At 40.1% G+C, this 72,089-nt stretch overlaps 2 protein-coding genes across 2 annotated transcripts; both read right to left on the bottom strand.

Annotated features, from left to right (window-relative positions):
* Nucleotides 1–22,759: 22,759 nt before the first annotated feature.
* Nucleotides 22,760–39,418, bottom strand: LOC309391417 (leukocyte elastase inhibitor-like; the record flags this gene model as incomplete). The annotated part of the gene is made up of 7 exons (XM_081951860.1): nucleotides 22,760–23,169; nucleotides 25,221–25,376; nucleotides 29,401–29,543; nucleotides 31,339–31,456; nucleotides 35,133–35,252; nucleotides 36,581–36,688; nucleotides 39,233–39,418. 7 exons carry the CDS (start codon nucleotides 39,416–39,418, stop codon nucleotides 22,765–22,767), a joined length of 1,236 nt encoding a protein of 411 aa, XP_081807986.1. The 3' UTR covers nucleotides 22,760–22,764.
* A 5,350-nt stretch (nucleotides 39,419–44,768) lies between these two features.
* Nucleotides 44,769–61,694, bottom strand: SERPINB5 (serpin family B member 5). Its single transcript, XM_081951876.1, has 7 exons — nucleotides 61,571–61,694; nucleotides 55,647–55,824; nucleotides 53,880–54,017; nucleotides 50,219–50,336; nucleotides 48,196–48,338; nucleotides 46,843–47,010; nucleotides 44,769–45,896 (listed from the first exon to the last, which is right to left on the bottom strand). The coding sequence occupies exons 2-7, from the start codon at nucleotides 55,812–55,814 to the stop codon at nucleotides 45,504–45,506; spliced, it is 1,128 nt and encodes a 375-aa protein (XP_081808002.1). The 5' UTR covers nucleotides 55,815–55,824; nucleotides 61,571–61,694; the 3' UTR covers nucleotides 44,769–45,503.
* Nucleotides 61,695–72,089: the final 10,395 nt, after the last annotated feature.

Here is a 72,089-nt window from a genome sequence, read left to right as displayed (position 1 = left end):
ATTTGAATTCTTGAAATAGAGCCTTTAACATCCTTTCTGCAGCTTGTCTAATCTGTATCCTTTCTCCTCTATGCCACTGTAAAAGAAGGGCAGTGGTTGAAGGTGAAGGTGGCTCAAAACCACCCATGGTTTCTCTTTGAGGTAATTCTTTCTGGCTCTGAGATGGGCTTATTTGATTTTGAGGCATCAAGTTTCCCAGAGATAGCTGTTCTGGTCCTAGTTCCTTACAATCTTCTCTTGTCAGCAGCTGTAAAACAACATCTTCAAAATTAGATTGAGAAGTTGTGTCAACAGGATCATTTTCTTGTTGTCGGTTATTTACCTCAGAATCTGGAGGAAAGATGGAGTTTTCCTGCTTTTGGATGGGATTCTTCATTTCCACATTCTTTGTGACATAGCAGGATAGCTGTTGTGAGGTACTGCAGATATTTTCTGCAGCGGTGGAAGGCAGCCTTACATCTTCAGAATCCATATTGCAATTTGGCAACCCATTCTGGTTTTCCAGAGTTTGGCAGTGGTTGTCAAAGATTTCACCTTCTGGATGAATCTCCTTTTGGCTCTGAACTTCAAGTGCTTCACCCTCTAGAACAGATTTGTTCCCAGGTGGAACATTAGCAGACAGATTTTCATCAGCGCTAAGCTGAGAAATAGATGTGAGAACGTGGGTCAGATGGGTCTTCGTAGGATCAACATCTTGTTTAGAAGTGGGGAAGGGGAAATTTTCCTTTGCTTGGAGAGGCTCATTTGCCAAAGTCTTCTCTGTAGCTTCCTGAACTGCAAAGAGAGGGGAAATTGTGAAAATAAAATTAAGAAATAATTTTATTATTTCTAAACATGAAATGCATGTTTAGTTTTAAAATATTGCTCCAAGCATGATTTTAAAAAAAACAGACTAAGATTTCAAGTTGCCTTGTACTTTATTATCTTTGTTGCATTTTCGGTGTGTTCCTGGGCATTTCAACTGCTTTAAAGTTCACTTATTGCAGATTTCTCCAACTAAATGCTCTTTAGATATGTTGGACCATAGCTCCTTCCCATAATCCCCAGGCAGAAAAGTGCTTTTCGGTAGAAAGGCACCAAATGTAGGAAGTCTACAAAAGTAAAGAAAAAGTGTTGAGAGTAGAAAAAAAAGAAATATAAAGAAACATGCATGAAGTTGCTGGGTTGAAGGAAAGTCATTACATTACGACAATATGATGTTGCATTGTTGCCCAATGCAAAACTTTAGGGATTTGTATTGCATTTCCTGGTTCAACAATAATATTTTTAAAATCAGGATAATTCCATTCTAGCAAATCCAAGTACCTATTGCAATTTCAGAATATGTACCGGAAACGATAATGCAGAAATCTTCCGGCCCCAGGATTGAAGTTTATGAATAGTTTGAGATGGTACCATTCAACTTCTGAGCATGCATGTTTCACAGAGCACCTAGATATGTGCAAAGATGACATCCGTTTGTTTTATAACTATTTTATAGTTGCTTGTCAATACAACTATGTACCTATGCACATACAAAGGCACACAAGAGACACAGCCATGAAGCAAAATCATGATCTCTTACACACCAGGCATAGAGTGGTCTTTCTCACTGGCTTCTGAAGTACTGTGGCTTGTTGGCTCTTCATAATCTGTTTCTGTCTTAATGTCTTCTTTATTTTGATTGGACATCTAAAAATAATAACAATATTGTTGTCAAGCAATAACAATAACAAATAAGTTTTTAATCTTCCTGTGAGGATCGGTGCAAAATTACATCTCTATAACTACATTTTAAAAAATATATATTTTTCAATATACTACATTTGATCTTAGCCAAAAGAAGTGATTATTATGAAATATTATTATATTATTATATTTTATTATATTTCAATATACAATTTTTGGAAGAGGCTCAGCTAGATTGTCTTTGCCATCAACTGTCACTCACTTCTTTGCCATCACACCTTTCCAAACTCCGTGCAAATTGTGTGATTTCCCTCTTTTATTCAAACCTCAGCTCACATGTATGACATTAGAGAGATGCCCCTAATTTTTGTATGCACAAAAGCTTCCACAATTCAGCTCCCTAAAACAGCAGGTTAATCTAACCCTTAGGATCTACCATTAATATTTGCAGCAGAATTAAACAATATATTCTCCTGGACTGTACCATTCTGAGGGCAGGTAGGAACTGCATAATTGCACAATCCCAAACTTATCGTTTCTGTGAAGGCTAGAAACTTGCATGTTTAAACCTGAATAAGGAATTCTGGATGCTGTAGGGAGGTTACATTCATAGAACTCATCGGTCAATTGGCAGACTTAAATCCAGGAAGCCTTCTCTGGCACTCGCACATATGCTATCTTACAACTTTGACATCCACACACAGTGGAAAGACGAATGGGCTGCTGAATGCCCAGATTCAGGCAGTTACGTAGATGACCCTACACAAAAGGTTTTGACCTTCCTTGCAAGCATTGGTCAGCTCTGAATAGGATCCGTACCCAACATTGTGTCTGCCAGGACTCATTGTTTAAGTGGGGTTTTGTCTCTACCCCCTCAGTGTGACTGTGGTGCTCCTGGACAAAATATTCATCCCATTGTTTTCTGATTTTTTTTTCAACATAGACCTTGATTGGCTTTGTGGACTGGACATTATCACTTGAACTACCATAAGTTCATATATTTGCCATACCCTAAATAAATAAATTCACAGAACACTTAATGGGAGGGAGGGAATGAGCTTTGCCTTCCATGGAATCTAAAATACAATTACCAAGCCAAAGAGAAAGGAAATGTTTGATAATGGGTGCTTACCATTTCAAACTGGCTTGCCAAGGTTTGCGTGAGACAATCTAGCAGCTGTAAGGCCCCTGAAATATTCAATGGATAAAACAATGTATTTCCCTTGGAATAGCAGCCTCTCAGCAGGTGAAAAAAGTTGCTACTTAATGCGGCATCTGGATTCCTGGACATTGTGCAAGTGATCAAACTAGAGAGGTGCAGGAACTTAATCGGTGTATCCATAACAAAATATGCAGTAAAATGTTATATCTTTGCAATGACGACAACTGTCGTTTAACTTTTCAAATTACATCATGCTGCTAAAGTCACCCCAATATATAACAAAATCAGGTTGGATTTTTAATTATGCTCTCCCCCTAAGGGAAGAGAACAAGCAATTGTATCTCAAAAAGGTTCGTATGTATTTACATGGAGGTGTTATTTGTGCAAGCATGAGTCTAACTCAATTGCTCTAATACAGGTAGTCCTCAACGTACAGCAGTTCATTTAGCGACCATTCAAAGTTACAACATCGCTGAAAAAAGTGACTTATGACTGTTTTTCACAATTACAATATTTGTAGCATCCCCATGGTCATGTGATCAAAATTCAAGTGCTTGATGGTTGCAGTGTCCCAGGGTCATGTCCTTTTGCAAACCTCTAACAAACAAAATCAATGGGGAAGCCAGATACACTTATTAAGTTAACAACTGCAGTGGGTCACCTAACAACTGTGGCAAGAAAGGTCATAAAGTGGGGCAAAATTCACTTAACAACTGTCTCTCATTAACAACAGTAATTTTGGGCTCATTTATGGTTGTACATCAAGGACCTATCTACCTACCGGTAATAGATTTTGTCTACATATATAAATGAACAGTAATTATAGGCAGTAATACGTGGATTTATTTTATATATTTAATGGTTAAGATGCGTTTTAAAAAACCTACTGGTGTTTAAAGACAAAAAGACAATGAAAACAATATCTAGATGTCTATGGAGATTATCCGTCATCTATGTCATGGTTCTCTCAAAGGTGCTTTTTCAAAAGGCAACTGGGCTTTGTTTTTCCTTGTGAAGACATGTCACTTCTCACCCAAGAAGCTTCTTCAGTTCTGACTGAATGGTGGATCCACCATTCTCCATTCTCCATCCTCCATTCTCTACCATTCAGTCCAGAACTGAAGAATCGTCTTGGATAAAAAATGAAATGTCTTCAAGGAAAAACAAAGTCCAGTTTCCTTTTGAGATAGCATCTTTGGGACAACACCCAGGAGACACATTCACATTTCCTTTGTCATCATTTTTGTCCTGCCATTTGCAGATAGCAGAAGACTTAAAATAGTCAAATTTCTCCCAAAGGAGAGCATACAGTCCAGAGAATTGGTTTGCTCTCTTCTTTCAGTCCACAGGAGTTTAAAATACAGCAAATCTAAAGATATCCCTATGCTAATGTACTGCTTAAAATTTGTTATTTGCCCTGATGGAAAAAGGAAAATGAATTTTCTTTCTTGGCTATATATTTTCACTTTAATCTCTCAATAGGCAACAGAAACATTTACACTTTACATTGTACAAGTCTGTTATGAAAATGACAGAAATTATCTCTTTGATTGTTATTGGTTGGGAAGAGAATTCTATATTTGATATATTATTCATTTTTTAAAAAAAATCAGCTGATTGTGACATACAAAAAGTATGTTTGCATGTGTGTAACAGAAGAATTTTGTAAAACATAAAGGATAACAGAAGCACTATTTCTTTCATATATTGTAGTATGAATCTGTGCATAAACCCTGGATAAAGCTTGCTGTTATTTTTGACAGTATATCAGTTTTCAAAAAGAAAATCAATCAATGCAGACGGCCAAGTCAAAGAAAACTGAATCAAATCTCAGCGCCAAATCTTCAAAGAAACTAAAACTTTTAACTTCAATAAGCAAACCTAAAATAATATTTCAATATGCAAATTATTTCAGTAAAACGTAGCATCTATGAAATTTAAGACTATTCCAAAAAAGAATACTTGGCTAACAATCCAGAAATATTTAAGCATAATTGTTTCCCTCTGAAATCCATGGTACTATTAAATTATATGTAATATGAGTTTCTCTAAAGTTACATGGAAGATGGGTCAGAACTGCAATCAAAATAATAGCTATATAGCATTTACACATAACTACGGGAAAGTATCAGTCAGTTAAAACTAAACTTGTCATCCTATTAACACTTTCTCAAGATGTTCAGATAATTTCTCAGTGAAGATCAGCCCAGTCAACTGGTCCGCTTTTAGGAACAACAAGACAAGACTTTATCTCCAGCTTTAAGAAAATTGCCCAGAAATGTTCTTCAAATATATTTACCTTTCCTTCTACAATGACGTTCCAAACTACTCATCCAAATCTGCTTGCCTGCTGTAGCCTAGTCTATATAAAGAGCCATTTCCATTTTCAATGTCATTTGAAATGTAGAGTTTCCCTTGTGCGTTATTAAATAATTTACATGACACAAAATAATACCTAAATAATAGTTTGACATCATTTCATTGGGACCTGCATTCAAGGCTATAATCTCAAAGATATTTCATTGAAAGTAAACAAATTGTTAATGTTAATTAATTCCTAATCTAAGGTGGAGTAAATCTAAGATGAAGAAAGTAGGAAGTTGTTGGGAAATTACCAGTCAGGTAGGCTGAAAGGAGGAGTCAGACAGGGAACTAGCCTTGAATCTTTCCACAGCCACAAGAGGCATAAGCCTAACACTCCCATAAGTTCCCTAGGACCTTATCTATTTATTCTCAAGGAAGACCATAGGACTAGGAAGATTCTTGTAATATAGGTAGAACACAATAAAGTAACTCACTTTGGTTTAATCGCTTTATATTCATTTTCCACTTCAATTCTTTGAGTTTTAATCTCCTCGTTTTGCATTTGGTGAACATCATCAAATTTTCGATCACGTCTTTCTGTTAGCTGTTCCAAAAGTTCCAGTTTTTGTTTTGCAAAAGCGATCTGGAAAGGAGGATTAGAAAACTCTGTTATTATATATTATGGATATTTAGCTAGAATAGGATATAAGGATTTAATGTTAATGGAGGAGTTTATAAATAAGTAAATGAAATGCCAGTATGTGGTTATGTATTAAATTTTGCTATATTTCATGATGAAGGACGTTTAAACAATTATAGTCAAATAAAAGTGGAGGTATGATGACGGTAATATGTATAAACGTTTGAGTTAAGATACTAGAGTTAATATTAATTATACTTGATGACAACAGAAGAGATGCACAAAAACCGTTTGTAACCAACTGATACACTTTCTACAGGATGTAAAGAAGGAGGATTTTTATGTTGTGTCTGTTTTGAAAAAGTTTTTGGCAAAAAATTAATAATAAAGTAACTTATTACTTGAACTTGAACTTTTCATGAATATGACTCATTGCTTGCACCTGACAGAAGTAGAATACTATTTTTAAGCAGAAACATACCAATCTTATCAGGCTTCTTTCCAGCATAAATTATCAGACTTCTATAGTGTGTCCAATAGTTTCTTATTGGTATGTAAAATGACCCTTTCATTTCCTTCTGACAAATTTATATAGTTTTATCACACCACAACTGTAACAACTGCAGGGAGACAGCCATATGGTCAATCATTCTCATCCTTTTCTGCCATCCCACTATCCTGTGTTGTTCAAACACATCAAACGTGTGCAAGAGTGCTAAGTTACACATAGCTCATTCATCCAATGTTATACCTGTTAACATTGAATATACTACATCTGCATTTAATTTTACAAAGTTTAGAGTTATGAGATTTACTTGCTCAGTATATTCCTATTAGACCTTTGTCTTGTGTTCATCATCTTCTCAGCTTCCTGAGGTCCATAACCATAATTTCTTTTTTGGTACTTATAATATCTAGTTAGTGTGCTGTTTGCTGCTACTTGACTGATTTTGTGGGTGTTTTCCTAAACTGTAGAAAGAAACAGTTCTAAAACAAAAAACAAAGATTATCAAATTTTACACTCCTATTGTGTGGTTTGGAATCTTTTTAATTTTGATGTTCTGTAAAATTTGGCACCCTTAGCAACTCACACAATGGGGAATACGCACTGAAAGGAATGCATTGGCCCTGGCAACCTTAATCTGTTCCTAGCTGCTTAGGAATCAATTAGGATCATGTCCATTTCAGATAGGAGCTAAGCTGATCCTGGGCATTAACGAACTAGGTAACAGAACTGAGTTAATTTGTGGTTAGCTCCTTTCAATGAAGAGTGGCCTACTCAGCAAAGAAAAGCAGTTTATGAAGAGATACCGTGTCCAAGAAATCTCTCCCCCCCCCCCCCTTACAAGGCAGGAAATTCTGGGAAGGCAGGAAAAGGAGATGAAAATACAAAAAATACAAGTTGGCAATTAGGCACAGGACAAACTCCCATAATCACAACATCAAGTTCAATAAAAATGTTTGCTTACCAACATGAGAATGATCTTTACCTCTAATCCTGGTACATACATTAGACTGTGTAATTAAGAATGGTTATTCTGAAAAACATCCTTCACTGACATTTGAAGACAGCCTAAACAAACATCTCTAATCCAAGGTGTAACTCTCACCCTAAAGAGGCATTGCATATGAGTGAGCATTTCCAACTCAGCTCGATTTACTTCCTTTTAATGACCATCCAGAATACAAATACATTATTCAAATGGCCAATATTGGTAACCTTTATGAACAGTAGAGAAAGCACGCTAGGCTTTAAAGAATGAAGCAGTAACATGTAGCTGTATAGAATCAAATTAAAAATGGGAAACTAAGGTTCGAGTTTCTACTCAACTTTGAAGCACCTTATTTCTCAGCTAAATATGCTCCATGGAATACATACATACATACGTGTGTGTGTGTGATATGAGAGAGAGAGAGAGAGAGAGAGAGAGAGAGAGAGAGAGAGAGAGAGAGAGTACAGATAGTCCTCAACTTATAACAGTTCATTTAGTGACCATTCAAAGTTACAACTGCATTGAAAAAAGTAACTTATGACCATTTTTTACATTTATCACTGTTGCAGCATTCCCATTGATCAAGTGATCAAAATTCAGATCCTTGGCAACCGGTTCATATTTATGACAGTTGGCATATCCCAAGGTCCAGTGGGGAAATTCAATTTTTTTTTACTACTGCTCTGTGGGTGTGGCTTAGTGGAAGTGGCAGGAGAAGGATACTGCAAAATCTCCATTCTCTCCCCACTCCAGGGAAAGGATACTGCAAAATTACCATTCTGTCCTCACTCCAGGGGAAGGATACTGCAAAATCTCCATTCTCACCCCACTCCTGGGAGAAGGATACTGAAAAATCTCCATTCTCACCCCACTCCAGGGGAAGGATACTGCAAAATCTCCATTCTCACCCCACTCTTGGGAGACGGATACTGCAAAATCTCCATTCTCACCCCACTCCAGGGAAAGGATGCTGCAAAATCCCCATTCCCTCCCCACTCCTGGGAGAAGGATACTGCAAAATCTCCATTCCCTCCCCACTCCTGGGAGAAGGATACTGCAAAATCCCCATTCCCTCCCCACTCCTGGGAGAAGGATAGTGCAAAATCTCCATTCTCACCCCACTCCTGGGAGAAGGATACTGCAAAATCTCCATTCCCTCCCCACTCCTGGGAGAAGGATACTGCAAAATCCCCATTCCCTCCCCACTCCTGGGAGAAGGATACTGCAAAATCTCCATTCTCACCCCACTCCTGGGAGAAGGATACTGCAAAATCCCCATTCCCTCCCCACTCCTGGGAGAAGGATACTGCAAAATCTCCATTCCCTCCCCACTCCTGGGAGAAGGATACTGCAAAATCTTCATTCTCACCCCTCTCTGGGGCCAGCCAGAGGTGGTATTTGCCGTTTCTCTGAACTACTCAAAATTTCCGCTACCGGTTCTCCAGAACCTGTCAGAACCTGCTGAATTTCACCCCTGCCAAAATCATTTGATCCCTTTTTGCAAACTTCTGACTCCGCAAAGTCAGGGGAGAAACCAGATTCACTTGACAATTGTGTTAGCAACTTAACAATTGCAGTGATTCACTTAACAATAGTGGCTTGGAGGATCCTAAAATGGGGCAAACTTCACTTAACAACTATCTCACTTAGCAACATAACTTTTGGGCTCAGTTTTGGTTGCAAGTCAACGACTATCTGTATTTGTACGCACTGATTGCATCAATTCTAAATGTAACTGAGAAACAATAAAGAGGGGTGGGGGATTACAACAGATCCCTGTTATTCATCTGAATGTTATCAAAGTTGGGCCATCACAACTTTAAGTGAAAACCTTAAGCTTTTTTTCAGAGTGAGAAGACTACGACTGTGAAGGGCCATCCTGGGGGACTCTCCCCAACAGCCTCTCAGGTGGTGGGAAAACACAGCACACCCCTTTCAGACAACACATATTCAATGAAGATTCCGACTGGAGAAGATAATCCTGAAGGAAACCAGAACCCAAGGACCCTCTCTGTCCAACCCACCTCCCAGGCTTATTGTTGTGGGGAAAATAGGAAGAAGAAGGTTTGTTGGATGTTTTCACCATCTTGAGTTATTTGCGAAAATAATAATGGCAGAATACAAATAAGTAAATAAATAAATGAAACCACAAAAAAGGACAACCAACAACCCAAATTCAACTCAGATGCCTATTAACAACTAGGGCAGCCTCTGCACATTTTCTGTTCAGCTGGTTAGTATTGGTCAGCAGGTAGACAATTGCATTCTGCCCATCTGCATCTTCCAGATCTTCTTCAAAGGCAGCTCTCATGCTGGATGGGGAATTCTGTGAGATGAAGCCCATCTATATTAAAGATGCCACAGTTGAGCAAGGCTGGTCTAAACCGTAGAGGACAATGTTTTCTGTGCCACCTGGTTCAACTCTGGGTGGCTTACAATAACCATAAACATAGATAAGAGAAAGGATCTCCAGGCTACAACCTATACTTTCTGCAAATCAAGAACTCTCTCAGCCTGTGCACCTGCTTTTTCAAAGTAAATGGAGCACCAACAGGAAATACAGCTGGAACTGCCTTGGACATGAAGGTCTCTCTACAGATAATAACTGCCTCTTGTCTGGGTGCAATACAATACAATACAATACAATACAATACAATACAATAGCAGAGTTGGAAGGGACCTTGGAGGTCTTCTAGTCCAACCCCCTGCCTAGGCAGGAAACCCTGTACCATTTCAGACAAATGGCTATCCAACATCTTCTTAAAGACTTCCAGTGTTGGGGCATTCACAACTTCTGGATGCAAGCTGTTCTACTGATTAATTGTTCTAACTAACTAACTCGGGTGCAATTCGAACCTGTTTTATTCCATGTAGTCCCTTACAGTGCCCAGGAACTTAATTTTTAATACAACTGCATGCATACGAGTAAAATGAATGGGTAAAAAGAGAAAACATTATAACAGAGTCCATCATATGGCAAGCCATATGCAATCATTTCAAAACTGGTTTCCACAGCTCTTAAAACTTCTAATGTAAATAATAATGTGTAGACGTGTGTGCTATATTGCAGCAAAATTTAACAAGTAGCAATAAACTTGAAAGACAAATACTGTATAGCATCAGAAGCAAGTCAGTCATTTAAGACCTTTTCCCTCATGTATATAATCATGGCACAAGCAAACATTGGAAATCTGTTTTTTGCCTGCTGTATTTTCATCAAGATGTCTTTATCTTATTCCCCAATCTATGAGAGAAACTAACTTGTCTTTTCTGTACTTGATGCTAAATATTAGGTATCTAATCAGATGTCTCTGATTCAAGTGAGCTGCAGTTCATGAAATTTATATTTTTTAATAATCTGTGTTCTTTCAGAAAGGTGCTACCAGACAACTGATTTTTTGCCACGTGGACTAACCTGGCTTTCCTCCTACAGTGGGGCTAAAGATGATCTCTTTAGGTGATGATGTCCTAAGGCAGGGCTGTCAAACTCACAGCCGGTGGCCGGGTGCATCATACACTGGCCACGCCCACACCTGGTTTAGCAAAGGGGGGGGGAGTCCCAATATGTTGCGTGATGACGCTGTAAGTTTGACACCCCTGTTCTAAGGTATCCTCAAGGTGTATTCAATCAGTTAGGCTTTGTTACTTTTTGTGACCTTGGAGTTACCTGAAGATTCATATCTTCACAAATGTTAAAACCTTTGCCAGCTAAATTTTCCTCTGTTGTTTGCCTATATTTTGAAAAGTAGATAAGGAAATGGAAGAAAATAATTTAGTTCGCATATGAATACAAATTTATATGATTTCACATTTTTAATTAACTGAAACTTGTAAAATTTTACATTGGATACAATTTTTTTATTCTTTTTATATACAGCAATTGATCATAAATAAAGGTATCTATCCATCTGTTCAAAATTCAAATTTCTCTGCACTTTATAGAGCAGGTTGCCAACAATTTTTAAAAAGGCTATCAGGGATATACAAAATATACAGGTATTTTTGAAAATGATGTGCATAAATAATTTTAGGAAACATTGTTGCAATAAAATATCTAAGATAAAATTGCATCTTAAAATGCATGTGCTTGAAATTGCATCTGAAATATATTTACTTTTTTTTTTTTTACAAAAAACTTTCCAGTTGGATGAATTTAGCTTATTTGCAGAAATGACAGGCTGAGTGAAATTGGAATTTAGAAATGTTATATTGCAGCAGCTTCATAGGGATTTTTTTTTTTACATTTTTTAATTCTTCTGCCCAACTGCTCAAAGAAAAAAAGAAAACCAATAATGTTAGAAACTCTTTTCAAAGAGGAAACTGTAATGTTTCTTAAAACCTTCAGGTGGTATTTTACTCGCAATATGAATAAATGATTAAAGGTTACTAATTATCTCTCACTAAGTGTCAAACTAAATATTACCCCAAAAATGTAAGATTTCCAAACCCAATCTTTGCATCAATTATATCAAAGTGTATCAATTTTTTAAAAATAAACATATAGGATGGCAATGCCACACTGTGGGTGTTCATCATGAAATGCAGGAATAAAATATATGGCCCTGAAGGCTAACAGGTGGTACACAGAGCGTTCTCTGAGGGAATGCCAACGCAACTCCACTGCACATATGTGTGTGCCTCCCACCAGCCAGCTGGTCTTTGGGTCTCTGCATGTGGGGGGATGGATGCATGCAAAGGAGGGTGCATTGCATTTTGGGGGCTCACACAATGCCCCTGTTTTGGCTTCCAGGTTGGTGCAGGAGGCCTTCCAGACCCAGAACGGGGGGCGGAGGGGATGACCCTCCCGTGTCCTGTTTTGGGCCTGGAAAGCCTCCTGCCCCAACCTGGAAGCCAAAAATGGGCAGGGCTGACAGGGCGCATGCGCAGGGGACAGGGGGGGTCATGTGCACATGCACAGGGGGTTGCATGTTTTGGGTGGGGCACATGGGGGAGTCGTGCACACATTGCATTATGGGTGCAGGCCAGTGGTGGGTTTCAAAATTTTTCAGAACCTCTTCTGTAGGTGTGGCCTGCTTTGTGGGAGTGGCTTGCCAGCCATGTGGCTGGGTGGGCGTGGCCAACTTGTAAAATGTGTGAAACTCACTTAACAATGCTCTTGCTTAGCAACCAAAATGTTGGCTCAGAAACTCTGGCATTGAAGCACGCAAGTCTTAAAGCTGTCAGGTTTTAAGACCCTTGCACCCCTAATTCTTTAGAAAAAAACCCAGGGGTGTTCAAACTTGACAGCTTTAAGACTTGTGGACTTCAACTCCCAGAATTCCTCCTCTCGCTCTTCACCTTGATGATGTGCAGACGGGCGGGGAGAGGGAGCTGGAACCAGTTCTAAATGGCACTGTAGATTTGTGGAAACTCTTCTATAAAAGAGGTTAGAACTGGCAGGAACCCACCCCTGGTGCAGGCGTGCACATGTGCTGTCATGCAGACACACACACTTTTGGCACACAACAATAAAAAGTTAGCCATCACTGATATATGCTCTTCAAGTAAAATTGCAACAGAGCACAGAAGCTAACAATGATTTTCAAGACATTCTGAAGGACAAGAATTGAGTTTGACTCCCTGGCACCATCTTAAAGAGACATCCCAGCCAGATGCTCCTCATGAGTAGACTGTAGGAACTGAGGTTTTTGTGGTCATCTTGTGAGTTGAGTGGCTAGGAGTTGAGGGCTTTCAACCAACTTGTATCTGGAATGCTAAAAATTGGGAACAGGAAGTCTTAGATAGGGTGGAACTGTAACAATTTTAGAGGTAATGTATTATGCATGTTCATAGATATACATACAAGTGTATTCAATTTATTAGCTGCATTAATGATATCATGAATATTCATTGGAATGTGCATATATTTATAATATCCATAAGATTCTAATCCTAGTCCTATATCTTGCTTCCTTCATCCATGCCCTTCCATTCCAGTCAGTGGGCTTCTGGAAAATGCAAAACAACTTGATAGCAACTCTTGAAGAATTAGTGCTGATTTTTTTCCCCACTGAATTTGAGCCATGGTTTGGTTAAGTTTAAAAGTTGCTTTGATTGTCCCCAATAGGGGTCCCCAACCTCTGGGCCACACCCCACCACTGGGTCATGGCCTATTAGCAATGGGACAGAATGAGCGGTGGGTCAATGCATACCAGTGGTGGGTTTCAAAAAATTTTAGAACCTCTTCTGTAGGTGTGGCCTGCTTTGTGGGAGTGGCATGCCAGCCATGTGACTGAGTGGGCATGGCCAACTTGTAAAATGTGGTGAAATTCACTTAACAACGCTCTTGCTTAGCAACCAAAAAGTTGGCTCAGGAACTCTGGCTTTTGAAGCATGCAAGTCTTAAAGCTGTCAAGTTACAAGACCCTTGCACCCCTAACCCTTTAGAAAAAAAAACCAGGGGTGTTCAAACTTAACAGCTTTAAGACTTGTGGACTTCAACTCCCAGAATTCCTCCTCTTGCGCTTCATCTTGATGATGTGCGGATGGGTGGGGGGAGGCAGCTGGAACCGGTTCTAAATGGCACTGTAGATTTGTGGAACCTCTTCTATAGAAGAGGTTAGAACCGGCAGGAACCCACACCCTGATGTACACATGTGTGCAGATCGGCTCATGCAAGCAGCAGGCCAGTGCACACATACATGCTCACCCATCTCAACTTGTTTGAATCGAGCTGTGCATGCATGCATGTCAGTGGTGGGTTTCTACCGGATCGCACCGGATCGCGCGATCCGGTTGAAGAATGAACCCGGAAGTAATTTCCTGCCCCCCCCCCTTGGCGTTTTTTGCATCGGGGCTGACTCCCTGCCGCCACTGCTGCGCTACCTCATGTTCCTTGTCTTCTGGCCGCAGCCCCACGCCGTGGAAAACATAGGCGCAATTACAGCCCGGAGCAGGAGCAAAGCCCCTTTCCCAACTGGTCCTTCCTCCCTCGGAAGGCTTCGGAGGGAAGCTTCTGCAGAAGCCCGGGTGAGTGACAACAAGTTCCCACCGTTACGAAGTCTCGGAGGCTGTAATTTTCTGAGCTGTGCGCGCGCGCCTGTTTTCCACGGCGTGGAGCAGCGGCGAGATTCTGCGTGGCCGGCAATGACTCAGGATGCCATCCGGGAAGACGAGGAATGCGAGGGGGGACCGTTGACGGCCTCCACAATCATCGCTCGCCTCGAAGAGCCTCGCTGCTGCTCCACGCCGTGGAAAACAGGCGCGCGCGCACAGCTCAGAAAATTACAGCCTCCGAGACTTCGTAACGGCGGGAACTTGTTGTCACTTGCCCGGGCTTTTGCAAATGCTTCCCTCCGAAGAGTTCTGAGGGAGGAAGGGCCAGTTTGGAAAGGGGCTTTGCTCCTGCTCCGGGCTGTAATTGCGCCTATGTTTTCCACGGCGTGGAGCAGCGGCAAGGCTCTGCGCGGCCAGCGATGATTCCGGGGGCCATCCGGGAAGATGAGGAAAAGAGGGGGGATCCTGCCCCCCACTGATGGCCTCCGGAATCATCGCTGGCCGCGCAGAGCCTTGCCGCTGCTCCACGCCGTGGAAAACATAGGCGCAATTACAGCCCGGAGCAGAAGCAAAGCCCCTTTCCCAACTGGCCCTTACTCCCTCAGAACGCTTCGGAGGGAAGCGTCTGCAAAAGCCCGGGCAAGTGACAACAAGTTCCCGCCGTTACGAAGCCTCGGAGGTTGTAATTTTCTGAGCTGTGCGCGCGCGCCTGTTTTCCACGGCCTGGAGCAGCAGCGAGGCTCTGCGAGGCGAGCGATGATTGCGGAGGCTGTCAACGGTCCCCCCTCGCGTTCATCGTCTTCCCGGATGGCATTTGGATTGATTGCCGGCCACACAAACCTCGCTGCTGCTCCACGCCATGGAAAACAGGCGCGCGCGCACAGCTCAGAAAATTACAGCCTCCGAGACTTCGTAACGCAAAAGCCCGGGCAAGTGACAACAAGTTCCCGCCATTACGAAGCCTCGGAGGCTGTAATTTTCTGAGCTGTGCGCGCGCGCCTGTTTTCCACGGCGTGGAGCAGCAGCAAGGCTCTGCGAGGCGAGCGATGATTGCGGAGGCCGTCAACGGTGCCCCCTCGCGTTCCTCGTCTTCCCGGATGGCATTTGGAGTGATTGCCGGCCACATAAAACCTCGCTGCTGCTCCACGCCATGGAAAACAGGCACGCGCGCACAGCTCAGAAAATTACAGCCTCCGAGACTTCGTAACGGTGGGAACTTGTTGTCACTCGCCCGGGCTTATGCAGAAGCTTCCCTCCAAAGCCCTCCAAGCGAGGAAAGTCCAGTTGGAAAAGGGGCTTTGCTCCTGCTCCGGGCTGGAGGCTTCCCTCCGAAGTCTTGGGATGTTCTGAGGAGCCCCCCAAGGAAAAACGCCGCTGCCAGGTAGTTAAAAGTACCTCTCTGATTCTGTCAGACTCTGTCAGTCTCTCTCTGATTCCCTCTCTCACTCCCTCTCTCTGTTCCTCTCTCTCTCTCTCTGTCTGTCTCACTCACACACACACACACACACACTGTGGTCACCTTGTTGAGTGTTCCAATCACATTTGAAACACTCAACAACTGGCCTGCATTTATGGTATTTTGCAGCATTCTGCAGTCATAGGACCAAAATATATGCTTTTAACCATATATTTTGGTCCTATGACTGCAGAATGCTGCAAAGTACCATAAATGCAAGCCAGTTGTTGAGTGTTTCAAATGTGATTGGAACACTCAACAATGTGACCACAGTGTGTGTGTGTGAGTGAGACAGACAGACAGACAGACAGAGAGAGGAACAGAGAGAGGGAGTGAGGGAGGGAATCAGAGAGACTGACAGACACACACACACACACACACACACACACACACACAGAGACAGAGAGGGGGAGGGAGGGAAAGATAGACAGACAGAGAGACACACACAGAGTGAGTGATTAAGTGAATGAGTGAGAGACAGACACACCCACATACACAGAGTGACAGAGAGAGAGGAAGGGAGGGGAGAGAGACAGAGGGAGAGACAGACACACACACACACACACAGAGTGAGTGAGAGACAGACAGACTCACACACACAGAGTGACAGAGATGGGGGAAGGAGGAGAGAGAGACAGAGATACAGAGAGAGAGACAGACAGATAGACACCCAGAGAAAATGACAGAGGGAGACAGGGAGGGAGGGAGAGAGAGACAAAGAGCCAGAGAGAGAGAGAGAAAGAAAAAGAAAAAAAGAAAGTGGGAGAGAGAGATGAAAGAAAGAAAGAAAAAGAACTTATGACCACAATTGAGCCCAAAATTTTGGTTGCTAAGCAAGAGCATCGTTAAGTGAGTTTCACCACATTTTCCAAGTTAGCCATGCCCACCTGGTCACATGACTGCCAAGCCACTCCCACCAGATCACATGGCCGGCAAGCCACTCCCACAAAAGAGGCCACACCCACAGAGTAGGTTCCAAAAAAATTTGAAACCCACCACTGATGCATGTGCACAAAGGCCTGCTGGTTACTCGAGTCAAGCTGTGTACCCACACGTGCGTGTTAGCCTGCTGCTCACAGGGCCTGATTCCCCTGTCCCCTCCAGCTGATTCCCCTGTCCCCTCCAGCCGCAATGGTTGGGGACCGCTGATCTGGAACATTATTGCACTAACTAGGATTTCCCAGACAGCTGCACATGAAAAATGTTTCTATTGCGGCGGTGGAAAAATGAACCACAGAGTGTATCTCAATGTTTAGTCTGTTTTCCCAGTCTTATGAAAGTTATACGTAGGTAGCGGAAAGTCAAATCCAATCAGGTCATTCTAAATGAGTTATTACTGCTTCCCCAACTCACATACTATATTATCCAAATTCTATTTAAAAACAACAACAATAGCCCCAAATCATGACCTTCACAGGCATTGAACCATCCATTATATTAGACAGGGCCACAGCTTACCATGCAGCCATAAATGACTGCATTGCTTTTAAGGAAGGTACCTGCAGTATTAAATCCCACCTAAATCCCACCTCTAGATCCTCAGATGTTGACACACACACACAGTCAGGGAAAGTAATAGAGAATGGAGTGGAATTAGACCAACAGGATCACTATTCTGGTTCAGGTTGTTAACATTAGGCACAGATATCCAAAACGGTATACACATGCACTCTGTGTCAGGCTTGGAAGCCATCGTTTACAGTGGGCCTCAAGCCTGCAACATACTCTACTATTGGAAACTGGGAGGGGGGGTTGTATTGGGTATGAGAGCTATGTAGTCAAAATAACATTCTTTCTGAGAGAGTCAAGGTCATTTTGCCTTGGTACCTGGAGGGGCGTCGCTAGGAGGAATCTCCTTGTGGGACAGTGACTGATTGGATCATGTGATGGACATGTGGGTGCTGGGGCAGGGTCTTGAACTTTCAACTGGATGTGGAAAACCTGGAAGCTCTCAAATCCGGGGTTTCACACATGTGCCAGCATGACTCTTCTAATAAATTGGAACTTTGAGGAATCTCTAGCCTCGGACTCTTATTTTATTGAGGACGCTATTTGGAACCCTGACATTAACCCGAATCTGAGAGCTTCTCAGACACTGTGCCAGCTGTACTCAACATGTCTACATTTTACCCTCTTTCCTGTCACTTCCTAAAGGCATAGTTCTGAGGGCAGCAAAAAAACATCTCCAGTGCTAGTAAAGTAGCCTATTCACAAAAGGTCTAAGAGAATGAGATCACTGTAACTTTTCATATTAGGTTAGACCTTTGGGAATCAAGTTGATAAATAAATATGAGCTGTGCTTGTCTTTCCAGTAGAACATTAATTAAGATATGAGTGCATAGGTAATTTATGCTACAGTTGCTGCAATAGTTGCAGCAGCATATCCAGGTTATTACTTGTTGGCTTGGCACGACAACTGAAAAAGCATCCTGAAAATACAGAAAGTAACAACAAACAAATTCGGAATTGTTGCTGAAAATAATTACGTCAGCTCAGGGATATGATGGGTTGGATTGAATTGGGTTGGGTGTTGGTTTTGTTTTTTTTAATTCAGTACCATTTCCCACTGGTTTAAATTGATAAGATAAAGATTGGTGACGTTTGTGAAGCATAAGGAAGATGAACTTCACAGAAATATGTAAGAACTGTTACTTTGGAAAAGAGGTTGCAATATTTTTAAGCCCTAAAAACAAGGTAACATCTGGAAGTGGTTTATGGAGATGCTGGAGTACAATTGGTTGGGGGAGGAACTACAGCACAATTAGATTTGTGACAGTTTGTTATTACAGCCAATCTAAATAAAGGGTTAGGGTTAGGGTTAGGGTTAGGGTTTTGCTTTTAACCTGTTTATTTATTTCCTGTTCTGGTCTACATTATGGGCTGACAAGAGCATATTTGTCATTTGAAAAAATGGATGTCAGAAAACACAATTCCGTTTTTTAAAAAGCTGCAAATAATTCCAACTGGAAGAGCAAACAGTATCTGGAAGCTCAATCAGGTCATATATTTTTGTGAGCAAGAAAATTAAAATGTAAAAGAAAGCACAGACAGTACGTCAGCCTATTATGAGCAATGGTTTTCTGAAAGTGTTTTTAAATAATCTATGGATGGACATACTTTATTGTGACATTGTCTTGGCAAAGAAACATTGCTGCCAAGGTTTCAAATGGGTTCAGGCAAGACAACAAATTTTGCAGTTGTGCATATAATTGCTTGCCAACCAATTTTTTTTAAATTGTTGAAGAAACTTCAACAATTCATAAGAGTTCAGAAAACAATTGTTCTTCAAAGAAATCAGATATTGGTTTTGTTTATTCCAAGTGTGAATTCATGAATTATTACACTTCTGTAATAATGTAATAATGGTGGTTCAGTGGCTAAGAAGCTGAGCTTGTCAATCAGAAGGTCAGCAGTTTGGTGGTTCGAATCCTTAGTGCCGTGTAATGGAGTGAGTTCCTGTTACTTGTCCCAGCTTCTGGCAACCTAGCAAGTTCGAAAGCATGTAAAAATGCAAGTAGAAAAATAGGAACCACCTTTGGTAGGAAGGTAACAACATTCTGTGTGCCTTCAGCATTTTGTCATGCCAGCCACATGACCACAGAGACATCTTTGGACAGCACTGGCTCTTCGGCTTTGAAACGGAGGTGAGCACCGCCGCCTAGAGTCGGGAACGACTAGCACATATGTGCGAGGGGAACCTTTACCTTTACCTTACACTTCTGATAACTAATGAAGAAAACAGTCAAGTCTATGTAACGCCTCTCCGTTCTCATGAGCTCCATGATCTCTTACTGTTATTGTGAATTCAGCAGTAGTAACAACATTCTCTCACTTTCTTCTCTCTCTTCTTACTCCTCTCTTCTTCCTATCTTGAGAAAGCTTGGAAGTGTGGCAGTGGTGATGGTGAGAAAGAACAGAAAAGACATCTTTTCCTTCCTTTCAACTTTGTACCACCAACAAAATTATAAAAATCTAAGAGTAAAGAGGAGCTGATGAAAACAATTACACAATTCAGGACAAATAAGTATTCCTGTCTCATTCTAGATGCAGGTACAAGCATGAAGATCCAGTTACCTGTTCAAATCACCATCCAATTGCATCTTAAACTCTCATTTTGAATTGTACCTTTATTAAATATGAAGCTTCTTTTAGAACATGAGCGGTTATTTTTCAGCAAAAGTAATAAAGGGAGCAATGGTGAATGAAGTATGTAGCGCTATAGTTGACAGGATGTAAATGTGATGAAACAATACAAATATTCTTTAGCATCCATAATTGTAATTCATTCATGGCAACTTTGAGCTTTAGAGAAGGAAAATCCAGACTGATAATTGGAGAACTTGTCTGGGGTTCAAATAAGCCCCCCCCCCCCCCCAAATCATTTCCTAATCTTTGCAACAGAAAATGTCTACAAGCTTTTAGCCATAGATAGGCTATTTTGTCCAATTTCAACATACCTTTTTTAAAATTCCATCTCAGCACAGTGAGCAATTTTGCAGATTTCAATGTGCATATGCATTTTCCATCTGTTAAAGACTTTCCTTTGTGGCAGCTATTAAGCTGCACACTACCGGGGTTTATTACGTGTATTTGTTTAGTTTGTTCCTTTGGAAGAACTTGATGTATTTAAGGTGTAGAAACCTTGAAATTTACCTCTATGATTTAAAGCTATTTCTATTACACTTCAGGACCAGAAGGTTGCAGGAAAAAAATATTTCTGTTCTGCATTCTGCATGTTATTTGCTGAGGCTCAGCATGAAAAGTGATTCCTTGCTCAGAGAAAATAAAATTCTTCTAGACCAGTGTTACTGAACCTTGTCAACTTTCAGGTGTAAAGACTTCAATACCCAGAATTCCTCAGCCACAATGTCACCTGTTCTAGACTGCCACCAGGTGACCTCTGAATATATTGACCAATATCCTGTGTACTTCCCAGGCAGCATTTTTCAACATTTGTGGAGACAGGGAGTCCAACGTATCTTGAGCTTTTAGGATTGGAGAAGACTGTTCTAGGTGCTGTAACATTATTCACAATGTTTGCATACCATGTTCCTTGTATATAATTCCTATTACTATTAGTCTTATCATTCCTATCACCCATCTCCTCCCACTTATGACTGCACAACTGTAACTTTATTGCTTGTATCATTACGATTTATATTGATATTGTTTCCCAGTTGCTTATTTGTACCCTGTGACCAGGGACGTGCGGTCAGGGGAGGCAGGGGAGGCAGAGCCTCACCTCTCTTCATGAAATAATAGTATATTATACATATACATATACATATACATATACATATACATATACATATACATATACATATACATACATACACACACACACACACACACACACACACACACACACACACACACACACACACACACACATATATATATATATATATATATATATATATATATATATATATATATATATATATATATATTTGTGTTACAACCCCTGGTATGCCTAAATATGGGAGGAAGGTCACTACTCCCTCTTTCTGTCCTTCGGCTCATGCAGGCATGGTTTTCTGAGATGAACCGAAGGACAGAAAGAGGGAGTAGTGACCTTCCTCCCATATTTAGGCATACCAGGGGTTGTAACACAAATAAATACCTATTTCCCTGGCTCAACTGATAAGGAGTCAAGCCTGTGGCTTAGTGGCTAAGACTTCTGCCTAAGATATAATACAGCCCAGGTTCGAATCCCAGTAAGGGTATGGCTAGCTGATGAGAGCTAATTAGCTCGAAATAGATCTATACTAGTCTCCCTTTATTTATTTATCAGTACAAATACAACACAAATATAAAAAGGCAACATTAAAAATAAAAATATGGTTTTCTGCCTCCATGGTTTTCTGAGATGAGCCGAAGGACAGAAAGAGGGAGTAGTGACCTTCCTCCCATATTTAGGCATACCAGGGGTTGTAACACAAATAAATATCTATTTCCCTGGCTCAACTGATAAGGAGTCGAGCCTGTGGCTTAGTGGCTAAGACTTCTGCCTAAGATATAATACAGCCCAGGTTCGAATCCCAGTAAGGGTATGGCTAGCTGATGAGAGCTAATTAGCTCGAAATAGATCTATACTAGTCTCTCTTTATTTATTTATCAGTACAAATACAACATATATATATATATATATATATATATATATATATATATATATATATATATATATATATATATATATATATATATATATATATATATATATATATATATATATATATATATATATATATATATATATATATATATATATATATATATATATAATATTATAATATTATAATATTATATACATCCATCCGGCTGCACCCGGGAGCTGCAGAGGGAGAAATGTTCTCGGCGCTCCCGGATGACGAAGGCACAAAAGCGACTGGGGAACGATGAGAACCTTCCTGCCTCTGCTGGATTTCGCGCGCTCCTCGCAACTGCAATATGCAGTCACGAGGAGCACGCAAAGTCCAGCAGAGGCAGGAAAGTTCTCGTCGTTCCCTAGTCGCTTTCGAGGACTGGGGAGTGCGAGCTGGCGGAGCACGCTCAGGAAGGCGGGGAATGGGATCACGTGTGCTGGAGGCTGACGCAGCCTGAGCCTCCAGCACACGTGGTCCCATTCCCCGCCTTCCTAATGACGTCACCAGCCTCACCAGTCATAAACCTCACCGCACGTCACTGCCTGTGACTATCATTAAGTGCTGTACCTTATGATTCTGGATGAACGTATCTTGTCTTTTTATGTACACTGAGAGCATATGCACCAAAGACAAATTCCTTGTGTGTCCAATCACACTTGTCCAATAAAGAATTCTATTCTATCCTATTTATTCGTGCTTTCAAAAAGATAATGCTGAACGTATTACTGAATTAACTTAAGAAATGCAGTACCAAAAAAGTGTTTGTGTGAGAGAGGAAATTAAGCAATATATTCAAGGCGCATTGTAACAGCCATTTTATAATCAAGTTATTGCACAGAAATGTGTGGTTTGGAGTATACTTTAATAAGCTTAAAGAAAAAAGTAACACTGCTTGAGTTTCAAGGACAGCAGAGTTTCCCAAGGAAAAGCACTGTGTCTGTAGGATTATGCAGAATGCAGAAGAGGAAGGGATGGTCAGCCACAAATAATTCATGGTGTTCTAAGCTCCTGTTAGAGACTGCGACACCTGTTGCAGCTGCTGCTTCAGTCCCTACTTCATTGATGTCTACATAAGCTTTGTGAACAACTGTGGACAAGAAGAGTCGGCGGGAAGGCGACATTCCCAAGAGGTCTGCTTTTGCTTCACTAAATACATCAATGAGGCCCAAGCCTTGCAACATCAGGTTGAGATCATAGCAGGCTTCTAACTTGAAGCGAGGTATATATATTTCCACAGAATGCTCCCTCAGGTTTCCTGGAGAAAGCCAGCTTGCTAAATTCTTGCAGGTCAGGGCGGCCTCCACCTGTGTAGTTTAAACATAATTGGCAATAAGTGATGGGGCACCTGGATAGCAGACCTTGTCTTTCATGCCTATGGTGAAATGGGGTGTGTTTTCATTTAAATTGAACTCATTGTGTAAGTGATCATACATATCAATTGGATGGCATATCCTGCAATCCAGTACCTTATGCTAGGAATGAATGTTTTTTGTCAGCTACCATTAGCCTTGCAATTTAATCCAGATAGACAAGCAGAACCATGAATGATACCATAACCTTATGATAAGGTTACAGTAACAGAACCTTGCAAGTCTGAAAGCGCTACTTCCCCCCTCCTTTAGTTTCCAGAGAGCCAGGGAGGGTCCCTTCTGAGATGTTTTCTCCACCTTCAGAAATCTGGACTCAGGTTTCTCTTGTGAGAGCCTTGTTTAGGCTGCAGCTCATCCTCCTGTCTTCAAAGGTTTCTCTCACAGCCCATTACAGCTGCAGACTGCAACTTCATCCCTTTTCATCATCAAGGCCTTCAATTGTATTACCAGTCAAGCAAGAAGGCTGCTCCATTTCAGCAGTTTGGGAATGTTTAGGAAGCAAAAAAAGCTATCCCTCTTATTTCATAAATATAATGAAAAAAGTTGCATTAGGTTCCTGGCAATATCTGGGGCCTCTGTGTGATTTCACAATGGCTGTTGATTTCATGTGTGGCCTTTACCCTACTCATCCATCTCTTAGGCAATTATAAATTTGTTACAGTAGAGCATTACAACTCTCTTGGAATGAATGAATGAATGAATGAATGAATGAATGAATGAATGAATGAATGAATGAATGAATGAATGAAAGAAAATTAAATCCAGGTAGAAATTTATCATTTTAACAGTAAATCCCTATGGTCACATAGAGATTATATTTCACTTGATAACTTGGGTTTTACATCTATCCTTGCATATATACATTTTCAATAAAAAAAAGAACATTTCCCTCACTTAAACCCTGATTTTATCTAGCTTGAATTATTTACCAAACACTGAGCAACAGTGAACAGGATCTCATGGAATTTCTCTTGAAACAAATGTTTCATTCTACATGGCTGAATCTTAATTCCTTTCCTTTTCTTTTCTGTTAGCTCCCTCTAACGCCTGAAAGGAGCTGCTACAAGCGTGCTGTTAGACCGTAGACTGGAGAGTGCCTTCAGCCAACAAGCTGGTACAATATTTTCTTCAACAGCATTGCCACCTGCAGGTAACTCAAGTGCCTTCAATAAGTGCAGCGTTAGTTTGGGCCCTGAAGGTGCTTATGCCTCTGCAGCCATCATTTTCTTTTTTCACTTCTCTAAATTTGCTGAGGGAATTAATCATAGTTTCCCACTGGCTGCATTCACACAACATGCTTAACCTGATTACTAAATTAATCTATTTACATATTTGCACAATATTCTGTACTATAAACTCAGAAATCAGACATGTGTGCATGATACAACACGCTAATTTACTTGCTCATTTATTTGTTCTGTAAGAATAATAATATTATTATCCAAGATTTATACGTAGTGAGAGTCCATCTGATAGGATGTTACCTGACCTGGTTTAATACATAGTCTGCAAACGGCCATAATGCCTTTTCAAGGAAACTAGGACTGACAGGAATGAAGCAAACCAGGATTTGAAAACATGAAGTTTGTTTCCTAATTCATTTGGATCCTGGTGGTTGTAGCCTCCTTTTTTTAGGCCTAATTGAAAAGTATGATTAATTGAAGCCGTCTTTAGATACTGCACAGTGAGGAAGGAGCCTAATATTTGGAGGCTAAATTTAAAAATCTAGAAACCGGGTGACTGCTTTATGTATGTATTTTTAAGTTTGAATTGCTTTATGTATGTATTTTTAAGTTTGAATTGCTTTATGTATGTATTTTTAAGTTTGAATTTTTAAGGTTGCAGCATATAACCTTTATATAGTGTTGTTGCTCTCTAGCCCCATCTAGTGGCCAGAGGGACAAATATGCCCCAACATACAACATGCAGAAACTGTGAAATAAATAAATAATGTTTTATGTTTCAGTGCCGTGCTTCGGATTTACCTGCTCCAGATGGCTGATGTCATTTGGTAATATTATCATCATGGACAAAAGTTCATCAACGTATGGCAGGCAGAGGATCTGGGCACTTTTTCCATCTGTGTGTCCCAGTTTAAATCTCCCTCTCTGATACATCATATGGACAAGTTTAGTTTCCTTCTGTTTCCAAAGATAGGAATAGATACATGTTTAAGATATAAAACATCCTCTTATGTTAAGGACCAACATAGTACAGTTTCTGACTTTTGGAAGCTGAAAATGAAATACAGAACTAGGATTTGGTAACATGCAAATTTGGCAAGTGGTTACTCATGAAAGAAGGGATAAGTAAATTACAGGGTAGAAATGTTTACCTGTGTGATATGTTGTCAACATAGAAGATTAAAATCCACACTCCATTTGCCCCCTTTTTTCATTGTTCATGTTGATAATATTTTAGGGAGATTTATTTTCCAGTTTCATACACTATATTACAGTCTTCAGATTTCCCAAAATATATTGTCCAACTGCTGTGGGACGTCCAAGTGAACAGACATCACGTAGGCAGAAGTCCAAACTTATGTTGCTTATAAGAGAGGAAACAGTTGTGTGGAGCTTAAGGACTGCCTCCCTAGGGCGCCCAGGCTAGACCAGAGAAAGTTGGATTGTCATGCCCACGCATATAAACTTTATATATAGTGTTGTTGCTCTCTAGCCCCATCTAGTGGTCAGAGGGACAAATATGCCCCAACATACAATCTTTATGTACTGTTGTTGCCCTCTAGCCCCATCTAGTGGCAGGAGAGACAAAATACCAAGTATATTGTTTGAAGCCAACCCATTTACCCATCAGCCCGCACTCTCAAACCAAGTGCATGCTGGGAAGTCAGACTCCATTTTCCTTTAGGATTTGGAGAAGGCAGAAGCACAAAGAAGAATCCATCTTAATCTGTGGCACATGGTCATCCAAGGGCAAACCTATCCGACACACAGAGCATCGCTGGTGAGATTTAAATTGCTTGTATTTATTAATTGTTATGTTCAGCAGTAACTCAATACTGCCTATCTTGTATTTGGTTTGCATTGTATGTATTCCTATTTCCCCCAGTTTCACCATTTCTTTCAATAAAGCATTCAGATCTATGCACATGGTCTGTTTTATTGGAGGATAGGTGGGTTTAGCTGCATGTCGAGCCATACACAGACTGACATGTAGTGAGGACAGAACATGGATCACTACCCTTGTTTTTATTAGAACTGCCCTTTATGATGTTAAGCAGTAGAAAGAATTGTATCAATCCAGCTGCAGATAGAGAAACAGTTTTGACTCGATTAAAAAAAGGCATTATGCAAATCATTATGCAGTGGCTGTTTGGGATTTTTTAAGGTGACATGTTCTGTTTGGCAACATACGCTAATAGGCTCAGCCTAAGGTTTAAAGCTTCTGCAAGTGGTCTGTTCAGACAACTGCAAAAATGGCTTGTGTCCATGGGTGTAAAAAAAGTGCTCTAGAACCCAAAGCAAGTCTATTCCATCCTAGCTTTAATCAAGAGTTAAAGTTTATATTGGAGGGAGCGCACTTCTTCAGCTAACCAGACCTTGCATATTTAAGCCCTTCATGCCGACATACAGTAGTAATTATGGCCAGTGACGTGCGGTGAGGTTTATGGCTGGTGAGGCTGGTGACGTCATCAGGAAGGCGGGGAATGGGACCATGTGTGCTGGAGGCTCAGGCTGCCTCAGCCTCCAGCACACGTGATCCCATTCCCCGCCTTCCTGAGCGTGCTCCGCCGGCTCGCGCTCCGCAGTCCTCGAAAGCGACTGGGGAACGACGAGAACCTTCCTACCTCTGCTGGACTTTGCGCGCTCCTCGCGACTGCATATTGCAGTTGCGAGGAGCGCACGAAATCCAGCAGAGGCAGGAAGGTTCTCGTTGTTCCCCAGTCGCTTTCGTGCCTTCGTCATCCGGGAGCGCCGAGAACATCTGCCTCCGCAGCTCCTGGGCGCGGCCGGACGGATGTATATAATATTATAATATGAGCCAGGGAAATAAGTATGTGTTTGTGTTACAAGCTCAGCTGATAAAGGAGGAGAAGCCTATGGCATAGTGGCTAAGACTCTTGCCTAGTGTATAATACAGCCCAGGTTCGAATCCCAGTAAGGGTATGGCTAGCTGATGAGAGCTAAATAGCTCGAAATGGATCTATACTAGTCTCCCTTTATTTTATCAGCACACATACAACACAAATATAAAAAGGCAACATTAAAAATAACAATATGGGTTTCTGCCTGGATGGTTTTCTGTGATGAGCCAAAAGGACAGAAAGAGGGAGGAGTGAGCTCCCTCCCATATTTGGTCATACCAGGGGTTGTAACACAAACACACACATATATATATGTGTGTGTGTGTGTGTGTGTGTGTGTGTGTGTGTGTGTTCGTAGATTTTCACGGGTGTAGGTATGCTGGTTTTGTTGTATTCGGGTCTTTTCCCGTGTAAGGTTGAGACTGTCTTTGCAACGTTTCGGCAGGATCTCACCTGCCATATATATATATATAGTATATAATATTATATACTATTATTTCATGAAGAGAGGTGAGGCTCTGCCTCCCCTGCCTCCCCTGACCGCACGTCCCTGATTATGGCTCAGGGAACTCTCTTAGGGAGGGAGCAACTTTTTGAAGTTGTACTACTATTAGAGCTACCAAATCCACATTACCAAATCCAATAGGTAGCATGTTTTCCACCTATCTTTTCTCTGTTGCCACCTAGTGGTCACCCTATCCGTATGCACTGTTGTCAACTGCACTGGATGTGCAAGTAGTCTTTGTTTTCGCTACTGCCTCATTTGCAGTTACGATGGTGGTAAAGTAATTTTACAACCAATCCTTGCATTTACAACCTTTAACAGATATGGAAATCAAAGGAAACCTAAAGTAAGTTCATAAGCATAGCCCCGGTTTCACTAACAACCATTTCATTTAACAACCAAGTTGCTGGTCCCAAGTATGATTGCTAAATGAGGACTATCTTTGATCTGGTTCTGTCTGCTGCTCCGTGGGTACCTGCAACAGATCATATCCAGGTTTGTTCTAAAGAATTTCAAACTCAGCCTTAGATTAAAGGTCTCAAGATGAGTGCCACCATTGCTTTGACTTTATTTAGACAACTGCTGGCATCTCCACCTGTAGTTGCTACAAGGAGATAGAGAAACAGGAGTCCTGCCTTCAGCCATTGAAATGATTGTGTTTGTAAATAAATAAAAATCTCTGCAGATGTTTCTCTCTCTATTCCAGCGGTTCTCAACCTGTGGGTCGGGACCTCTTTGGAGGCCAAACAACCCTTTCACAGGGGTCGCCTAAGACCATTGGAAAACACATATTTTTGAAAAAATACGGAAAACATAAAATAATTTTATGTTTGGGGGTCACCACAACATGAGGAACTGTATTAAAGGGTCGCGGCATTAGGAAGGTTGAGACCCACTGCTCTATTCTGTATATTGGACAGGAGTAAAGCCAAGCTACTGGGTTTTAAATAAGAAGAAAAGAGATTTGACTGAGTAGAAGGAAGAACGTGTTAGGTGAAAACTGTCTAACTGTGAAAAATAAAACAATTGAGTCCCAAAGGTGTTTTTTCAAAAGGCAACTGGACTTTGTTTGAGTAGACTTTGAGTAACGAAGACCAGTTGCCTTTTGAAAAAGCATCTTTGGGACAACCATGACCTGGATGACTGAGAATCTCGATAGATAAAACAATGGAGTCTCTTGTATCTGGCATTATAAAGGGGATGGCCACTTATCAGGGGGGGAGGGGAATGATTAATAACAGGTCTCTTTGGGTATAGATCTTTCCCACTCTTGTCCAATGATGTATACTAACCCTGTATTCTGCGTTAGTGGAAAGTCAGCCAATCTGTAACTTAAAATGGTTGTGTAACCTTATGGTTCCTTCAGATGTTGTTGGACTTCAAAATCCATTGGCCCTAGCCAACAGCTATGCATCACACATTATGGAAATGGTAGTCCACCATCATCTAAAAGGACATAGTTTCCCTACATATGAATGATAGAACAACTCTGAAAGTTGGTAGCACATCAATTATATTCAAACGTATAGTCAAGTCATGCTATATTGTGTAATATTTAAAAGGTCACATATTGCTGTACTGTACTGTAATGATATTTTATGTAGCACTGCAATACCTCATTCAGCCTAAAATGTCTTTCAGTTGTATACTTCGGATCAAATTGATGTTGCCAAGTTGCTTTAAAGTAAATGGCATTTGCCAGCACCAGCACCGTTTGTGGTCCAATCACACCTGGAGCAAAAAGTTCCTTAATGTTTCCTGCGACAAAAAGAAATATGAATGGATATGGGAAACAAAATGAATTGTGTACTTGACTTTTTTTAACCTGGTAAGGAAATATCCCTTGCATCTACTTGAACAATATTTTATAGACTAAGGGCATACTGAATGGTGCATAGTATACCCTTTTTTTAAACATAAAATTAGTATTAAAAATGGAAAGTTGGTAGGTTAGGAGAAATTAGAATTGTTGATGAATGGGAGGATCTAGAAATTTAAATAGGAAATAAATATGTAAGCTGGGAAACCACATTGTTTATTTTCACTAACAGGTAATACTCTAGAGCAGGTGTATCAAACTCGCGTCATCACGGCGGCATCACATGACGTATTGTGACTTTTTTTCCCCTTCGCTAAACCAGGCATGAGCGTGCCCAGCACGTGACGCATCCGATCCAAGGGCTGCAAGTTTAACAGGCCCTGCTCTAGAGCAGTGTTTCTCAATTTAGCAGCATCAAGATATATGGACTTCAACTCCCAGAATTTTCCAGTCAGTTAAGTCTCATATCTTCAAGGAGTTTCTTACGGCCCATCAGCTATCTAACTCTGCTCTGCATGAAATTGCTCTTTATTTTACTCCTTCTACACCACATAGACCCATATATATATTGACAAGGATGTCCAAAACCATGAACTTTCCAAGCATCTGTAGACATCTAGTGAAAAGCATAAGCAAAGTGGAAGCCTCCTTCAAGTAAATTTCTGGAGACATGGAGTTTTCCTGGCAGCAATAATTTGTAGTTTGCCGTTGTCTTATTTTACTATGTTTTCCCAATTTTGCTGTCAAGTCTATAGTCCTACAATTCTTTGGTGGTTTCTTCTCCAAACAACTTGCTTAATGTGTGGTTGTGGGTGTGTGAAGATGGAGGGAGAGTCAGCCAAGTTTAGCTAAGTGCTATCCTTAGGCCAATGCCCTAAGTGCTTGATGTTTGAGTCTAGTCTCCCCAAAATTGTTAATGCTTACACATTTATTTCCGAAAGATTTCTCTTCTCATCCAAGAAGCTTCTTCAGCTCCAAAGTTGAAGAAGCTTCTTGGATGAGAAGTGAAACGTTGTCAAAGAAAAATAAGTTGCCTCTTGAAAAAGCAACTTTGGGACAACCATGAATGACTGAGAATCTCCGTAGACACGTACACATTTATTTTTTTCAGTTTATATCTATCTCCCATCTCCAAGATACTCAGGTTCACTCTTTTCATAAAAATAAACAATAGGCTACAGAGACTTTCATCCATAATAAATCACATGGAAAAAGATAAATAGATAGCTTGTATAAGACTTGTAAGAACTAAGAGTCTCTTGGGGAAATGGGAAGCTGCCTATAGATCTATTTAGTTCCATTTTGGCAATACTGACTGAGGGCAAATTTCTAGGCTTTCAGGAAAGGGTTTTTCCCCATCTTAAAGAATTGTGACTTATCCAAGGTTTGAATTTCTTACCTCTACCTGCCTAAAAAGTTTCCATTTCTTTTGCAATGTACACAGAATGAAGTATAGGTAGTCCTTGGTAATAACAGCCTTGTTTAGGGACCATTTAAAATCACAACAGTTCTGAAAAAGTAACTTTACAACCAGTCCTCACACTTATGACTACTGCATAACTCCGTACTCACCTGGCCAAGATTCAGCTCCTTCACAACTGGTTTCCAACAAGTGGAGCCAACGGGCAAGCTAGCAATCATATTGTTTTGCAACAGTGTCACTTGCCAGTGACTTTTGGCGTCATTATGCGAGGGCAACCTATTGTCGGGACAAGAAAACTTTGCCTTTCTTACCTTGGGTCTGTTTGTAAATTTCAAGGTTAATTGTCTTTCTTGTTTCTTCGGTAGCAAGGTAAAAATCCACTATCTGCCCCATAGCGTTGTAGATTTCTTTAGTATTTGTGAGATATAGCTGGAAAATTTCAATGAGAGGAGGGAAGGAAAACACAGCCTGAGGTGATGCATTTTTAGTCAGCAGAATTTTGTTTGTGAAATGCTAGGAATTTTTCTTACATGGAGAGGCAAGACACAAAGCCAACAAGCCTAAAGATAAAGGTAAAGATTCCCTTCGCACATATGTGCTAATCGTTCCCAACTCTAGGGAGGGTGCTCATCTCTGTTTCAAAGCCGAGGACATCTCCGTGGTCATGTGGCCAGCATGACTAAATGCAGAAGGCGCATGGAACGCTGTTACCTTCCCACCAAAGGTGGTTCCTATTTTTCTACTTGCTTTTTTACATGCTTTCAAACTGCTAGGTTGGCAGAAGCTGGGATAAATAACAGGAGCTCACTCCGTTACGCGGCACTAGAGATTCGAACTGCCTACCTTTCTGATCAACAAGCTCAGTATCTTAGCCACTGAACCATCACGTCCCTATGAGCATATATTTCCCCACCCACCAAAGCTTTGTTTAGGAAGATCTCTAATTCATTGCACTTTCCCACAGAAAGGGGACTTTCAGATCTGCTGAAACAGATAAAGGAGGATGTGGGCAAGTGGAAAGGAGGACAAATTTGGGGGAAAGGAGGATACACTAACTCTTTAACCCAAAGGCACTTTTTCGAGAGGCAACTGGACTTTCTGAAAGTTCAGTTGCCCCTTGAAAAAGAACTTTTGGGACAACCATGACCTGGATGATTGAGAATTGAGGTCCTAACTCATTAACTTTCTTATCGCAAAAATTACAGTGAAAGACTGCCAAAAATGTATTTAGGTCTGTGTGAAAATGAAATGAACTTCTTCCAGCATCAGAAAGATCAGTTTTTCAATTAAAGGACTATGCTAATACAGTTAGGAGGTAAAAGCCTTCAGCTTGTAACTGATTGAGGTCTGGTTAATTTCAGGCAACTGTGTAAACTGACCTGTGGGCACTAACCAAGTGATTAAATTAATGAGTAGGGCTTGTAAACTTGTGGTTAGCACATATTAGAGAAGCTCTGCACTGTGGAGAAAAGCTGCTCAGGAAAATACAGTTAGTCTTCATCTTGCGACCCCCAAATTTCTGTTGCTAAGCAAGTCAGCTGTTAAGTGAATTTTGTCCCATTTTACCACCTTTCTTGCCACAGTTGTTGAGTGAATCATTGCAATTGTTAAGTTAATAGCATGGTTGTTAAGTGAATCCGGCTTCCCAATTGACTTTGCTTATCAGAAGGTCGCAAAAGGGGATCACATGACCTCGGGGCAACTGCAACCGTCATAAATATGAATCAGTTGCCAAGCATCTGAATTTTGATCTTCTGACCGTGAGGATGCTGCAATGGTTGTAAGTGTGAAAAACAATCACAAGTCACTTTTTTCATTACCCTTGTAACTTTGAACAGTCACTAAAAGAATTATTGTAAGTTGAGGACTACCTGAATTCAAAAAGCTAGACAAAAAGGATGGCACCTCTTCCTTTTGCTAGACATCTGGGTAACCCTAACCAGAATATAATGCTTGGGGAATGGAATGTTAAAATATGCTAAAATATTCATGGTGACTCAAAAAGAAAAGGACACATTTTTTCCTCCTCTCTTGGATTTAAAGCAGGGGTGTCAAACTCGCAGCATCATCAAAGGTGATATTCAGCTGGTTCTGACCGGTTCTGGAGAACCAATAGCGGAAATTTTGAGTAGTTCAGAGAACTGGCAAATACCACTTCTGACTGGCCCTGTCCCCATCTATTCTCAGCCTCCCAGCTTCTGAGTCCTAGCTGATGGTCGGTCTCTATTGCTGCCTCCAAGCTGATCGCTGGGTCTTCTTTTGTTGCCCTGCACAGGAAAACAGAGCTGGAAAGCAGGTTATGGGGTAAGGAGGGAATGGAGACTTTGCAGTATCCTTCCCCTAGGAGTGGGGAGGGAATGGGGATTTTGCAGTTTCCTTCCCCCAGGAGTGGGGAGGGAATGGGGATTTTGCAGTATCCTTCCACAGGAATGGGGAGGAAATGGGGGTTTTGCAGTATCCTTCCACAGGAATGGGAAGGGAATGGGGATTTTGCAGTATCCTTCCCCCAGGAGTGGGGAGGGAATGGGGATTTTGCAGTATCCTTCCCCAGGAATGGGAAGGGAATGGGGATTTTGCAGTATCCTTCCCCTAGGAGTGGAGAGAGAATGGGGATTTTGCAGTATCCTTCCCCAGGAATGGGAAGGGAATGGGGATTTTGCAGTATCCTTCCCTCAGAAGTGGGGAGGGAATGGGGATTTTGCAGTATCTTTCCCCAGTAGTGGGGAGAGAATGGGGGATTTTGCAGTATCCTGCCCCAGGAGTGGGGAAGGGAATGGGGATTTTGCAGTATCCTTCCCCAGGAGTGGGGAGGGAATGGGGATTTTGCAGTATCCTTCCCCAGGAGTGTGGAGGGAATGGGGATTTTGCAGTATCCTTCCCCAGGAGTGGGGAAGGGAATGGGGATTTTGCAGTATCCTTCCCACAGGAGTGGGGAGGGAATGGGGATTTTGCAGTATCCTTCCCCCAGGAGTGGAGAGGAAATGGGGATTTTGCAGTATCCTTCCCCTGCCATGCCCATCAAGTCATGCCACGTCCACCAAGACACGACCACAGAACTGGTAGTAAAAAAATTTGAATCCTACCCCTGAACATCATGTTGTCATCAAGTGTCATATCAGGACTTTTTTCCCCTTAAAAGGGGTGGGCATGTCCAGCGTGTGACACATCGGGGCTGTGGGCCGCAAATTAGACACCCCTGATTTAAGGCAATATAACATCAAACTGAATATGGCCTCAGTTAAGACCACCATTTTTAACAATGACTTAGAATGCTGCAGAAAATCAGCAAGTCTTGGATATGAGCTCTCTACTTTCCATCGTTTCTTAAAGAAAGTGTCTGATGTTAGGATTACAACAGCATAGGAAGCTGCTTTGAACTTGAGCTGGCTAACTGGTCCATCTACCATATTTTTCGGAGTATAAGATGCATGAGTATAGCTTCCTATGCTTTTTCCCTCAAAAAAGAGGCTGAAAATCTGGGTGCGTCTTATACAATGAATACAGCATTTTTTTGCCTCCCGAAACCCCATCCCCTTCATCAAAATAGCCATGCATAGCCTTATGGAAGCTTTCAGAGAGCTCCTGGGGGCTGGGAAAAGCAGAAATGAGCAAAAAATTGGCTATTTTTTGCTCAATCCCCCCCCCCCCAGCCCCAAGGAGCACTCTATAAGCCTCCCTAAGGCTATCCATGCCCTCTCTTTTTTTTTGACGAAAAAAGGGCCCGTTTTTGCAAAAAATGGGCTGGATTTTTGCTCGTTTCCCCCCTCCCCCCTCCCAGGAGCACTCTGCAAGCCTCCTAAGGGCAATCCATGCCCTTTTTTTGAAAAAGAAATGGGCCCGTTTTCGCAAAAAATGGGCCATTTTGGGGAGGTTTGCAGAGTGCAAAAACTTTTTTTTTAATTTGCCTCTTCAAAACCTTGCTGCATCTTATACTCCGGTGCATCTTATACTCTGAAAAATATGGTATTTCAGTATTGCCCACACTGACTGACAGATTCAGCACTGGATATTTCTCAGCTTTCCATGACGATTACACACACTGAATCTAGAATACTTGGCAAGCAATGAAAAGGCTCTAACTTTATTTAAAGGAGAGAGGCCTTACCTGAAGAAATTGATATCCTTTCTGCATGAACAAATTATTGGCCAGTTTCAGCTGGTAACCATGGCTGAGGTTATTCAGCTGAAGTAGTAGTTGCTTGAACTCTGAGTAAATTGTCCCCTCCTAGTCAAGATATGAAATGGAAGATTGGAAACTGAATAAAAATAATGATATTGCTGTCTCCTTGGCATAAAAGGCAAGAAGCATATCACAAGGTTCAATTTATTTCACGGCAGGGCAGTCAACTTTGGTGCCCATTTCTGTCAAGGGACCTGCTAATCTCTCTCTCAGGGCACACAAGTTATCTGAGTCGCCTGACTTTATTATTTTTAAAAAATGAAACTGGTAATATTAAAGAAAACATAAGCCTCCAATATTATATTTCTACAATTGCCTCCCAAAGTGGTAGAGAGGAGTAAAACTAGAGTAGGCCACCAATAGCAACCCCAGTCTGCCTTCAGATAAATGAGTCATTCTTGCTCAGCTAGGATCACTGTGACAGCCACAGGTTCTTATGGTAATTAAGTTCTCTCCTCTAGATTTTGAATCTTTCTGTCACAAGGATTATGCACCAAATGTGCCAGAGATATGGAGGGGTGGAAAACTTTGCATGGTGCCTGATCTGGAATAGCATTCCCCCCCCCCCCCGAGACTTTCCCCCATAATCCAGGGGTGAAATGCTACTGATTTGGACCAGTTCACCCAAACCGATAGTAAAAAAAAAGCTACCGGTTTGCCTGAACTGGTAGTAGAAAAATGAGGTATTTCTGAAGATCAGCTGTTGCACGCAATTTATATTAGCTAGAAAGCAGGATTTCCTGCTTTCTAGCTAATCTAAATAATGTGGCATAGCTGATTTCCCCCACCCCTCGCTGTTCTACTTGCTGTTCTACTTACCTTTCAGGCGCGCTCAGCAGGAGGCTCCGCTCAATAGATGCTCTGCGCATGTGCAGAAAGTCCTGCGCATGTGCAGATGTGGTTCATGCACTCACACTTGCGAACCAGTAGCAAAGCTAAGTAGATTTCACCCACCTCTAACTGGCCCCACCCTATCTATTCTCTGCCTCCCGAGTCCCAGCTCATCTGGAGGAAATGGGGATTTTGCAGTATCCTTCCCCTGCTCTGCCCACCCAGCCACGCCCACAGAACCTATAGTAAAACTTTTTGATTCCCACCACTGGTTGTATTCCTACAGTGTTCGTACATTTGTATTTTTCATTGCTTTCCTATTTTTGTGTCTGTTTTTTGGTGTACTCTGCAACTATGATACTGAGAGGCTAAAGGCTACATAGTTATTCTGATACTGTGGCACCTTATCTCTACCACTACCATATATAGTAGCTCATCCTGGGTCCGTCCACAAAGTATTATTGACCAAAGTACTGGAAGGAACAAGTAATTTGATAAATTGTATTATTCTGTGGGGTTTAACAATGTTTTTTGGACATTACTGCTGGAAGAGGTGTGACTTGTCTCACAGATTCTGGCCCAAGTTCAGCCATTCTTCTTTCAGAATCAACTGGTCCTGCTTCTCCAGGAGTTTGAGCAAGGTGTAGCACCTGTAGCAAAAGTAGTTGCAATCAACACAGAATGAAACAGCAGAGACTTTATTTATAACATAAATAAGCAGTCAGGCAGACAAGCAAGTAAGCAGGCAGGCAACTTGGCATCTGCAAACAAGGAATCTGGTCCCAACTGGTTTGTGTCTCCACCTGAACTTAAAACCACCAACAATATATTTTTGTAATCAAATATAAACTACTGCAAAACAAAGCAGCATCCTCTGGATTATATTTATTTGCAGAATGCCTTTGAGCAAAGAGCAGTTTGTGTGATTATTTTGTTTTGGTCAACTTCATGACTATACAATTCTCCATATTCACAAATGCACTCTTGATATGCACTCAAAATTCCAAATATGTTCCATGTGCAAAATTGCCATGATTTACGACTACTTTATGTTTTTTATAACAAACATCACTAATTCGTCTCTATTTCTACCTAAACGTAACACAAACATGTCCCAGCCATACATATATTCTTTTTTGGCAATGCACTCAAGATGTTGCCTTCAAAAAAAATCTTCTGATGTCATCTCATCCCTAACCCACAAGTGCAAAAGGATTAAGTCACCCTTAAATATACTGGAATATTCTCTGTCTTATTCCAACAGCATCCAAAGGCATGTCAAGATATGCCAAATTGTTTAGGCTTTGCGTCACCCATTTCCTTGGTTGGAAGGCAAGGAACTGCAGTGAGTGGGAACAGAGGCAGGAAAAGGATTGCAATTGGGGGAAGAGCAAATTTCATCAAACTTAAGAGAGATTTCTGCATGTTCAAGAATGGATGGGTAACACTATAGCAGTGTTGGTGAAGCTTTTCGGCACTGAGTGCCAAAACAGGAGCGTGCACGCACATGCACATACCAGAAACCAGAAAAGCAACTGCACAATATGCATGTGCGCATCGGGAAAATACAATACAATAGCAGAGTTGGAAAGGACCTTGGAGGTCTTCTAGTCCAACTCCCTCCCTAGGCAGGAAACCCTATACTGTTCCAGACAAATGGCTATCCAACACCTTCTTAAAGACTTCCAGTGTTGGGCATTCACAACTTCTGGAGGCAACTTCTGTTCCACTGATTAATTGTTCTCACTGTCAGGAAATTTCTCCTCAGTTTTAAGTTGCTTCTCTCCTTGATTAGTTTCCACCCATTGCTTCTTGTTCTACCCTCAGGTGCTTTGGAGAATAGTTTGACTCCCTCTTCTTTGTGGCAACCCCTGAGATATTGGAACACTGCTATCATGTCTCCCCTAGTCCTTCTTTTCAGTAAACTAGACATACCCAGTTCCTGCAACCGTTCTTCATATGTTTTAGTCTCCAGTCCCCTAATCATCTTTGTTGCTCTTCTCTGCACTCTTTCTAGAGTCCCCACATCTTTTCTACATCGTGGCGACCAGAACTGAATGCAGTATTCCAAGTGTGGCCTTACCAAGGCATTATAAAGTGGTATTAACACTTCACGTGATCTTGATTCTATCCCTCTGTTGATGCAGCCTAGAACTGTGTTGGCTTTTTTGGCAGCTGCTGCACACTGCTGGCTCATATTTAAATGGTTATCCACTAGGACTGCAAGATCCCTTTCACAGTTACTACAGCTAAATGATCTTTCTGTTTCCAGTGTGCACATGCGCACCGGCCACCTGGTCTTCTGGTTTCTGGTACACATGTGCACATGAAAACCAGCTGGCCAGTGCACATTCATGTGCCGGAAACCAAAGATCTTCCCAGCGCGTGCATGCGCACCAGGCGACTGCTCGTCTGCTTTCCACCGCTCCTGCATGCATGAAGACCAGCTGGAAACCTGGAAAAGTAACGCGACGACTCAGATGCCCAGAGAGATGGCTCTGCATGCCACTTCCCACACACGTGCCATAGGTTGGCCATCACGGCTCTATAGGGAATATCCAGTGGATGTCTCAAGTTGCTGAATTTGGCTTGGGAGAATAGGCCAACTTTCCCTAAACCGATGCCCTCCAAATGGCTAGTAAAATGAAAATTACAGTCTAATTCATTTGGAGGAAAGTTCAAGTGCAGAGATTATTCTCTCCTGTTATCAGTTATGCTGATGCATGTGATGCGGAACAGAAAGCAGAAACAGGAAAGAGTTCAACTACTTTACTGCACCAATTAAGAAAAGTATAGCTACATACAACTATATTAGCAAAAACACCAAATTTAATACTCACTACAAACTAGAAAAAGCAAAAAGAGAGAGTCTTAAAAAATAAGGGCAGAGGAAAACTTCAATTTTACACACTCCTTTTCAACCGACTCTGAATGCAATGGATAAAATTGGAGTTCGCTCCCAAAGAACTCACAGTCTGTTTTCTTTAAAGCAGACAATTGATGTCATTAATACCTTTGGTTTAGGTAAATGTGTCATTTGCATAATTCCACCTCAGACCACCTCATTGCTCAAAATCTTCCTTGGGCCTCAACTGCAGCTTTTGTCTTCCAGCATTATGCGATACATTTTTTAATCAATCTCTCAAAACAAGAAAACAAGTTGTTGTCAGGAAGCCTATCGTGATATTGCTTACCTTTTCAATCTGCATTTTACTATTCCCATTTGCACCAATTAAAACCATGCCCAGGGCCGTTGAAATACTTGCAGGGGAGAAAAAAACATTTTTGCAAAGGGTATTGGAATTTAACGTATTATAAAGATCCAGGGCAAATGCAGTAATGGCTTTGGAAAGTGACAGCCTGGTGAGACTCAAATCCATGACTGGCTAGAGAAAAAGAAGAGAAAACCTATAAGTAACCAGATGCTCAGGAGCAACAGGTTTCGGATATTGCACGTAGAAGTCTAGAAAGCCACACCCAAGGGAAAGCTGGGGGAGGGGAGTAGCAGAAGAAATGTGTTTAATATGAAAGCATCTGTCAAGCTGCCCTTTTCAAAGCTATTATTTTCAAGTATATTTTATATTCAAAGTTCCTGCAACTGGAGCAACTAACTAGACTGGAAGCATTAATATACTTAGCAGCAAATACAATTCACAACAAACATGCAATATCGGATACTTTCTAGAGCAGTGCAGCTTTAAGATATGTGGACTTCAACTCCCAGAATCCCTCAACTGGTTGGGGAATTCTGGGACTTAGAGTCTACATATCTTAATGTTGCCAAGTCTCAGAAACACTGATCTAGACCAATACAGGTAGTTCTTGCTTAAGACTACAATTGAGCCCCAACATTTCTGTTGTTAAGTGAGACATTTGTTAATTTTGCCCCATTTTTGAACTTTCTTGTCACAATTGTTAAGTAAATATTGCAGTTAATGGGTTAATAACCTGGTTGTTAAGTGAATCTGGCTTTCCCATTGAATTTGCTTGTCAAAAGGTTGCAAAAGGTTATCGTATGACCTTGGGACACTGCAATCGTCATAAGTAGGAACCAGCTACCGGGCATCTGAATTTTGATGACATGATCATCAAAATGGGAATGCTATAAAGGTTGCAACTGTGAAAAATGGTCATGGGTCACTTTTTTCAGTGCCGTTGTAACAGCCACTAAATGAACTGTTGTAAGTCAAGGACTACCTATACAAGTATAGAGACTATGTTGACTTCCTAATAGTTTATACACTAGTTTTAAAGTTACATTGAACAACATCGAACCAGAGGAAGTTAAAACAGTCACATAATCATTTAAATCATGCCGTGGGTGTACATGAATGGAAAAAACATATCCCCATGTCTGATGGGTGGGCTGAAGTCTCCCTGTTGAGTACCATGGTTGCAGGACAATATTGGGTGCTGCTGAATTGAACTGTATTCTTGGTACTACATGAACAAACCAATCCTTGTCTTTGGAGAAAGAGATATTTAAATTCTTTCCCTCTCTCTCAACAAATTTCTTATGGCACATTGAAAGTTGAAATATTCACAAGGGGACAAGAGTGGTCTGCAGGATTTAAGATACCAAGAGATACTTTTCCCCTGCATTGTCTTCCTCTACTCATTGTAGGAATCTTACCAATGTGTGCTCAGCAATGGAAACCTATACTGGAAAATGTCCTGTTTGCAATCCCTTTCATGTCCTTTCCAAACAGAGTATCTGTCATGATACTATAGATCCAGCCCGTACTATATTTACATTTAAAATAAAAAAGCAGTCACATTAATTTCATTTCATTAACAAGTGTTCATTCACAAAACTGACAACACCTTTCACTTGGCTTTGTTTGTACAGACATACGTAACTATCTCTTGCTCTTCACTATCTTGTATTAAATTTTCAACTGCCCTCTGAATTCCTAAAACAGCATTTTGTTTTCACACACTCACCGTCTGTTAGCTATGAAAAGCATTGCTTTCACATTCATTACTTAGGCATATTAATGTTTAAACAAAATCATATTTACCGGCTGCTTGACTTTGGTTGTTATGAGATTGCCTTTACTCAATGCTTCTCTTCAGCTTTCTGAGGAAGTCTATAATTACCCCACCCTTTCATGGCATCAGATGATTTTGTAGTGGAGAAATTTGTATCCACCTCCCATCGTATGAAATCTTTATTTTTATTATGTGTGAGTGTATTTTAAGTGATTTTTCTTTACCCTAAAATAATCTCAATCTCTGCTTTTATTTAATCCCATTTGATTAGGCTACCTTTAGTCAAACAAAATAATATCCAATACAATAGAGTATTTTTGGAGAGTAATAGAAGCAGGTTCTTGCCTGTACAGGTTTCACAGGTTAGGAAATGAGGACAATTAATTTGGCACTTTGTCTCACACATACACAAACACAAACACACACACCTTTAGCAATTTGATGGTGTAATCCATTGCAAATCCACTCAGGAGTAGATTAATCTGATGGATCTAAATGGCTTTAACATATATTTAAGACTGTAGATTTCAAGGAATACAATACATAATTAAATATTTTTACATAATACCAAAACTCAAATCCAGAATTTTATTGTAAAAAATGATAATAATAGGTGGTAAATGCTTACATTTTTCCCATGTTTACCTGCAATGAATATATAGACAAGTGTGGGTGTGGGTGTACATGTTTTGTGCACATCAACCCCCAAGTGTAGGTGTTACTCCTTCAGACACCTGGGATCCCAAGATGGGATCCATGATATTATAAAAACAAATACAGTGTATATAAAACAAATAGTGTACACACAATTAAAAGTGTCTGTGCAAAGAGGATATTTTAATTTGACAGTTCAACTAATATTCTGTCTCCAAATTAGTGCTCATACCACCTCTCTCAGAAGACCACACCGCAGTCTAGATGATGTGCAAAGAAACATCTTTCTGTACATACCAATTAAATTTCTCTCAGTAATAATATTAAAATATAATCTTGTAAAATGTACGTATATATTTACATATTGGGGTGATATTGATTGATTGGATAAATTTTTAAATCTCCCGACTCCCAACAAGTCAGAGTAGCCATCTTGAATTGGGTTCAGTTTCACATGGATAGTCATTATAAACTCAATAAACCACTGTCCTGAAGTAATTCAGTTTGGAGAAATTGAGCCAACTGCAACCATTCTGGTTTTGCAACAGGTGAACTTACCTTATTTTTATAATGTATACTTCTTGGACATCCAAAGATGATCCCATCTATGGAAAACCATTAATGGCTTCATCTCTCTAAGTTAATTACAGAAAATATGCATCCTTTTCTTAACCTTTCGTCACTGTTGTGACTGCAAACAGTCACTAAATGAGACAGTCATTAAACAAGGAATACCTGTACATGAAATGCAGAATAACTTGAGGTCATTGTGCCAAGCAACAAGAAATAATAATTGGTTTGGTACAGACAAACTGTCTTCCACTTCTGCCTTTTTCCTCCATCTCAACAGTGGAGATGATTGTTGAGACTCAGAATATTAGTTTTTCGTTCATTTGTATGTTTCTTTTTACTTTTAAGTAAAATCTGGATCACATTGCAAAACTAGGGCATTTTTGTGTTGTTTTACAATAGATTAAATCCCATGAAATTCCAAAGTGGTGTAAAATATTTCGGTGAAAACACTGAAGCAATACCACCAACAATCTGCATTTTTTTTTAGAAAAGCAGTGTGTTAAAAATCAACATACGTATATTGTTTGTGAAATGGTTGAAGAATAAAAACATATCCTTTGAATAAAATGTTAAGATACAGAGACTTAATTAATGGACAGGGAAATTTAAAAACAATTGAAGAATTGGCAGAGCAAAACATGAAAGTTGACTGGCTAACCTACTTGCAAATCAAAACTAAACACAATAATGATACTAAATTATATGGCATCGAAACGGAACCACATGAATTGGATAAAATAATCCAAAGCCCAGAAAGAAAGATGATAGGGAGAATATATAGATTTCTCCTGAAATATAAAATGGAAGAAGAAATCGTGAAAGAACAAATGATAAAATGGGCATAGAACTTTGGCTATAATATTGAATAAGACAAATGGAAAAAATTTGGGGGGACAAATTAAAAAAAGACACTCGGTTGCATACAAGGAAAACCAGTACAAAATGTTTTATAGATGGCACCTGGCACCAGTAAGGTTAGCAAAAATCACAGTAAATACCCCCCCAAAATGTTGGAAATGTGAATCAATACAAGGAACTTATTACCACTTATGGTGGACTTGTGAAGAGGCTAAAAAATATTGGAAAAGAATTAAAAATTGGCTAGAGGCAATAAAAGGAGTCAAAATAGATTGGAAACCAGAAGTTTTTCTACTGGGAATAATGACTGCAAAATATAAAAAAGAAATAAAGTATTTAATTTTACACATAATTACAGTGGCGAGGATTGCCTTCGCTCAAAAATGGAAAAATAAATTAATTCCAAGCGAAGATGAAATAATAAGAAAGGTTATGGAGTGTGCCGAAATGGACAAATTAACAAAAGAAATCTAGAGAAAAGAAGAAACAGAATATTACCAGATATGGGATAAATGGTATAGGTGGATGGAGGAAAGAAACAAGGATCAATGAAGGAAGTCAATAAAACCCAAAGATAGTAATTAGGGAGAATTAACACACACACATACACACACACACACATGGCTGGTCTTGTTGTATTCGGGTCTTTTCCCGTGTAAGATTGAGATTGTCTTGGCAACGTTTCAGCAAGGTCTCACTCGCCATCTTCAGGCTGGGTTTTGGGCTTAAAGCGTGGTCGGAGCTGCCGTCTTTCTATAAATCTTGGTGGGTGGGTGTGGAGTGCTTGCTTTGTTTCAGTAAGTGGAATGATTGGTTGTGTAGTTGTATCACGATTGGTAGATTGGTGCTGGCTGTGTGTCCATTGTTGTTTCGTGTTGTAACGGCCTGCGTGGTGGGTGGGGAAAATGTTGGAAAATCTGACATTTTCCAACATTTAGCTAACATTTCTTAATCACTCTCCCAAAGAATAGATTATCTTCTTTTGCCAAATACCTTCTTGAAATATATGATGTAGCTGTCAATCCTGAAGTGAACCTGGCTGAGACCATCTTGGAGGCTTCAGGGTTGCCACCCAACAGAAGGAGGGAGAAATAGTGAGATGGGGTTTGATAGCCAAAACAATAAAGTTTTCCTGTGGGAACCAAGGACATTCTCACAGGTGGCTGCCAGAGGAGGAGTGAAGTAACCAAGCAACCGGACAGCAACTGGATTGAACAGATTGACAAGTGACTTGGGGAAAAGGGGAAACTTTTACTTTTTAATTAGGTGAAAGCTGCAGGAATTTTAGAGTTGGCTTTCACTAGTTGTGCCAATAGGATGTTTCCAATAAACTGTTCTTTGAGGAACTTGCCTGCCTCACAGTTCTCCTTTATATGGGTACATTACTTGGAACATTGACATCAGCATCTATTTCAAAATTTTAATATAGAAGAGACATAAAATTGTAAATGGTCATCAACAAATCCAAACTTGGAACTAAAATTCATTCCATTGTTCAGGTCTAAAATAGTGTATGCTTCCCATATAACAAAGAACAGCATTAAGTAAGAGCATTAATTAATGCATATTATGACTGATATATGAAGTCAGATTTCAAATAATGCAGGAGATGCAGTTTTGTTTTTCATTGTAAACGTCAACAATGAGAAAAGATAGTTTTTGCAATGCTTTATTCAGAACAAATGAAGGTAATCTAAGTTAATAACTACCCTAAATTAATTTAAAAAAACAAAAGAAAATATTTCACTGTTAAACATATTTAAGAAAAAAAAACCATATTAATTGATTAATGAAGCTCACTACAGATATAAAACTTCTGATATTCCAGAGATAAATTAGTGATTTAACTCTTCCCTAACTAGACAGTTCAATAAAGTTGAAATTCAATATTGTCAATGAGCATAAAACAAACTTGCAGTATTCTGGAGGCATCATAACTTTGCATATTGTTTTATTGCAGGGGTGTCCAAACTTGGGAACTTTAAGACTTGTGGACTTCAACTGGCTGGGGAATTCTGGGAGTTGAAGTCCACAAGTCTTAAAGTTCCCAAGTTTGGACACCCCTCTTTTATTGCTACCTATCAAAGATACATTTTGCTGAATTTGTTTTGATGTTTATTTCATATGTAAACAACAAGAAACTGTCTTCCCAACTTTGATGTATAATATCTAGCTGATGGTTCACTAGAAGATATGCCATAATGAATTATTTTAGTCTGTTAGGTGTCCCTATATTTAGTTTTGCTACCACTAACTGATATGGCCATTCCTCTATAAATTCATTTCAACAGGAAGTTATTCAATTAACAAGAGAAACTGCATAGATTACCTTTGAATATTTCATACCCAGAAAATATTGATAACCGGTTTCTTTATAGGCAGTTCTGTTTAAGGAGAACAGAATCTACCAGCAAATACAATGCTGCGACTTTTGTTGTGCTTAAAGAAGAAAAGAAAAGGATGATCTGCATTAAATTCATCTTTGTGTTGTAGGATCCGGTATCCAGGAACATCTCGAGACTCGGCTCCTTCTTCAGTTACTTCCAGAGAGACTTTGTGAATGATCTTGGAAAGAACAATGCCTTTCGACTCTGACATTTCAGAGAAATCTGACGCATTCTCATCAAACATGTGAGTCATACCAAGGCTTTCTAAAATGGGTTTGAAGTCATATTCACTTTCCACTTTGAATTTGGGGAGGAACACATTAACTCTACTGTTTGCCATCACACTAGGATTGGTCCACTGTACCAGCTTCTCCGGGGTGATCTCCTTCTCAAGCTACAGAAATAAGAAAAATAGTAAGTGAATAGAGTATCAGCTCTGATTGGATATTGTGGTGTGCTGTACTATGCTATGGTACAGTAACATAATAGTGTTGTATGCATGGTGTATACAAGGGATAGGGTGGCTCGGTAGCTAAGATTCTGAGCTTGTCGATCAGAAAGGTCGGTAGTTCGGTGGTTCGAATCCCTAATGCCGTGTAACGGAGTGAGCTCCCGTTACTTGTCCCAGCTTCTGCAAACCTAGCAGTTAGAAAGCATGTAAAAATGCAAGTATAAAAATAGGGACCACCTTTAGTGGGAAGGTAACAGCGTTCCGTGCGCCTTCAGTGTTTAGTCATGCCAGCCACATGATCAAGGAGACGTCTTCGGACAGCGCTGGCTCTTCGGCTTTGAAATGGAGATGAGCACCGCCGCCTAAAGTCGGGAATGACTAGCACATATGTGCAAGGGGAACTTTTACCTTTACCTACTGCATGGTATGGTATTATATTGTATTATTGCTCATCAGTCATTCACAGTGGAATTTGTCCAGCAGCTGGCAACCACTGATCATAAATAGAGATTATTTAACACTAAATCAAAGTTAATTTGGGTTCATTAATGCATGCAACTGTTGTTGTTGTTTTCAATTTACTCTGGCATGATGTTTTGACTGAGGACAATTAATGCAATTGTAATATCACGGCTGGAATGCTACCACTTGCTACTTGTGATTTGAGCTAATGAATCGTCCAGTCCAGCTTCATTTTATTAATATTGGGTCCAAACGATATGGCCCTGCTACATTCAACGAATTAAACAAATAGCTACAAGACACATTAGGAAATGTCTATTTTTCACTTGTTTCTAATCAGACTATTTTGAAACATTCAAGGGAGAGAGTGGTTGATATGCAGCTTTCCAAAACCTACTTTGAAATTTATCCAAATATTTATTTCTACCTGTTCCAAGCCAGTGGTATCATCCTCTAGATCTTTAGGTAGTAAGATAAGCATGCTCATATGTTTATTATGACACGGGAGTTCCAGAATCTTGGTTTTTAAATCATTAATGTAGCCCAAGCATAATGTAGCTTCCAAGTTCATCATCTGGATAGGTTTGGTTTCCGTCTAGTAAGGAAAAAAACAGAAATTCAAAGTTCACTTAAATACCAATTGTGGTCAAAATTTCTGATATGTGTCTATTTGCCTTCATAAATTGAAAATATGAATTGAGAATAGAACTCAAATGTTACATTGTTAAATTATTACAGTTGTAATCATACACGTGAGAATATTAATCTTGTGAAATTCAGCATCTTGTGAAATTCAGTGTTGCATTTGTTAGAACTGGCATATGAAATTTAGATTCATAGCAAGAGTGCATATTAAGAATTCTAGGATGGATCACCATGTATTTTAACCCATTTGAAATCCTGACCGGGATTAAGGAATGAATTTGCTATACACAACAGAAGTTAAAGATGCAATGGGTGGAAACTAATCAAAGAGAGAAGCAACTTAGAACTAAGGAGAAATTTCCTGACAGTTAGAACAATTAATCAGTGGAACAGCTTGCCTCCAGAAGTTGTGAATGCCCCAACACTGGAAGTCTTTAAGAAGATGTTGGATAGCCATTTGTCTGAAACAGTACAGGGTTTCCTGCCTAGGCAGGGGGTTGGATTAGAAGACCTCCAAGGTCCTTTCCAACTCTACTATTGTATTGCATTGCATTGCATTGCATTGCATTGCATTGCATTGCATTGCATTGCAAAAAGAGAGATGATGAGAAACCATTAATCAAAATGGTGGCAAAAAGTATAAGAAATGTAAATTCATTTGATATTGGCTCCAAAGGTTTTTGCTATCCATAATGTTCTAAAATCATATTTTAGTTTAATCATCTTGGGGACCATCACTTTTAACTGAAAAAAAGGAACATTCTGGTGTCTTCTAAACATTTCATATGGTTTTTTTTTAGGGATAGACAGTAGTGGGATTCAGCCAGTTTACACCACTTCGGGACAACTGGTTGTTAACTTTTTGAGGAGTTCAGTGAACTGGTTGTTGGAAGAAATCATTAGGGAAGAGAACTGGTTGCTAAATTATTTGAATCCCACCACTGGGGGTAGACCATAAATGAGCCATTATGACACATTGACAGTTTGGGGCATTAGCTATAAAATCACTCATTAGAGCTGATTTAGGATTGTGTTAATTGAAGTAAATGCTAGTTTAAAATTCCGTGAGAAATTGAAGGCTTTTCTGCAGCATTTAATATTTGTGTTAACAGTTTGAGGTTGCTTCTTCCTATACCTTGCTTATTCTGAATGGACATTCCTTGGTTTGTGCCTCAGGAAACTTCTTCATCCAGTTTGTTATAAAATAGGCTGCATTTAACAGGATTATCTTGGTCTCATCATTGACACTCTCCTCAATTAAAATGTTTTCCATTTTACCTGCAGATACAAGGGTAAGAATACTTCATTAGCGGTACAATCACAGATACAGAGAAAGAATAGTCAAAGTTTCTAGGAAAAGGCAATTCAAGATACTGTCTCTCCAGAAGAGCATAGATTCTAGAATCTAAAGGCATTTAGTTCTTTAGTAATGCTACTATGGAATCTCTGTTCTTGCTTTAAGAAAAAAGATTTGGTCTTTAAGGATGTCCTGCCCATCTGATGTTGCTCAATTGTATTGGACTATCACTTCCTCCATCTAGCCTGCATAGCAAAGATAGGAAATTTAGTCCAGTAAAATGAAGAATACCAGTCTATGAAAAATTAACCTATTTAGCCTTGGTTAAACAAACAATCATCCCAATCTGCACACCCAATTTTGTACAATCTGCTCTCCTGTCAACATATCATAGAATCTCTGTCTATCAGAGAGTCTCAATCTCATCTGTCATTAAAGGTAGATAATACTGATTGAAAAGAGCCAATGACCTCATTAGGACATTATTGGGCATAGATTTAAATCTACATAAGAAGCAAATTGAATCCCTATCATACAATTGACCCAATAATGCCAACAGCTGAACAGTGGAAATCTCCATTTGCTTTCTGTGCAAATCTAAAATCCTATGTTGTAGGCATAAGAGCTAATTTCTCTTTGGCCAGAGGAAAACACTTGATGTCATTTCTAGCCATTACCAACCAAATGGCAAATGGAAGCTGTGTTTTTCTCCCCCAAAAGGAAAGACTGAGTACCTATTAATAGAATGAGCAAAAAGGAGAAGCCAAAAAACTTTTCATATTGATTCCATAGAAGTTCTTGGACTGGAAACCTGGCACTCATTAGAAGTCTTTCATTATGGCTTCCTAACTTTTCTCCAATAAAGAATCCATCAGACTTTCTTAATTTCTAGCTACTGTAAATGGTTTTGGTAAATGGTTTTGATAAATAAATGGCTTTGATAACCTTCCCAGGGAATACAGGTAGTCCTCAACGTACAACCACCATTGAGCCCATAATTTATGTTGCTAAGTGAGAAATCTGTTAAATGACTTTTGCCCTATTTTACGACTTTATTTGCAACATTTGTTAAAGGAATTGATGCAGTTGTTAAATCAGGGATATGATTGTTAAGTGAGTTTGGCTTCCCCATTGAGTTTGCTTGTCAGAAGGTCACAAAAGATGATCACGTGACTCTGCAGCCATCATAAATATGAACCAGTTGTCAAGCATCCAAATGTAAATCATGTGACCCTTAGGATGGTGCAACGGTCATAAGTGTGAAAAACGGTAATAAGTCATTTTTGGTGCCGTTGTAATTTCAAGCAGTCACTAATGAACTGTTGTAGGTTCATTAATCAATTAATATTGTAGGACTACCTGTAGGGACTTCCATTTTAAAACTGAAATATATTCAAACTTATTAGCATCGGTGTAGTGGTACTGTAATATTATTAGCACAGTAGCCATAAATAAGCAAACATATTATGACAGTGATGGCTAACCTTTTTTGGTCGGAGTGCCAAAAGCATGCGCATCTGAAAATGCAATGTGCACATACACCCTGCACACGTACCCCACCCAACCCTGCATGCATGCATGACTTCCCCCGCACACGCCCCACACCCCGTGCATGTGCGGGAGCAACCTGAAGACTAGCTGACCGGTGGGAGGAATACGGCGCAGAATGCACAGCAGAGGTGAACTGGGATGACGGCTCATGTGCCATCAGAAAGGGCACTGCATGCCACCTCTGGCACATGTGCTATAGCTTTACCATCACAGAACTATGATAATCTCTCGATCTGAAGGAATAATTCCCAATTTAAGGATATCCCAATTTATGACTTAAAAGAGTTCTCTTGATAAATAATACACTCGCCATCGGTAAGGTCAGAAACAGATTTGTTGATCTGCAGCCTGGTGTCTTCGGGCTTGTCTTTAAACTCTACAACTTCAAATTCTGATGGGAAGGGCCTTTTGACAGAACTGATGAATTCCTGAAAGAGAGAAAGGCTCCGGGTTAAGACTTAAGTTTCCCCACTGGTAACATGCAGGTGAAGAGCAAAACTGTTGCCGCCAAGAAAACTGTAACACACATGCATGTGGCAATTTTAAACTTGAAAGACAACTGGGTGGGGGTTTTGGCTTGGATTCCACACACATACTAGCACAGGGGTGTCAAACTCAATTTCATTGAGGGCTGTCTCAGGGTTGTGTTTTGCCTCAGGAGGCCGGGGGGGGGGGGGGCATGGCCAGCTCTACATCACACATCATGGTTCCATTTTCGGCTGCGACAGCCTCCTGCAGCCCTCTGACAGTGAAAATTGAGCCCATGCATGGGCCTCCTGAGCTCCGTTTTCACTGGCAGAGGCACCATGGGCTGGTCCTTCGCTGTTTAATAGGTGGGCCCATGGACCAGATCTAAGCAGTCTGTGGGCCTTGAGTTTGACATCCCTGAACTAGCACAGGAGGACTGGAAACCATCAGGCCCACTAGGCAGTTTTGGGGCCAGCTGGCAATCTCTAAGCCAAATCCGCACAATTCGTTATATATGATTATTCATGCTTTTGTATTTCCATGAACCAAAGCCAAATATGTCAAGAGGCCCAAATATTGATGACTCTTACTCTTGTGTATTTCATAGCAAAGGTTCCCTTTACAAATCTCCATCCAATGCTTTCATAATGAATAAAATGAAATTGGATTTCAGTAGCTTTGCCTAGAAGACATTGGTTATACCTGTGATAGCGAACCTATGGCACGTGTGCCGCAGGTGGCACACGGAGCCATTTGTTAGGGCACGCGAGGTGCTGCCCTGTCAGTCACTTCCGGTTTGCTCGTAGGGCCATCAGGGAAGTCACAATTCCCGAATTTCCTGGTTCCTCATAGGTCTGTTTTTCGCCCTCCGGAGCCTTAAGGGGCCTTCAGGAGGCTTCCCTGAAGGCTCCTGAAGGCTCCAGAGGTCAAAAACTGGCCCTACGGAAAAACTGGAAGTCATCATTCCCGAACTTCTGGATTTCCCATAGGTCTGTTTTTTGCCCTCCAGAGCCTTCAAGGAAGCTCTTGAGGGCTCTAGAGGGCATCCAGGGGTGGGGGAGGCTATTTGACCGCACCAAAAGCAGGGGGTGTCGCTGGTCGCACGCACAGCATTATGCATATGGCACACCCGCGCAGAACCCCCTTGTGCTCCCCCTGCTTTTGACATGGGAGCTATCACTGGGTTATACCATAATGAACTTCATTGGGCTAGGATTGTTCCATGATCAATTAATATTAAGGTAGCAAAGTAAAAACAACAACAACCTGGAATGTTTTTTTTTAATCCAGTGTTCAACAATGTCATATACCACACAGGGCAACTCCCTGTTTTAAAGCTGTATAAATCATTTTAATTCCAAATTATACATTAAACATTAATACACAGGTAATCCTCAACTTAGAACCATTCATTCAGTTACCATTTGAAATTAAAATGGCACTGGAAAAAAATGAGTTATAACTGATCCTCACACTTATGACCAGCAGAACATCCCTATAGTCCTGGGATCAAAATTCCAATCACTTGGTCACTGGCATGTATGTTTATGATAGACACAGCATCCCGGGATCACATGGTCATCATTTGTTACCTTTCTAACTAGTTTTCAGTTAGCAAAATCAATGGGGAAAGCCAGATTTACTCAACAACTGCATGATTCATTTAACAACTGCAGTGGGGAAAAATGGTAGTAAAATCTGGCGAGACTCACTTAGCAATCACAGTAGCACTTAGACTTATAAACCACTTCACATTGCTTTACAGCCCTCTCTATGTGACTTACAGAGTCAACCTATTGCCCCCAACAATCTGGGTCTCATTTTACCAACCTCGGAAGGATGGAAGGATGAGTCAATTTTGAGCCAGTCAGGATCGAACTGCCCGCAGTCAGCAGAATTAACCTGCAATATTGCCTTCTAACCACTGCGCCACCACAGCTCTTAACAATTGCCTTGCTTAGCAACTGAAATTCTGATTGTCAGCCCTGGAAGCCATCTTTTTCTTTGGTGCTTCAGGGCTGTTACATTTAATGCCTGGAAAAATGGGACGTGGGGTTACAAGGAGTCAGTGGAGAATTAGCCATAACAACATTCTTTTCGCTGGGAGTCAAGGACTTTCTCAGCCTGCACCTGGGTAACTGGGGATTGTCTCCAGTTGGGACAATGAATTGATTGGACCATGTGATGGACTTGTGGGTGTAGGGGATGGATCTTTGACTTTCTTTTGGGTGGGGAAAACCACCCAAACTTTCATATTTGGGTTTTCCCAGATGTGCTAATATGACATCTCTAATAAAATGAAACTTTGCGGAATTGCTAGCCTCTGAGTCTTCTTTCGTTAGGGGTGCTACTTGGAACCCTGACACTGATCTCAATTGTGGTCATAAGTCAAGGAATACCTGTATGATCTCGGCAGAATAAAAGTGGCATTGCATGAATAATGCCTGGACATAAGATGAACAGCTTCAAAATTCAGTAACACCCATGCATTAAAATCAAATAAATATTTATTAAGGCATATGCTTCAAATACGTGACGCAAATATACTTCAAACGCTTTAAACATTCTTCAGTTAGTATATAAAAATAAAGATAAAAGGCAAAATGCATAAGTTAACATTAAATAAAGAAGGAATTGAAAAGTACAGGTCTGTTTCCAACTCATGTTCCTCAAGGGAAGTTTCTTTGCAGACCTCTGGCAGCAGAAAAGAGAGAAAATCAATTTTTCAGATTCTCAGAGCCCTTTGGGTGTGGTAGGGAATTTAATAGAAGATCAAACTGCCAAAAACAACAACAATAACAACAACAATCCAAACCTCTGTTTTTATTCTACTGCCTAAAGCTTCTAATAACATCTTCTGTCAACCGAAGAGCACTACTGGATACAACCCATTGTATGACAACGGAATCTTAATGATTCTCATTAAAAACAAACACTATAATTAAGAGCCTGCAAAGTACGAGTATCCATCCTTATAGCAACTTTTAAGACTTGTAGACTTCAACTCCCAGAATTCTGGCTGGGAAATTCTGGAAATTGAAGTCCACAAGTCTTCAAGTTGCCAAAGTTGGATATCCCTGCTGTGGGGATTCTAATTTCACGCATCATTTTTGCTGTCAGCAAGAATAATTTCCATGGTTGGAACTCTCGGGCTATTATCAGTCCCTTGGGAAGGTTGCTTACTTCTAGTTTTCACTAAAAACGTCTTACAGTGAAAAATGTGTTCGCTTAATGACCATTGTGTTCATTTAACAACTGCAGATTCATTTAATTACCACGGTGATTCACTTAACCACTGGGGGGGGGAGTCATAAAATCAGATCTGTCACATGATGAGTCTCCTTACAATCATCACAACTTACAGCAGTGATGAACTGTTTGCATTTTTTAAAAAATTAAATTCAGTAAAGCAACCATGAGCATAATGTAAATTATGGAATTTAGATAATAACGATCAACCTGCTGGGCCAGATAGAAATTATTATTATTTCTTCCCAACTTACCGTAGTAGGGTTAAGGGATTTTTCTACATAAAGCCGCTTAATCATTTTTAATGAATAAAATGAGCTAAGTTTGGAAGCATCAGAGGTAATTGTCTGGAATCCAAATGGAACATCTTTGACATCTTCTAGATGGAGTCCCTGTTAATAAACAAATACGGTATATGTATTGATTTTCATAAAGATTTCTTCTGTATTATTTTCAACGTAATCAAATGAAACATAAGAATTATTTTTCTAATATTTTGTCCAGCTTATTTTTTTCCTGTGGCCGAGGAGAAGCCACTGAGAAGCATGTAAGTAGGACATGAAGAGTGAAGCCTTCACCAGCAACTATTACTCAGAAATAGCCTCTAATAACCTTTTCTTTCCTATATGGGCTTCACCTCTTTTAATATGAGGTATATTAAATATGAGGCGGCCAACAATATAGCAGATTTTTAATTACTTTGAATTAATTCAGCTCCATACATGTATAGGCAGTTCAGTTTGCCTCAATAGATTTACTTCATCTTCGCTGCCATATGCAGAGATTAGCAATGCAATAGCTAATGCCTGTTAAGTACTATAGGTTTCACCTTTGGGAATCAGGTTTGCAATTTGGATGGCTTTAATTAATAATTATACAATTCATTGTTAATTGTTTGATCCCAATCAGTGGAATGACTTGCCTCCAGAAGTTGTAGGTGCTCCAATACTGAAAGTTTTTAAGAAGAGATTGGACAACCATTTGTCTGAAATGGTATAAGACGGTGAAATTCAATTTTTTTTACTACTGGTTCTGTGGGCGTGGCTTGATGACATCGCAGGGGAAGGATACTGCAAAATCTCCATTCCCACCCCACTCCAGAGGAAGGATACTGCAAAATCCCCATTCCCTCCGCACTCCTGGGGGGAGGATATTGCAATATCTCCATTCCCACCCCACTCTGGGACCAGCCAGAGGTTGTATTTGCCGGTTCTCCAAACTACTCAAAATTTCCGCTACCGTTTCCCCAGAATCTGTCAGAGCCTGCTGAATTTCAACCCTGGTATAAGGTTTCCTGCTTGAGTTGGACTAGAATACCTCCAAGGTCCTTTCCAACTCTGTTATGTTATTCTGTAACAGATTAATCCAACAACATTTAATGCTAGGGTCCTAAGTGAAAGTGTGAGGAACTACATTCTCTTAAACCAAAAAATGCATATAAGAGATTCATAATTTTATTTCCATATTCCACTCTTTTAAAAAGTGCAAATACTTCTAAACATATATTTTTACTTTAATATTTAGCTTTCTTTAATATTTTCTTATCAACTCTGTGATATCAAGATATTACTGTTATAAATTAGGTCTAGATTTAGCCTTAGATAAAATAAACTAACAGTGGCATCCAGAGAAAACCACAAAATGTCAACCCACACATTGTTATGTCATTGTGCAAATGCAGCTCTCCCAAGCAGCAACACTAAGAGGAGGAAAGAACAAGAAATAGTTATAAACAATTGGAAATATTTAAGGCATATTTCAGGTTCTCTCTTTTTTATTGCCAAATATATGGCAATGTTGTCTGTCTTTGTTTCGTCTTAAGGTTTACTGTTTATTTCCTGCCTTAGATTTAAGGACCTTTGCTGCTAAGCCAAGCCAAGATTTTTCTACCCTTATTATTTAATGGAAGAATATAACAGTATTTGAATTTATAGAAGGGTCAATCTTCATCTATGTAGCAAAGGAAAAATAAACTTTTCATATACAATAAGCAAGAATTATGTTAAAAGTAAACATTCTACCTGTTTTATCTGGGTTGCTGTATCACCATTAGCTGCTTTAAATGCTAGAGCAAGAGAAGTCGATATGCAAAGTGGAGTAAAAATAAAATTAGCACTTTTGTCCAGTTCACACAGTTTTTTGAATAGATCAACTGAAAAAGCTGTATTTGCAGCTTGTATAGCATCCATAGTTACGGTTCTGAAATCAAAAGGACAAAACAATTGATCAGCCAAACAATCTTGTGTATAAATAATTGCTGTTTTCTCTCATCCCACATGCCAAATAAACATTGAATGGCATTGCAACCTTGCCGTACAAGTTAGCAGATGTTTAACCTGACATTTGATACTATCTACATGTGGTATGTACAGAAAGGTGGGCACAATCTGCTCTCAAGTTGTCTTGGGTCAAAAAGCTTTGAGCCAGCCTCTTGAATTACGGTATCTCATCACAACTTTACAGCAGAAGAATCTACACAACTGGCAAAATTTCTCTTCTTACACTTCTGAAAGCTGAAGCAGATCTATCAAAGTTTCAGACTAGGGCTATGAGATATATGTTCATTAGTTTCCCTTACCTACGCAAAAGTTAAAAGTTTCTTCCTAAGAAGTTTAAATGTTTGGGAATATTTTGCCTTTTCATATTAGATCCACTAATTAGTGGTAAAAACCTCACAATAACAATCATAATACAACACCAGACATTCAACTGATACATATACATGTTCTTAGTTTGCAGCTATAAATACACATGTACACACAAACACAAATATACTTTTTTCAGAGAATCTACAACTATTGAATTCGTAAAACGTGAAAGGAATTGTTGTTGGGAGTTGAAGTGTTCTGTGGATTGTATGAGCATTCTTGAGAGCAGGAATTTGACCAGGGAAGTGATTATTGAACAAGTTTGATTTTTAAAAAAAATTAGCAGAAAGGAGACTTACTTAGAGGGGGGAAATGTCAGAAGAATAGGCAAAGCCTAGCACAGTGATGGCAAACCTATGGCACGCGTGCCACAGGTGGCACGTGGAGCCATTTGTCAGGACACGCGAGGCACTGCCCTGTCAGCTGGCCAGTGCGAATGTGCGCGCTGGCCAGCTGAGTTCACCCTTTTTTAAAGCCATTTTTCACCCTCCCCAGGTTCCAGAGCCTTTATAGAATCCTGGGGAGGGTGAAAAGAGCCCCCCTGCCCCCCTCCGAAGGCCCTCCGGAGGCTTCATGAGCTTCCCTGAAGCCTCCGGAGCGCAAAATACTGTCCCTACGGGCAAGCCGGAAGTTCGGGAATGGACTTCCGGTTTGCTCAGACGGTCGTTTTGACTGCTCCGGAGGTTTCAGGGAAGGGTCCTGAAGGTCCCTCAAGCCTCCGGAGGGCTTCTGGGGGGCGGGGGAGGCTGTTTTCGCCCTCCCTAGGCTCCTATAAAGCCTCTGGAACCTGGGGAGGACAAAAAAAGCATGCAAAAAATGGGGGGGGGGTAATGCCTGTAGTGCGTGCATGTGCACTGGGGGGGGTCATGCATTGCATTATGGGTGTGGCATGCCCGCACACGATGCCCCTGCGCTCCCCCCACTTATGGCACGTGAGCCAAAAAAGGTTCGCCATCGCTGGCCTAGCACCTAGCTTAGTACATCCTATCAGGAGGAGATTCCAAGAATGCTTAATGCTCTATTTATACACTACTACACCCTTTTGCTCAGTACATGCTACTATAAGATGAAGAAGAATCAGGGTCATCTCTATTAAGTGCCTTCTCGGAATTCTTTCTTAATTCATGTTTTATTCTTTTAAAAGACACAGGGTGCTTACGTTGTGTGTATAAACAACCAATTAACTAATGTCCTATTTATTTTATTCTATTTTATTTTGCTTTGGATGTAACAACCATTGTCTTGACTGAGTTAAAACAAAATTATCTGAAAACCTTCTCAAGTATAATGTTCCCAAGTATAAATCGTAGGTCAAATGAACACTTATGATGACACTGGACTAGAACATTTCTTACTTGTAATAAGTCTTCAAATAGTGCATGTTTTGTCTCAGGCAAAATACAGGAATTATTGCACAGGTTTTTGCACCTTTGCACAGTCTATACCTATGTAGTTCACAGTACACAATTTACACCTTGAAAAAAGTTCTCCAGAAAGGATATCTTAGCAATTTTCTGAACATGCAAAGATGAGGCATGTCAAATGGCAACTGAACTCAGTAACAACTGAAGAAAATATGCTAACACATTCTTGTTCTGTGCAATCTCACAAGTATTATTCCTTCTCATGCGATTAAGATAGCATGAGAGAGAGAGAGAGAGAGAGAGAGAGAGAGAGAGAGAGAGAGAGAGAGAGAGAGAGAGAGAGAGAGAGAGAGAGAGAGAGAGAGAGAGAGAGAGAGAGAGAGAGAGAGAGAGAGACTCTTAGAAACAAGCAGCAGTGTAAGGAGACTCAGCAATAGATCTAGAGGCCATATTTAGTATCAATTTCCCAATGAAGAATTATTCAAAAAGAAGAATATGAAGCTATTAGTCACTGGAAAACCTCAGTGAGGTGGAGCCAGTCATAACTGACATACTAGTTAAGGAATTTGTATGGAGAATTATGCTTAAGTCAGCACTTCTAACCAATTGCTCAAGGTATAGTAGCATCTTTGAAGTACAGCTAGTTTGAAACACACCCACATTTTACTAAAATGCCTGGGATGAACCTTTCTGCTTATTAATCTTGCTCTTCTTCAGAAGTTTCTTTTAAATTTCAGTTACATTCATTTTTATGCCCCAGTGATTTGAGGGTTGAGAGATCTTTTACATTTTTGTTTTCTTGGTTGGTTCAAACAAAACCTCCAGTTCTAATATCTGAAGTCTTGTACAACAACCACACATGAAATTAAAGAATTCTAAACTGAGGAATATGACTGACATATAGCCATTTTTCCACCCAAAAATCATTCTTGGCTCTTCTTAAAGTATTTTACAAATTTAATTTACTCTAGCAGGAGCCAAGAGCTATATCCCAAGTTATTTGGAGTCAGAAAGTTATGCCAGTCCTCTACATGGCACCACCACCACCCCCAAAAAATTCTCACAACATCAAATAGAGGAGATAAATACTTTATGCTCCCATCTTATGGGAGGGGAAGAAATCTCTGTAATTTAATGATTCACCAATGTGAACAGACAGCTCACTAACTATGGATTGTGGTTTGCCAAGAATTTTGACAAGCTGTCTGTCTTTGCAATCCCAGAAAAGTACCAACACAGTGACAGGATCTATTAAACACTGGATGGGCAACCTTGTATGATCAATAATTGTGCTAGTTCACAAGCTATGCAGTAAAACATTATCAATTATGTATTCATTTTACTTTTGCTGTGTGCAATCTACAGACATATTGCTTTATCGCAATCTTCCAGGGTAATACAAAATGTACTCACCCATATGGAAGGTATACCTTTGTTTTCCATGCATCTATATATACTCGGATTTTGCATAGAATTGATAAATAGCCAGAGCATAAGGCTCTCTAGAGAAAGCTACAGCTTTTCATATTATTCCATCAACATAAGTAAAAAAGGTGCTGGAATAGTTTCTACACATCATGAGGATAATGGGGGTACTAAACTTTATATTACAATCATTTAGTATACTTATAGTCTGCCTTTTTTTCCCCACGATAAAGCAGAAGGAATTGCAGCCCTGGAATTCACAGGGATCTCCCATGAAATTTGGACTCAATCCACATTTTCTTGATTTGAGCAAGGTAGCACCATTGTTGTATCATGTTTCTTCAAACTATGTCATGCCTTATCAACGATCCCATTAGCAGCATGAGACACAACTGAGTTGGATGTTTTCCAGAGTCTTAAAAATAAATTAATAAAGATAAGTTCATCTTCATCAGCTAAAAATTGCAAGAGATATATAGACTGGCATTGGCTCTGGCTTACTGGCTACTTTTTGGATGCTAAAATGTTGAAAAATGTGTAATAATTCTCCTAGTGCCTTGGCCTCATGCACATCTTAACTAAATTGTTTTTAGGGGAAAGATTTAGAAATGAGGGATGATTGTACTGTCAAGGAGAGAAAGGAGCTGTCACTTCAGATAGCAAATGTTGGAAGATGACAAAAGGGGTCTAGAAGGGAAACAGCTATAAGGAATGCTCTGCCTGCTTGTGGAAGTGTGAATTTAAAGCAGTTATATAAACAGCTTACCTTGAAAGAGAGGAGGGAATGAGAAAGAAACTCAAGATTGACTCACTAAGCATGATAGTGGGATGAGAAAAATTGTACCAGGCTTTCAAAATTCTTATACCCTGTACCAATAAAGTAGAGTTCCAATACTCCTTGCGGAGTCTCTTTCCTGACCTGGCCTACCTCAAAAGGCTGATACTGCTTTCAACAGATGTAGTGAAGAACACTGTCCTATGACACCAATTTTATCAAAGCAAATTTGGTTTAAGAAGACAGGTTCCCATTTGGTTCCTTACCTGAGTCAGTAAAATGTTTTGGGCACGTTAATAATTAAGTTTGTTCAAGTTATATTCTGATGTAGAATGCATACTTAACAGCCTTGAAGGACAGGTTTTTTTTTAGCCTCAACTACCTTGCAGAGCTTACCTTCATCATTCCTCCAAGAATTCAGAGGAGCTTCCATAAGAATCTCTTTTAATTTTATTTCCATAACAACAAACTAGTTTGGTGAACTAGTTTAAATCAGGTTGGTGTCTAAGAGTGGACTTGAATCTGAGTCTCCCAGTCCAAAACTGTGTTCACGCTTTTAGGAATGGCATGAAGAGAAGCCAATCCATCAAAAAAGAAAAAAAAGGTATGTGGTTTTACTATCTGCTTTGAACTAAACAAAGGGAGAGGCTTCACTTTTATTTTAAAATTCTATGTTTGGATAAAATCATAAAAGTTGGTATTCTTCCTCAGGATTAAAATAATAATAATAATAATATGGGGTAGAAAAAGTTAATGAGTCTGTACTTTCCTCCTCAGACTCCGACTGAGTTTCTTTTCATGCAGAAAGAGAAGGAAGGAAAATGCAAAGCCTTCCTGAAGCAAACTTTAGACTCATCCATTCCCACTCTCATGCCTGATACAGTCTAAAGAGCCAGAAACAATCATCACATATTTGTAATCTTCTGTATATAAAAACGCAAGACTAGACAATAACCTTTGCCTGCTGAAATAAAAATCGGCTTTAACGTCTTCTTAAGTCTGAATAGCATTTGTTATTTGATGTACAACATAAAAGAAGCTGAGTCAAAAGGCCCACGCCCCTATGAAAAATCTCACCTTTAATCAAGTTTCTACTAGCAATCTCATAGACTTAGGGTGATTCCAATGGACAGCTCCTAATACAACCAGGGAGCAGACACTAGGTAGCTATTCTACCTTAAGAGATTTGTCTGACCTTGAAAAAAATGGAGAAAGAGGTGGAGGAGAAAGGGGGGGAGAGAGAGAGAAAGAGAGGGGGGGAGAGAGAAAGAAGTGTGGAAGCACAGGAGGATCACAAACAGAAGAGACTATTTTTAAACTCCCTGCCCTTAGATTCTATAAATGAAAAGGACAATTGCACAAGAAAAGTCTTGCCTATCATACAACAGGCTACGTTTCTTGACCACCCAATCAATCAAGATAAGCTTATTATTCTTGTTCCACATTGTAAGGTGTGGTTTTTCAAAACAACTTGCTAAAAAGTGAATCATTGTACAGTATACAGGTTACATCAATAATCTAATGTACAAGCAAGAGAATTATAGAAATGTTCCAGCAACTGTTCACTTTAAAATCTATTGTCCACATGAAGTTATGCAAAATGGGGAAATCCTTCAATTTCTCCTGCAGTGTCCCCCCTCTTTTTTATCTTCAGCTCCACTGGGCCCCTTATGAAGAATCCTGAACAATTGCTTAGATATCTATAAAGGGTGTAAAAGATATTCCTCACTTACCTTCTTATGTAGTAACACTATTTCCTGAACTGAGAAGAAAAGAAGTAAAAAGCACAACCGAAAGACTGGTGTTACTAGTGACAGTATGAAGCACAAAGACTCAACTGTATTAGTTCACCTGAACTCTGATGCCACTCCCTATTTTGTGCTTGTACTTATCCCCTCTCTCTCTCTCTCTCTCTCTCTCTCTCTTGCTATTAATCATCCCTTTTGGCATTTTACACATGATGGGATTCAGACTGAGCAGGCAAACTAAAAGTTTCCAATAGATGTAACATGCTCCAGCAGGATGAAGCCATTTTACAAAGGTTTCTTTCTCACTGCCAAGAGGTTTTGGTAAAGAAGTAGAGCAAGAGCAATATCAGACTACATGATTATGGATTCTATTCTAAATGTGTTTGGGGTGAATTGAACCTAACATGTTGCAGCTTTCTTAAAAAGGACAATAGCCTGTCTAAGGAAAGTTGGAGGAGGGAGGAACATTAGAACATGGAGAAACAAATCTGATTTTTCCATTTTCAGTCTAGCTCAGCATTTTGTGGTCATTAAAAAGCCTTTTTTTAAAAAAACTGCTGCCTGCTAAATGCTATTGTGGTTGAACAAACCCTGGATTTTGATGCAAGTGAAGTCAGCAATGTTTCTGTCCAAACATTCTGTCCAAAGTGGATTCTTCATTGACTTGTTAGACTATAACAGAGAAATACAAATTAGCATCAGAAGACCAAGAATAGCCTCCTCAAAAATCATCCACCTTTTCTGGCCTAAGCACAGACATTTGATTTTTTTACTTTACAATTAACCACAGGTGGCTGGGTCATCCAAACTCAGACAGACTGTAATAAATCTTAATTTCAAAACATAGTTCTTGAGCTTTGTTTTTCATTAAGCACAATTAGTTAAGATTAGCCTTGATAGTTAAATTTAATCCAAATTTAGTGATCAGAAGACACAGTAAACTGCAGCCAGTTCAAAATAGAAATGGAAGTGAATGTTTAGTTTCTTCTTGCTAACAGCTATGCTGGAAAATAAAATCTACACCTGGAGAACAAAGGAGAAATTTCCTGACTGTTAGAACAAATAATCAGTGGAACAACTTGCCTTCAGAAGTCGTGAATGCTCCAACACTGGAAGTTTTTAAGAAGAGATTGGATAACCATTTGTCTGAAGGGTTTCCTGCCTAAGCAGGGGGTTGGACTAGAAGACCTTCAAGGTCCCTTCCAACTCTGTTATTCTGTATTCTGTATAGGAGGAATTCTGGGGTCATTGCTGAAATTCTAACTCATAGATTATATCCAAATGTAATCAGTGTGTTTGAGATCTAATTCCCATTAACAACTATAACAGGTTTTTCCTGCCCAAGGCACACTGCAGCATTGGATCAAGTAGATTGTTATTTAACAGAGGGCATATGATAAAAGGTTCCTCCCCCTTTCCTAGATCAAAATTGTAATTCCTTACCTCTGGTGCTCTTTTCAAGGATAATGAAAAAGTCATCAGAGCTATATGTGGCATATCAGTGTCCTATGATATCCCCTCAGAAAGGTGTTACAGAACATACATCCACTGAAAAGATGGTGCAGATTTTTACAAAAAGAAAACTCATGGATGTCTTTAAGTGAGAATATTCTAATGCTATATATAAATGGCAGTCCTGTAATAAGTTTTCTCTCTCTTCAGTTTTCATGCTAACTAATGCCTTGCCACTCCCTTTGAAGTATTAGAGCTGTTTGTTCAAACATGCCTTGAAACATTCTCTTCCCCCAATTTCACTTTAGCAAAATTATTTGAATATTCTAGAGCGTATCTTCAATGTTAGCTAAATGGATTGCTATAGTTTAAATGCGGTGAAATGCCATGGTTATAACTGTTCACTCTGTGTAAACTACAGTCTATGCACATAAAACTCTCTACAATCAATAGTGTACCATTATCATTATCATCTAGTAAGAAAATGTATGTGGGAATAATCCACTAAAGTGAAATTGTGGCAGTTATAATTCCTTGCTATTCAATGCAACCTCAGAAACAGCATTTGTAACTGGAGGAAGACAAAGGCAAAAAGCATATGATAGTTAAGTGATAAATAGTTTGGCTATATATCTCTTGCATTTTTTGTCAGTCCCACTATTTCAATCAGAGAGCATTTACATTAGGGATATCAACATTCTTATTATTAGCATGCCTGTCAAGACTATATGATTAAGTGGGGAGGGGGAGGTAATTATCCCTCAAACGTCTATGTGATCATCTAATTGTTATAAAGCATTATAAAGTAATCATGGCAAATCTTCTTAATTTTAATCCTGAAAGAATCCTAAAAGAAAGCCTCTGGCATTTGGTGCTTCTTTGCTTTGACAACGTAAGAGATTAACTGCAATCCTCTTCCCCATTGCTGGAAATAGTTTTCACTGTGGTTCACTCTAAATAAGAGAAGATACAGCAGTTTAATAGCAAAGGAGATCTCATGAAAAGTCTGATACTGGCATTCATGAAACTAAAGCCTACAACTCTCTTATGCACATTTAAAACTCTGAGGGAGATAGGCGATGTAGAATACGATGAATGAATGAATGAATGACCTTCATGTTTTTTGAAATGAATTGATTTGCATCAAACTGGGCAATAAAAAAATGTCAAAAGTCAGAAAAACCTTCCTCACCATTCATAGTTCTTGTTATTTGACCTTATTTGGCTCCTATCGTGCTTTGCTTTCTAATCCAAAACTCCATTTCCATGACACACTGATTTGGGAGGCAGAGAGGTAACCAACCTGTACAAATCTACAAATTGAGTTAACTCAAGGAATTAACCCAGAAGGGGTTAGGTTAAGCCCCAGTTTTTTAAAAAAATCTAGCTAATTGTACCCAGTCAACTAACTCCCCCACCAATGTCATACAGATTATTTACCAGAGGATAATTCTGACATCCATGATCCAGATAAAGGGTATTCCTTGATTTATGGCCAAACCTGACCCCAGAATTTGGATCATGAATTGTTGCAGTCGTAAGTTGAGTCAACCTGAGACCAAACTCGATTTTATGACCATTTGTACAACAATTATAAAGTGAATCACTATTAAGATAATCCCATGTTCATACATCCAAATCGATTTTATTCAATGGATTTTTTTTTTTTGCTGGAAAATGGTAAAAAAAAACATTGCAAACACGATCACATTACTGAATGGTGTGAAAGTCATAATTGTGAGGACAGGCGTTAAGTAGTATTTTCTGAGGCCATCGTAACTTTGAACGGTCAAATGTTGAGGACTACCTGAAGGGGATGGGGATAAAATAGGCAGAAATGGATCGGACTCTTTCCCCGAATCTCTATGCAGAGGCACCAGCCCTTATCATACAGCAGTCCAAACATCCAACTGCATTCCAACTATTCCAACAACTATCCCGCCAAAGGAAAATTATATATAGTTATAGATATAGCTTATATCAAGTTTTTCGTAGGTCCTGGTGAGCAGGAAGGTTTCCTCCCCATAGAGGTAAGATATTTGTTTTCATAGATTTTCACGGGTGTAGGTATGGTGGTCTTGTTGTATTCGGGTCTTTTCCCATGTAAGATTGAGATTGTCTTGGCAACGTTTCGGCAAGATCTCACTCACCATCTTCAGGCTGGTGTTTTCGGCTTAAAGTGTGGTCGGAGCTGCCGTCTTTCTATAAAACTTGGGGGGGAGTGCTGGCTTTGTTTCAGTAAGTGGATTGATTGGCTGTGTGGTTGTATCATGATTGGCAGATTGGTGCTGATTGGTGCTGGCTATGTGTCCCTTGTTGTTTTGTGTTGTAACGGACTGGGTGGTGGGTGGGGCTTGTTTGTTGACTAGGGCTGGTTTCCAGATGTCTGGTAGGCAGGAAGTAGCGTCACATTTATTCATGTTGTGGAGGTGTTTCTCTATTTCGATAGCATCCATAATTATTCTCTTGTTGAAGTGTTCAGTTTTGGAGATTAATTTGGTTCTTTCAAAATTAATTTCATGTCCTGTAGCTTTAAGGTGCTGGAAAAGGGAGGAAGTTTTTTCTTTTTTTCTTACTGCGTTCTTGTGTTCTGCAATGCGTGCATTTATTCTCCTGTTCATTTGTCCTATGTATGTTGCAGGACAGATTTTGCATGATATTTCGTAGACTCCTTGGTTTTCTATCTGGATTTTGTCTTTGGGGCTTCTTAAAATGTTGGCTATTTTTTGGTCAGTGTTGAAGGCTGTCTTGATATTGTGTTTGTGGAAAATTTTGCTGATTTCATCTGTGCTGCCTTTGATGTAAGGGAGGAGGGCGATGCCATGGTCCTGTTCTGTGTCTTGGTTTTTTGGGGGGAGTCTCCCTTTGGATTAGGTTGGTAATTGTTTTTCTTTGGAACCCATTGAATATTAATACATTTGTGAGAGCGTGTAATTCAGCTTTCAGGTGGTCTTTGTCAGCTAGGCATTTAGTTCTGGAGATGAGGGTCTTGGCTACAGAGTTGATCTGTGCAGGGTGCTGATGGGATTGTGCGTTTAAGTGGCGGTTGGTGTGTGCTTTTTTCTAGTAGATGGTATGTCCTAGGGAGCCATTGGTTTTTTGTAGATTAAGACATCCAGAAAGTTGGTTGTTTGCTTCTATTTCCATAGTGAATTGTGTTTTGGGGTGTAGACTGTTGAGATGTGTGAGGAAGTTGTCCAGTTTTTCTTTCCCATGTGGCCAAATTATGAAAGTGTCATCTACATATCTAAGCCAGGGTTTGGGTTTATGTTCAGATTTATCTAAGGCGTTGGTTTCAAAATGTTCCATGTATAAGTTTGCGATTGTTAGGGTGAGATTTCCGCCCTGAATTAAGGAGGTGAGGATCTTGGCATTCCTTATAGCATACTTTTGAATAAGTGAAAATAAACCCGAAGCAAGATCTAATAAAAACATTTTTAATATAAAAGAAAATAAAAATACAAAAGTGCTAACTCAATTAACTACATTTTGGCAAGAGCTATGTGCCTGTCTCCTTCGGCAGGCGAACAAAAGATCAGAAGAGAAAGTAAAGGAAGGAATGTGTGACATAATGTCATGCGTACTAAATCACTTGCAGATAAGAACTGGAGCATGCGCAATAAATCTCAACACAGCTAGCAAACCAATTAACGCAGTGACAGTGATGACGGGTGAGAGGGGTGATCCCATGGGTGCTCCTTCTATCTGTTTGTATCTTTGTCAATTATGGATGAAGTATGTGTTGGTTAGGCAGTGGTTGGTCAGGTCCAGGATGTGTTTAGGTGGGGTTGTGTTTGTTCTGGATAGCTGTCAAGGCTTCTTTTATAGGCACTTGGGTGAAGAGGGATATGAGATCGAAGCTCATGAATAGGTTGGTGGGTTGTAGGTTTTGTTTCTTTATTGTTTCTATGAAGTGGAGTGAGTTTTGTACATGTGAGGTGATGGATTCTGCATAGGGTTGGAGTTGTTTGGCGAGGAATTTGGCAAGATTCTGTAGAGGTGAGTCTATGGAGCTGACTATAGGTCTACCAATCTACCAATCATGAACAACTACACAGCCATAGCAGAATATTAAATGGAGTGATCTATCTCCTTACTTCATTTGAGCAGGTTCATTTCATGTTGATAATACCCCTTTGTCTAGTAGTAAAGATTCTACTACCCTGTTTCCCCGAAAATAAGACCTCCATGGATAATAAGCCCAATTGGGCTTTTGAGTGCATCTGCTAAAATAAGCCCTCCCTGAAAATATTGCAACACAGCAGCAGCCATGAGGTGACCATGCTCGCCGCCTCCTTCACCTCAAAATAATAAGCCATTTCTGAAAATAAGGCCAAGTGCTTATCTCAGGGATGAAAAGAAAATAAGACCCTGTCTTATTTTCGGAGAAACACAGTAGTAGAGAATAAACATAGGTACAATTTTTAAGAAGCTGAATTCAGAACTAGCCAATACCAGCAAATGCTGCACCCGAGGACTGCAGTTGGTCCAGAACGCGGCCGCGCGGGCAGTGATGGGGAGTACAAGGTACTCCCATGTGACATCTCTCCTGCGCGAGCTGCACTGGCTCCCTGTAGTCTTTCGGGTGCGTTTCAAGGTGTTGATCACTATCTTTAAAGCGCTCCATGGCATAGGACCTAGCTACTTGCGGGATCGTATCCTGCCCCATACATCCCTGCGACCAATTCGCTCTCACAGGGAGGGACTTCTCCGAGTGCCGTCCACCAAGCAATGCCAGAGGGCGGTGCCGAGGGGCAGGGCCTTCTCTGTGATGGGCCCAGCCCTCTGGAATGACCTCCCCCCCCCGACATTAGGACAGCAACCAATCTCCGCTCCTTCCGCACGAAACTCAAGACCCACCTGTTCCAACTAGCCGGCCTGGCCTGAATTATAGCTATTTTCTAATCCCTCTGGATAAAATTTTAAACTAAGTTTGACTCTGGGTATTTAATTGTTTTAATTGCATTTTGCTGTTTTTAATTAATTGATTATTTATTTATTATGTGTTGTACATTGCTTTTTATATCTCCTCCTTGTTATTTATTTGTTGTGTAATAAATTGTACGCCGCCCCGAGTCCCTTGGTGGAGAGGGTGCGGCATATAAATTAGATTAATAAATAAATAAATAAAATAAAAAATGGCTTTTTTTTTAAAGCATGTTGAAAAAAAGAATAAAATATAAATTCTGCTGCTTAGTATAGAAAATGAAATATGAAGTGGTGGCAAGGAGAAGGCAGAATTGCTCAACTCTTATTTTGCCTCCAGCATCTCCCAAATGAGCTATATAAACCATTGCACAATAGGAACTGATATTAGATCAGAATTTCTGCTTAAGATTAATAAGAAATTACTCAGTCACCTTAAATGAGTGCAGGAGCCTAGCCAACTGCAGTGCATCCAAACTGTATCCATCTGTGATACCAAAAAATGTGTTTCCTATTAACTTTTTAAAATTTGGGAGAATAGATTGGATGCTAAAGGAAGATTATGATTAAGATTAAATTTAAGATTAAGATTAAACAACATCAGATGTCCCAATTTTCAAAAGAAAGGAAGAAATAGTTCTGGTGGACTTATTGTAATAATGTACAACTAAAAGGTTCCTCACACCTCTCCACTACCTCACAGTTTGGGAAACTCTGTTCTAGCAGGATTGTGAAGTAACGTCATTGATTTAGAATGCCATAGTTGGATCAACCATAAAATAACTTCAAAATGGCAGCTACTGGGCAGCATAGGCTATAGGAGCCTGGCAGTCCAGGATGAAATGGTTCCACTGGAAATGAGGGGAAATGCTGGCACTGTAACCAATCAGATTAAGAGCTTTCAATAGATTAAAAGGAACCACTATTTGAGCTTTGGTGGGAAAACAGTTCCTTTGAAAACTTTCAAATACAGGTAGTGTGTGCATTTGTAATGAGTGAAGGGCAGTATCATCAATTCCTATTCTCAAACAATGGGTGATCTGTACTGTTGATGGGGCAAGGAGAAGGGGTAGATCTGCCTTCAGTATGTTTTCTGACTTGAATATTAGTCAAATTATGGTTAAGGCAAAGTGCCTTGCCCATGATTTGGCATAAAGGTTTGTAGTTGGTTGACTTATCTTCATCCTGATTCCTTATGCTGTCCAAACCGAGCCAGACAATCAGTGAACTACCATTCTTCAGCTTCCAAATACAGTCTGACTTGAAATGGGATTACTCTAGCTATTTTTTCCTCCCATTTTTATTTCCACTAGGGGCACATGGGAAAGGTGAAATGGGAAATCTACTGCAGTACTTTAGCTGAAAACCAGGAATGTTTTGGCTGATCAGCTACTGCAAACCAGAGATGGCCTCTTGGTCTATGTTATCTGATGTAGATTAGGAAAGCTATGGTTACCACCCAAATAGGTTGACTTCATCTCAGAAATGGTTTCTCACCAAACTGAAGAAAAGTTCATGTGTGATAGTAAGTAGAGTGGAAAACTACAAATGATAGAAACATGGTACCCAGAATTCTCAGCATGCCATCCAAGGATATTGGCTTGCACTCTATCATCATTTGATCCACATTCTCTGCACTGTTTAAATACGATAGATGGAATCCAGACTGGCTCAGCAGTTCCAAGAAGAGAGTTCTACAAGTGCTGGCATACATAGTCTTATCTTCCCTTAAATCCTCACAGCAGAGAGATACAGGTGTTATTCCTATATAATCCCCTTCATTTTGTATTTTTGGATATCATATAACCAGAGGTGGGTTGCTCCCGGTTTGGCCCAGATTGGGAGAACTGGTAGTAGCGACAGCAGAAGGCTCTGCCCTCCCACCTAGACGCTTCTGCACATGCTCAGTAGCGCCACGCACGAGCGGACGAGCGGACCGGTAGTAAAAAAAAATAGGAAACCACCACTGCATGTAACAGACTTCAATATTTTTTGTAGTTCAACAAAAATAAGCTGAAATTCATTCAAAAATCTGATAAAATCACTCAGACTGTGCTCCTCTGGCATGTCGTCACACCTCCTACTCTTCAAAAATATTTTTCATCAGTGCCCTGCAGTATAACACCTGTTATAATGTGGGGTTTGGATTTTTATGCATCAGCCTAAAACATTAGATGCTATTCATCTTACGTATTTAACTAAGTGTTTTTAGAGTTTAAAATGCCATAAACAATAGTGTATGGCATTTTAGCTATTTAGCTTTTAGCTATTTAGTTTCCATTGATCCATGCAAAGGGAATCTATTTTAAGGAGAACATATTATAAATATATTTGGTATCAGTAAAACACTCAACGCAAAAATAGTACAGTCCAAATTTTAAAAGGCATTCAGAAGTTGGCTCAGATCCTTTGATTTATTACCCAGGTGTCAGCATTGCAGACTTATCCACCCTTATTCAAAGTGGCATTGTGTCCTCCTGCCATGAGGTCTGCACCTACAACAGCATAATTGCACATATGAAATGGGAGGGGCTTGCATTTCAATAAAATGATGGTGCTTTCCCAAGTCTGAGCTCTATAATCAAACCAAAGAAAACTTTCATTCAAACCTTTTGTAGCCTGCACAATGTCTCTTCTGGATGATTCCAATAGGGTCAGAACATTCTAAACAAAACTACCTTTCCTTGAAATGTCATTTAGTGACCAGAAGAGGTGTAGAGTAGGTAGTCAGATCGTGGGGGGGGAGGGTTGTTATTTATTTGTGAGCTGATGTACTAACGCCACTCATCTGATTTACAAGTACTAAATTTCAGTGCACCTAAAATAGAACCTAAGTCTAAGGTATATTTTTTCCTATAGGAAGAACACAGTTTTTAATAGTTTTCTGTTTCTTTTTTCTAAGAATCTGCAGACACCCCAAAGTCTGACACACTGATACAATCACTCCCCAGGCTAAGCAAAATGCTCAGCTCAATTCCAGTTCTTAATTCTGTACATTTCTTAAAGGTGCAGTAGACAATGACTTTTAGCTTTATCAAGATTTACTAAGAAATCTATAATTTAATGTACACAATTCCCTGGGACCCCACAATGCAACTGGCCCTGGCTTTTTGTCAAGCTTTTCAGGTGCCCCCATCAAAAAGGTGCTTTCTAAGGACTGGAAACATCCTGACCTATTAATGCCTCAGATGGCCTAGTCAGGTAATTTCCTAATAATCCCTACAATATCTTTTTCAAAAGGGTGACTCACAGGAAAAGCCTTTGGTTAAAGAAATGGTCTAGCTTGCAATTGGAAAGAAAAGGTTGGATCACACACAGAGGTTAATTGCCTCATCTCTATTATTAAAAGCAATTATATTGGATTTCTTTAAGCTTTGATTTTACATTCTTATAACTACATGGCTTACACCAATGCTTTGCTATAAAATAGAAAAATATTAGTGATGTATCACATACATACTGTTTGATCGGGTAATGAATAGGCACACACAGGCTAACGGTAACAACAGCTCTTTATTAAGTACAAGTGAGAACAATCCAGTGAAGGTTGAGTCTGACAGCAGCCCTTTTATAATTTCTGTCAGATCCTTCGACCAATAGGATTAAACCTCTGTTCCCGCCGGAATAGAGGACCTTGGTGGAAACGACTGTAGTTAGAACAAGTATCTAACACCCCTCCCCTCTTGGGTGGAATAATCCTACTTGTTACGTAATCACACAGGTAGGCGGGCTTTTGGGTAGCTCTGCCAGACCTGCGCAGTTCAGTAGGAGGGTGTTCGTTGGACAGGTCGGATGGACCTGTTTGCTCCTCAGCTCCGCTTGGTGGAACCTCCTGGGACCTTTCACAGGCCACAGCTGAAGCTTTTGAGCCGGTTCGCTCGAAGCTCGCTGCAGACCTGCAACATAACCAGATAAGTTCCCCGGTACCCTCGGGCTTGAGCTGGTCATGGAAGGAGTGAGTGTTTGCTCCGTATGGGTAGGGCTTTGGCTAACTCGTGCAGGAGTTACCTCTGGTTGTCTAAGAGTGCAGTTGGAGAGGTGGCCACAGATTTGGTCAATGTGCCTTCTCCAATTCCGACCGTTCTCAAGCTCTGAGCAAGGCCCGGTGATGCCTATCACTGTGGCA

The sequence above is a fragment of the Natrix helvetica genome, assembly GCF_964273705.1.
Source record: "Natrix helvetica genome assembly, chromosome: 4".
In the NCBI taxonomy this organism is placed as follows: Eukaryota; Metazoa; Chordata; class Lepidosauria; order Squamata; family Natricidae; genus Natrix; species Natrix helvetica.
The sequence above is the reverse complement of the archived record's forward strand: the minus strand, read 5'-3'. Positions and strand labels throughout refer to the sequence as shown.

Bases quoted from the DNA above. Each gene is read 5' to 3' on its own strand.
- SERPINB5 (XM_081951876.1), bottom strand. From the start codon at position 55,814: ATGGATGCTATACAAGCTGCAAATACAGCTTTTTCAGTTGATCTATTC. The intron at 48,339-50,218 runs GCGAGTGTATTA...TTGTATCTGCAG, and splicing joins TGTTTCTGACCTTACCGATG to GTAAAATGGAAAACATTTTA. The intron at 45,897-46,842 runs GTAGAAATAAAT...TTATTTCTGTAG, and splicing joins ATACCACTGGCTTGGAACAG to CTTGAGAAGGAGATCACCCC.